The following is a 69156-nucleotide window of genomic DNA, read 5'->3' as shown; positions in this document are numbered from 1 at the left end:
GTGCGCAATGATTTCACCAAAAAGGGCCTGCATCGGTGGATAGTGCGCAATAATTTGGAATTACAATTTGCACCAACGAATTCCTAAGAACATCGCATTTTTACAGAGTTTGAATTATTTTGCAACTCGTCCTTGGCATAATATAGATCACTATAACCGTACAGTAATTTGTGGATAATTAGAGGGTGGTATTGTCTAGTTTCAATGAACAACTGGCGTCTGTTTGCAGTTAAAAGGTAAATAGGAAGTTTTCTGCATTCAATCGAGACTCCTTTTTTAATCAAACAGCAACATCGGATGTATGTCGGTACATAAGTAGAAGTAGTTCGTTAAATTAAAAAAAATATAGTATTAATAAAGTGTAGTGTTCAACGTGTATATTGGTTCACTTAATTTAAATTGATTGCCGATGAAGTGTATTATTGCATGAATAATTAAGATGTTTAAGATTTATGTCATTAAGTTTAACTGCTGTATTGAAATTACCGTACGCGGTCTATATGCAGCGTAGTTAAATATAAAGATTTCTGACATTGTAAACCGTCCATAAACATCCGAGGTTGTTGTTGATGGAAAATGGCCGAGGTGTCCCAAATGGCTCGCATCAGCAATAGGTGAATTACAGGCACAGTGAGGGGACAGTTCTATATGAGTATGGTACCAATCGGAATTAAGGCTTCTGTGCCGGTAAATTATCCGGTAATTAATGACTCACTGTTAAGGTCGAACTGTCCGAGGAGTTCGACCTGGAACTCCTGGAGGGAGATGAAGCCGTCAGCGTCGCTGTCCGTGTCAGTCAGAACCATCTGGACGATCTGATCGAATGTGAAACCGTGAGTGTTTGCGCTGTCAAGGAAAAAAAGCAACGGTCAGTTATAAGCAACGGTCAGTTTTACATAAACTCCCACTAAAACCAGGTTGTTTATACTTATTTTTTTTATTTATTTTTTTTCAGCAATTTCGGTTATGAAAGAGTAAAATAATTAAATAAGTGTTTTCAGATGCATTGCCGGAAAAAAAATATGATATGTTTGGTGCCAAAACTTGAGCGAGTCCCTGAGTCTGCTTGGTCATGTTGCAAGAATCATATTCATTGATGGCCTTACATTGCAACAACATTAACAACGCTGCTTTATTATGTGATATATAAATTTGTATTATATTACCGCTTTCCACCATGTCCATGTCCGTGTGGATGATTCTGGAAAAATAACGAATTATATAATAATACATCCACCTATTCATGAGCACATACCTTCCGAATAATCATACCTGGTGCGCACGCACATTGTACTGTATTGTTATAGGCACAAACGTTAAGGCAATAAAATAAAAACTGCATTTTTTGTGATGATATGTACATTTAGTAGCGCCTCATTTCGAAGATTAAAAGCTGTGAAATAGCCAAGAATCATTTCTCGAATACTTAAATTAAGTGCTATAAATACTTAATATTATTACATCATTGTATGCCATTGAACGTGTGCGTGTGTAAAATAGGTATTATAAATTATACTCTGTCAGTACTTATACAAAGTGATATGAATGGGTCGTACGATTCTGATGAAATCCGCAAAGTCAGCGACCGGGATCTGGACAGCACTTGGGTTAAGAGCGTCGAATAGTGTCACTGTAATATCAAACAGAGTCCGTATATGGGATACTTGGGATGAATAAATGCCCTCAAAACCCTTTAACAAGGTTTACTCATTCTTGAATTGATGGACATTGAGAAAAAAATGCGCTAAAGGACCGGTTTTTACATTTTTTTCGGGATTGGAAAGATATAATACTCTCAAAGACTAGTTTCAAGCGGCTTTCTTGGTTTGATCGAATACTTTTATTGGCAAAAACAGTTAACTTCGGCTGTTGCAGGCTTCACATTATACTTTAAAAGTACGTTTTACTTGAACCGAAAATTTCACATTAGGAAAGCGCAATTAAGCCCACAGTTTCAGTTTTAACAATATATGAAAGTGACAGTAATGGAAAATGCACACTAGCTTCCTCGGGCGTTTTCCACCGAGGTGTTCCGATTGCTAAGCTTGTTGTCTCATGCAGTATTTCTGATTTATTTGCTAATGGATACCAGGAAATGATACCATTAAAAGCAAATTTAACACGTCGTAAACTGAACAGGTCTTATTTAAAACATTAATATCCGTTTTGAGTTTTAACAAATGCAAAACCAGACTTAAGTCACAAAACTGCTACACCACATAAAGTATTACATAATTCATTCAAGAATTGATAAATAAATACTTCATTTCATTTACAAGAAAACATTTCAGTAACCCTTCCTTACCCATTCTGACGCCCGATTTTGGGACTTGGGCATATATTTGTTTTTATAATGTTTAAACGCATTTAAATGAAATGATATTTCAGGAAGTAATTCTGAAAATTTCATGAAGATATCACTTAAATTGCGCAAGATACGTATTCACAAGTAAGACCATGTCTTGCGCATTTCGAATTCTACATTTGACGTCATTCACGTGACGTCCTTACGAAAGCATAGTACTTCAAATGACGTATCAGTATTACAACTAGCTTATAATTTTAATTATTTTCTTAATACATAATCTATGAGGAACATGAATTTAGATAAAAATGATGAATCATTTTTGTATTTTAATTCATTTGGCTGTTTTAAGACAGACTATTAATGCAGTCAAAATAATTGGGGACGAAATCAACCTTTAAAAGAAAAAAAGCCTGGAAGAAATTGATATACATAGAAAAAATCATTATTTTTGGATTTTTTTATCAATGATTATTTCATTTGTAATAATTACGTCTGAAGGCCCAAAATCGCGCGATGCGATATGATATGTGCACTTCAAATGCATAATTAGACGTGTTTATCATATATATCATTATAACATATAAAAAATCCCGTCATTAAAAAAGTATCGAATAAGAGCATTATGAAATGCATGATGATACACAATTGTATTAAAGTGTGGGAGGGAAGGAAAACAAGTCTCAAGCCTCGCGCCTAAAAAAAATCTGACCTCTGCGATTCAGTGGCTCGCAGACGCTCCTCGTTCGCGCCATGTGAGTTACCCATGGGTTGCCATTTAAAGCTATGTCATTTAAAAAAAACAGTTGATAAGGACATATAAGAGGGTAGAGTGGGCAAAGTAAACGAGCCATTTACTAGACAGAACCTATATAAACTCCAACTGAAATATATGGAAGCACTCAACTCACGTTTAAGTTCGGACAGCTGCCCTACAATATCAGCCTCTGTCAGCTGCTTATCGCTGTTGGCGTCAAGGTTGGTAAAGAAATGGTGAGTGTCTGCATGCGTGTCGCCGTACTTGGCCATCCACAGAGTAATAAAGTCATGATCGGATACTATGCCGTTACCTGGTGAAGAACATACAAATATGCAAGGTCATTCTTTTCGAAGGTTGATTAAATAAATTCAAGTTACGAACTCAATGAAAGTTAATAAGAGGAAATTAGAAAACAAATGAATATAAAATAAAATAACCTACTAACTGACTGACTGACTGGCTGGCTGGCTGGCTGGCCGGCCGGCCGGCCGACGGACCGACCAACCGACTGACCGACCGACCGACCGACTGAATTAATTAATGACTGAATGACTGACTAATTACCTAAATATATAACTAACAAGATAAATAAATCATTATTTAAAATAGAACTATTTAATTAATCAGTTAATACCGTCGGTATCAAATTGACCCAACAGTTCTGTGTCAAACTCGGCGAAGCTAATGAATCCGTCAGCGTTGGCGTCGGTATCCCTCACCACCATCTGGACGATCTGCTCGAACGTGAAGCCATGCTGATTGGCTCTAAAATAAATATGTTTCAAAGAATGAATCTCTGCAATTCATAATGTTGTCGAATTGAATTTTACCAAGCAAAACTCACTTAAATGCAAATGCTATGAAGCGATGATATCTAAAAAGTTAAAGTTATCGAGCGATGCTCACCGAAATTCAATTGCCCGATAAAGCTGCACTCTCACAGATTGAACATTTTGTCAACTTATTTGTATTGGAACGAGCCATTTTTGGCAAAAGTGCATTGACACCAGTATATAAGACCGCTAACAAAGATCAGATCGCAGATTGTTATATTTAAGTTAAAAAATTGATGTTTTATGCTTTTTTTTCTTAAACCGTTAGTAACGCTGTTAGCCATACAACATTAATTTGCGATTGGAAATATGAAAATCTGCGTTCTGATCTTTTGTCAGCAGTCTTATATCACCGGTTTAGCTGATATTTACGCAAAAAAAACTGGCCCATTCCAAGACAAAAAAAATGATAAACGGCAAATCAGTGAAAGTGCAGCTTTAAAATAACACTGTTAGCAGGTATGGCTAGATTAAGTATAAAGGCAATATAAGGAAAGCATCGCTCGATGGAAAGCAATGTTCGCTGGAAAGCATCGCTCGATGGAAAGCAATGTTCGCTGGAAAGCATCGCTCGATGGAAAGCAATGCTGGCTGAAAGAAATACAAATGACTCATATGAACGATACATTCGACGTGGGCGACCCAAGCTTTTTCATATATAGTATTTTGGGATCAAAGGAAAATCTATTTGGATATACATGTAATGAAACAACGGCAAATATAAGCCCCATCCAGAAGGGAGAACACATTATGTCACTACTTTCTTAATCCATTTTACTGAACACTTTCGAACAACCAAAGAAGGTGTTTTACTCATATGTCTCAACACTCTAATAAGAAATACTTCTTACAAGCATGCGTTTATCACGCTTAACTTCACTTATCTCGAGGAGTGAGAGTGAGTTCTAAGGGACAGATCGAACAGTTTTGCTTTTTTAACCGTCGGTCTTAAAACCAAAAATTGAGACAAATTTTGCGTACGACACGTTTGGTGATAGGAGCGGCTAATCTTGAGCCGTATAACAGAGGCGTCTTTAAAAAAAATATTAAAATAGTTGAACTTAAGCGTAAACAATTTAATTGTTATATATCTTTAAAAAAAAACTGCATTCTTTTAATGTTTTTTTCGTTTCAATATTTCAATTGGATAAAGTACAGTCACAACACACCTTGACCAAATATTAGAATCTCCGCTTGCGCTGAAGAGACTAGGTTATTTGGGAAGTACAAGATACACAAGATTCTTAAATAACTAATAAATTCTCGCATTTATATAATGCCTTTCCAACATTTAACACATTTATTATTAATATTATCCATTTAAAACCTACACATATAGATAGATCGCCTCCAAACTGAGCATGCTAAAACCTTATCTGAAAACACATGCATCCGTATATAAATCAGAACAACATGGATATATTCAAGACTAGATCAAATATTAATGCCTGTGATACCAGTAAGTGTATATCACGTGGTAAATTACGTCATAAATGATACGTCGGAAGGCAATATTTTGCTTCGAATGAAGACTTCAAACAAAGATAACTTATTTTTCTTCAGTATTTTAAATGAAACAAAGGGCAGTCTATGCCGCTTAGAGTCCCGCCTTCGTTTTATTACCGGAGTTTTATTAGGACATTAGTTTCCTTAAACACTTCGACAAACCTGTTTCCAAAATACTGTTTTAACAGTTTTTGTGTGTAAAGGTTTGTTGAAGTGTTTAAGAAACTAAACTCTCAATCAAACTTTGGTTAAAGGTCGATGGCGGGGCTCTGTAAGCGACTTAGACTGCCCTTTGTTTCATTTCCAAGAGCAGCTTCGGTCAAAATGAACACCGCTCACCAAATATCACTGAAAACGTCACATTCCATAGCTTAACAACGCCTTCTTCCGTAATGACAGCACCAGTTTTGGTCAGGCTACCTCGAGACAATTATTTTCGCTATACGGTGTAATGCGGAGAACTTTATTCAAGCAATTAATTATTGCCTTCCACAGTGCAAAAGTCGTTCGAAGAATCAAAACTAAAAATGTTTTAAAAATGTTTTTATTTAGTTTGAGGTTCAATATTGAGCAAGCATAATTTATATATCCGCTGCAACATAGCTGTAATTAGCAGTTGAGAATTGTTTACGAATGAAGATTTTATCAGATTTCAAAAAGCTTTAACATTTTCCTGGAAATGTCGCATTATGAATATGTTTTTGTGTCAAAATGTCAGTACTACCCAATACACAATGTTTTAAAGCTTAATGGTTTTTGCAGTTATTTTAAGAAAGATTTTGGCAATTTTGAAGCCAGGAAATGAATTGAATCCGCTATTTTTCTTTACGTGATTGAAATACCTTTCTTATTTGAAACGATATAATCAAGAATCCACCAGGCATTGTTGATAAGGTAGTCTTGGGTATTTTGACACGAAAACAAAGTTATATGGTCGACAGTCTTTTCCGAGATAATACGAATGCTTTTTTATCCAAAATCTGATAAAATCTTCTTTCATAAAATTTAGTCAACTCCTTAATACCCCAAAACATGTTACAAAAAATGTATGCTTTACGTTTCACTCCCGAAAAAGATCGTTCCTCAAAACTAAATAAAACAAAAACTTTTGGAATGTTTTAAATTTTTGCTCTCCCCACCAACTTTTGCATTGTGGAAGGCCCATAAGGGACTCGCTCATGGTTTGTAAAACGCACTTTTTATGACGATATCAAGTATGGCAAATCATAAGGAGTGTAAAAACTAAGATACTGATAGCAGAAATTTTCAGCAAATGTTGATATTTGCTTAAATAACGTGTTTGAAGACCACAAGTATCAATAGCTTTAATAACGGTTTTCCGCAATTTCGTTCTTGCGTGAGCAAGATACTGATAAATAGCTTTCAGATCCATTAACGGTAAAACTTTTTTAGGGTCGAAAAACATTTGCTTCTTCCTTCCCGGGAAATGACTATAAAGAGTCAAAAAGCCAGTACAGACAGAGGCCACAACTTCAATTATGTCCATACAATGATTCACTCAGAAGCACAACTTACCCAAAAGCCAAACCACAGAGAGAGAGCAATATCAGGAAATTCATTCTGGAAAGAAAATTGAAATAAATAATCCAATAAGGCTCAAAGTAAATATTTGTATGGATATATATGTCTGCCTATGTATTATTCGTACAAATCCGATGAATATAGAGCGCAGAACTAAGTTAACATATATTTAAAATTAAGAAAAAAACAACACGTCATCATACTTGTTGGCGCAGTTTAGAACTGTGAGTAACGGATACTGGCAACTTCAACTTTTATACCTAGTAGTGACCAGGCAAAGGTCGTAGCCTTCGTATAGTTGACGTCAGCACATAACTGAACCCTTGTTATCTCCTGCTGAACTGGCATTTAAAGAAACAATGCGAGTCAACATACTTTAATCAATGAGTGACCCCTCTCAGGACAAATGACCATATTTCTTAACGTCACCATGTATAGTTGTCCCCTTTGTCTGCCTATCGATTGCATCAGTCGACTACTCTTTTGTTTGATGTATAAACAGGTGTTATTGCAGTTTATTAACATGGATATTGAATTTTAACGTATATCCTTTCAATTAATTTAATATTTCTATCGGTGAGAATACCTTTGAATAGTGCAACAATGACGAATTGGATTGATTAAAATATGTTCAATATCCATATAATGTGACGTCGATGACACAAGTGACGTTATTGGCGCGTATGACAATGATTCAGAACTGTCTCAAGTTTTTATCCAGACTGAAGTGGCAAAACTGCAAATCTTCATTCCATTGTAACTTTGTTTCTAGTTTAGTTTTGATGATATACTTTGCTGAATTTTATTACTATCCGGAAGAGTACAATTAATCACATTTATTTTGTAAAACAAATAGATTAAAGTTTTTAAAGATACATCTTTGTTACATTGATAAAACATTATGCTATCTTACTATAGTTTATTTATTCATGTATGGTATTGCGTAACTGTGTGTAAGTGTGTATATATGTGTGAGTGTGTATGTGTCTGTCAAGGAATATGTTTGAATGAAAACATTTACATACATTCGCAATTCATTTGTCTGAATACTTAGCTTACTACCTGTTTTGTCATATAGATAGAAACATATACGGAAACTGTACGATGCTTATCTTTTCTCGCAAGATCGTTATATTTAGAGCATCTTAATACTGTGTGTATGCACTGCCTACTGTAGTCATGATGATTACTCGATTTTACTTATAATATCTCGTTAGAACTACATCTATATCAATTTTATGTTTACTTAAGATCGTTTAAAGAGAATTATAGAATAATACATGGTTGACCAGGACTTTTGGTTGATAATTGCCCCCAGTGGGAAGAGTAATTGCCCGAGGGCATAATTGCCCGAGGGCATAATTGCCCATGAGAGAGGAGCACGTGCACAATGACCAAACCTGCTCTTTTTATTTCACTGACTCCTGTTTTGTGTATATGTGCTTTCAACAGTAAAGCCAACCTTTGATGCATGTATATATGATCTAATTTGTGAACAATGGTATCTGTATCATGACGCTAATGTTCATAACTACTATAATGTAACATGCAGTTGTATATAAATTTCTTGAGATAAATGTTGCACATTTTGAACGCCTCTAGCCCAAAGTCATATCAAAGGTACGTTAACCGGGCAAAATAGAATTAATCCATTTTCTTTCATGCTTTATGATGAAATATGGGGGTTTAACAGTGAAATAACAACAGTGAAAATATCAATTTGATATTTTCACTGCAAAATAAGGAGTGAAAATATCAACTTTCAGAACTACTTTTAAATTCCTTTGTTGTTACATACACAGGCATCTGAATCATTGTTTGTCACTAAAATATTGTTTAAAACCATTTTGGGTACATACAATGAGATAAACAACACATCTGAAGATATTTAGTGTCTTTGATATACAAATATAATATTTTTGTATATCAAAGACACTAAATATCTTCAGATGTGTTGTTTACCTCATTGTATGTACCCAAAATGGTTTTAAACAATATTTTAGTGACAAACAATGATTCAGATGCCTGTGGTTACATATACTTGCCTTGATCAAAACAGAACATAAGACTTCAGTAAATTATGTCAAAAAATGTTAAAAAAAGAAAGAAATATTTTATAAATTTAAATAAATATATAATTGGAAATTAAAATTAACACCTTACCGTTAATTACCGGTTATCCCGTTTATCAAACATTTTACTGATCTTTGAAGCTGAATGTTCGAACATTTGCTTTCATACCAAACAAATTACAGACAAAAACAACTGTTCGAACATAAATAAAATTTTGTATCCTCGTTCAAATGTATTTTAAACTGTTAACCGTTGTAGTACGTAAAATGAGCTTCCTGGAGAATTCACACAATTTACAGATAGATCCGATATTTTTTTACCCCACCCACACCTCAAAATGTGTCAACAAACTAGCGTGGCATTTACTCTTTATCTGGAAAACAAACATTTTAAATCGAAACAGACTGGTCTCTGACAGTAAGATGACTGAATATTAACTTACTATAAAAACACGCGTACATGCAGTCTTAAACTAAGAAGAATGGTTAAAATCCAATGAGTATCCACATTTGTTTTGCCAACACATTTGACCTTCCAAATTTTCATTCTTTCAATAGCGGCGTAGTAATTTGGTTTTGTATTCATGCCCATCTTAAAATAAAAAGTGTTTTCATTATTTTTTGGAACATATGTGCACTAATAATACATGTACTTCATTGTTTACTGTTCATAAAGCTTTGCAATAAAAAACGAGCGAATGTTAAGCTATAAGAATGAATAGCAGAGAATTATTTCTCAGCAAACCAAAATGAGAAAAGTTGACAGCTATAACTATGCATGAGGGGCGCCCCACGGGTAGCGGCCTAAAGCCCACCCTTTTCAAAAAAGGGGGTAATTCAGAAATAAATAAAAAAAACAAATAAAACTGCGAAAATAAGCATAAAAGAAACAGAAAATTTGTTTATTTCATTGTAAGATCGTATTTTATTTCACTCGTGATCATAAAAAAACTACATTTTCACTCGTGGCTTCGCCACTCGTGAAAATATGTTTTTCTATGACACTCGTGAAATAAAATACGATCTTACACCGAAATAAACAAATATCTTCTATTTCTTCATTTTGCTTTTCCAAATTCAATGTAGCATAAATATTTGTACAGAAATGACCATTATTACTTCTTTTGTATGAATGAATGTTAAATGAATGATTTTAATCATTGTATAAATTCACTGATCATCATACTTTGAGTATGAAATAACATTATAATTAACAATTCTGATGGAATTTGTTCTTCTCTCTTTATATACCCTGGCAGTTCATTCTTCTGTTATTAATATTTTGATACAATTTAATGGAATCAATCGAGCAAAACATTTCCATATATGGCAAGTTTGCAACATAAAAGTTCCAGTTATTGATCAATCAAAATATAAATTCAGCTTTAACCAAACCAAAACATTTACCATTTTTATTATGATTTACTGTCATGGCTAAACAATATTTCTTAAATGTATGAGTTGCATTTTTAATATCCTTCATCTGAATAATGTTATGCAATTTTACTTTCTGCTCAGGTAGATGGCAAAACAGCTGATGTAACCCATTAAATACATTAAATATTTACACCTCAACTTCCGTTCCTTAAATGAACTGCCTTTCGGCAATTCCGTTCATCAATCGATGAACGCAACATCTTCGGATATGTTCGGATAGGTCATTGCATAACAATATACATGAAAGCTCTTGATCTTGTTATTGGTTGTATTGTGTCTGCAGGTCCCGTAAAATATAGATCAACATTTTTAAAAGTGTAAGTTTATTATATTTTAAATATATTGGTACCAGAATTGTTTTAATTTTACGTTTTAAAGTGATTTCAAGTGGTTGATCTTTTCCCGCGTTATTGTGACGTCATTTGAAAAATGTTTCCGGTTATAGTCGGGTCGTTCTATTTACAGAATAGGTAAGAACGGATTACTGAAAGGTTTTCTTAAATGAAATGAAGTATTTTTTTAACAATTCTTGAATGAAATAATGAACTATTGGTGTAAATATAAGGAATGAATTGCGGGGTTGATGTCATTATCGGGGATATGAACGCAATTGGATTGGTCAAAGTATGCGTGGAGTCCTTCGGACTCCACACACATTGACCAACCCAATTAGTTTAAACATATTTATTTTACAACGATTGTGAAACAAGTTATTACAACATTATATTAATCACTCTCGTTGGCACGATTTTACGCGAGAGTGTGGTCTTGTGTTGTGGGGGAAACCGGAGAACCCGGAGAAAACCCACTTGTCCGGCTTGGTGACCACAAACCAAACTCACATGCGACCAAGCCGGGAATCGAACCCGGGTCGCCTAGGTGAGAAGCGAGTGCGCTAACCACTGCGCTAACCGGACACCCAATTGCGTTCATACCCCGATAATGACATCAACCCCGCAATTCATTCCTTAATTAAAGTGAGCACTATTTATATTTCCAAATTCAGTAATACATTGATATGCCATTCAAAATGATGTGTAGTTCAATGGTCCAAAATAAATTAGTCATGCCTATATCCAAAAGAAGTTGGCCTACATTATTATGTCTCCCTCGTGCAAGGCGAGATTTCTGTTTTTTGTCCTGTCCGTCCGTCTATCCATCAGTCTGTACGTGACACTTTGTTCCCCTTCAATAACTGGATAAAGCTTGGACCCAGGAACTTTATACTTTGTATTGTCTAATATACTTACTTCACTGTTCTTATCCTATTTAAAGCTGCACTCTCATAGATTGACTATTTTGACTTCTTTTTAAAAAAATATTTGGAGTAAGCCAGCATTTGCATTAATGTCTGGAAACTAGTGACATGAGACACAAGATGGTGTTAACAATGTTAAGCACAATCGACCCCATGTTTATTTATACGTCCATCTCTCTTTTAATGGGAATTGTGATTTGCCGTTTGTTTTTTGTATTATTTTCTGGTCTTTCAGAATCAACTGTTATCACATTCTGATGCTTGGAATGTTAATAATTTTAGTTGTCTCGACTGTGTATGATCTATCCTTCTTTTCAATGAACAACCGCAGACCGACTTATAATGGTTGGACCTTTACCCCTGACCTTTGTGAAGGTCTATAATAGTCCATGTATTACGCGGCAAGACCAAGCCGTGGTTCGTAGTAATTGTTCAAATAGTGTGTGGTGTTGACTAACAAAGACTTATGCTTTCTATAGTTTTACTGTTCATATGAGTCACATATAAGAAGGATTCCAGAAGGATTCAATACAGATGAATCTGATGAATCTACACACTGAAATATAACATAAACAGTATTAAGTAAAATGCTTCCAGAAGGATTTAGTTATTATACATAAAATGTTAAAGAATAGATATATCTCATACAATATCGTAAAGTGCTTAGTGGCCCGTATTAACAAACAACTACTGAGATAAATGACATTCAATAGAAAGGTAAAACACATGACAACAACAACAAAACATACATGACATCTGCAGCTACATACAGTACACTTACAAGTTTATGGAACTGAGTGTTCTCACTGGCAACCTCTGTATCTCTCAACCCACATCCGTGATAACTATGAAACTGGTTACTTAAGTATGTAAACAGTGAAACACATGCAAAGGGGTTACTTAAAAAGAGCTGCTATCTTGAAATACTGATAAAGAAACAGAATTTACCAAACCTTCCAAAAATAAAAAATGCACACCCAATACAACAAATTGCAATTAAAAGAATAACTCCCTAGAATTCATTTAATACATACCTAACATAGAAATGCTCTATGGAAATGAGTCCAGAACTCAGTTAAAACCAAAGAAGTAAAATGCGCCCAAACCCTGCAGATTGCTATTCTCACAACATCAAGTAGCAATCAAGGGAAGCAGACAACACAAACTATGAGAAATGCAGCAGACAACACTTTTAACGAATGTTGAAATATTCACAGGGCTACAGACTTACGGTCATGATTACAAACAGTGTCAAGTTTGTATCCAGAATGAAGTGGCACAACTGCAAATCTTCATTCCATTGAAACTTTGTTTCTAGTTGAATTTTAATGATGACTTTGCTGAATCTAATTACTACCCGAAATTGTACAATTAATCTCATTTTCTTGTAGAACAAATGGATTAAAATTGATTCTATGCAATTTAATAAAAGTGTTTGTTCTAGACTTGGACTTGAAACTGTTCGTAATCATAACCCCAAGGTCTTTATACTGAGTCTTCTATCTCCGATTAACTGCGGTGCAACTTGGCATCAGTCCTGAGTTCAGTACAGATGTTTGCAGTTATTGCAGCTTGGTTCCACGCTTGCAGTGTATGCGTTGTGTTGCTACAGGGATACAAAACGAAACAGTTTGCTGAAATAAGCTATCGTGTGCGACTTTTAGCCTTGACAAGGCCGCTGTACTATTGGCGAATATCTTGTTTTAACCGACTTAATATTCAAGGTGCGTCAGCTCAAAAGGACCGAACAAAGGACAATATCGTGACAGCTATGAAACTAGGTCATCATTTGCGTTGTCAAACTGTGACTCTTGCTTCTGAATATGAGCGCCTATATTCATGTCATTTTGGACGTCATTGCAATAGGATGTATAACGCTGAGCTTATGTTATAAAGGTTAATCACCAATTTATAATCAATGTCTGGCCTCATAAAACAATGCCAATCGTTAAGGTATTTGGGACGTACTGTTTAGTCCATTCTAACTAATATGACGTATCAACTGACTACTGAATCGCTTATTATGTACATGTCTCTTTTTCCTGAAGAAATTAGAAAAATATATGAGCCGGTTAAGTGTAACTTTGAGCTTTAGACCCTATTTTCGTTTTTACAATGTTATATGTAATTACTTACTGCCTTAAGGATAATTTTATACATTATTCGACTTATTTAGCTGTTCCGGAAAATGAAGTATAACTTCTATGTTGCACTGACGGTCAACAGTATTTCACTTTCCATGAACTGTTCGAATCTAACAGCGACCTTTCCGTGCTGTTGAAGTCTTTTGTACTTATTATGAAAAACCTCATTTATTTTTAGCTCGACAATTCGAAGAATAAGGAGAGCTATACTACTCAACCTGGCGTCGGCGGCGGCGTCGGCGTCACACTTTGAATATATATTCCCGACTATCTAACCTACTAAATTAATGAAGTTAGATAACACTTTTTTGAATATAATGCAAATAATTGCCCTTTATTATTCGAGTTAGAAAGTTTGGTTAAGGTTTTGCATGTAAGCACACATAGGTAAATATCTCAGCAACTACTTGATGTATTGCATTAAGAATATATACAATGGTACTCAACCATCCAACCTACTTAATTAACTAAGTTATATAACTCTAGTTTGCATTAAATTCAAATAATGGCCCTTTTTTATTCGACTTATAAATTCTGGTTAAGGTTTTGCATGTAACCACTTTAAGTCAATACCTCAGCGAATTAATCATGTAATGCATTGAAACTGTATACACAGGATCCCAACCATTCAACCTTCTTAATTAATTAAGTAAGATAACTTTATCTGCGCATATTTTATAATTTTAGCCCATTTATTATGACTTAGAATTGTGGTTAAGGTTTTACATGTTAGCACATATAGGTTAATATCTCACCAACTACTTGATTTATTGAATTGAGACTTAATACAGTGATCCAAGCATGTTTCGTCAAAACTTTTCAATCCTTACACTGAAAAGTGACGAAATAGTCGAGCGCGCTGTCTCTGTGACAGCTCTTGTTATATATATGCCCGCCCGTCTTATTATGGTGGAGTGGGAGGGTGGGAAGCTCCCACAACGTTGTCCGCGCTCGTACTCCAACAGCTTTTGCCCGATCACCACCAAACCTGGACAATACGTGTAAGGGCAGAATATCTCATCCCAGTTTGATAACAGGCGATGCAACCCCATTTACTTAAGAGCTATGGACCATGAATTACTTAAATACCCTGACTACATTCTGTCATTTTTCAGTTTTATTATCACTCAGCACATAACGTATGTGAAAAGAGGTAAATACATTTAATACAAACTTGTAATATAGAACACACTTGATATTCAACCAGGCTGCAAAGTATCTAAGTATAGCAAACAAAATCTAACAAGGTTCAAATTGAAATCAGTGAACCCTTAAAGATTTGCATATGAACATATTATTGACGATGTGATTTAGTCCATGTCAGGAGGGGTTTGCAGTGTTTTACATATTGTCATGACAAATTTGCTAACATTAACTTGCTTTGTTTCATTATTCTCGTTCATAATAGATTTAAATCCAAGAACTATTAACATGAGTCCGCAATGCAACTGTGTTCAGGCGCTTTAAACCGATCTTAACCAATCTTGGACACTATGTAATAGTTCGATGGCACAAAATCGCAATTATTAAGAATGGGCGGAGTGAGCGTAGCAAACGGACCCCTTCTTAATCATTAATATATTACTTCAGGTCATCTTAATACTGACTTAGAATACAGCCTTATTGGCTGACACGTTGTCAATGGCCGAGGGAAAGTGTATCGGATGAGTAGGCGGACCTAAAACACCCGCGAAAGTTGAAATTTTTAATGATTAAGCCTAGAACTTAATGGTTGCAATAGGCTAAATATGTAGATTGTATTCTAAGTGTTGCGTAAAATATCTCAACCAAGTTCGACAACCAGAAATGTTATCTCCCTTCCCGTCTCTGTAAAGTTATGACATTTGGAATACTGGATATGATTAACACAAACTTTAAAAACTAATCATAATTTCGATTGGCGTTATATGTGACAGTTTCAATTCTGGTTCCAGTTCGGTTAAATCTGACGAAACACAAGTAAAACTTCTTCTATTTCCATGTTTTATTTTTAACAAACAAAACAAAATCAACAATTACCAACAAGAGTTACCAACAACTCATAAACAAATGACCTTGAAACGTCTATCGGCCACCATGTCCGTGCCCATGGGGGTGGTTCTGCGACATATCAAAACAGGTTATTAGATATTGCTGTAGAATGCCTTTAAGAAACTCTAAAAAAAATAAAATATAATGATTGTTTAAAGATTCACTCTTACTCCCAAATAAGATTTACCACAATCAATGTATTTGTTTTAATATACCAAAACGGACCAATAAATGTCGGAAACAATGTTTTTTTTTATGAAGGATACCGAGTTTAATTTGAAAGTAAGGTGCAAAACACACAGTATTTCTACCTCGTGAGACGATAGAAGATGCCTGTAAATATTTTAACAGTCACCAATCCTTTAATATTTTTGCGTTTGCAGTAATTACATACATGCACACGATTGATTACAATCTTGTTATCAGTAACTAATAAAATAAGATATAAGTTAACTGCATGTTGTCAGCAATGTAACTGTGTACTTTTAACCTATCATCACCAATTTTGGACACTAGGTTCGATGTATGATATAGAATAATTTAGATTTAAACAAAATTCTGGAAAATGCAAAAAAAGAACTCACAACACTAAAACATTGAGACGACAATATTGCATCATCAATACATTGAAAACTCACGATTCTAATGAAGTTCTCGAAGTCGGCAAGGGGGATTCGCACTGCACTGGGGTTTAGGATGTCCAACAGGCCCACTAAATAAAATAATATAGAAGAACAGCTTTATATACAGTTAAATAATTAGCTTTACAATCATCAACATTTCTTACATTGAAAACATAAAGCCTGCCAAAACCTGGTACTAAATGCGTAAGGTTTACAAAAAAGAAACGGTTGAATTCAATGCCATTACACAGGACATCAATTCCCGCAATAGATGATGAATATAATGGCGAATAACAAATTCTGAAATAGTTTACTTCATCAATTATTGTGCAAGTACAAATTATCAAAACCATACTGTTCACACTTACAGTTGAGCTCTGAAAGCTGAGCGAGAATATCAGCCTCAGTAAGCTCTTTATCGCTGTTGGCATCAAGTTCAGCGAAGAAATGGTTCGTGTCGGCGTGGGTGTCACCGTACTTGGCCATCCACAGGTTGATAAAGTCGTGGGAGGCCACGATGCCGTCGTCTGAAGCGAAAAAAACCTCGGATGTATGCCGGTACATCAGTAGAAGAAGTTCGTAAAATTAAAAAATAGAATAAATAAAGTGTAATGTTTAACGTGTATATAGTATTACTAAATTTCAAGTGATTGCCAATGAAGTGTATTATTGCATAAATGATTAATATTCCCAAACGTTATATCATTAAGTTTAACTGCTGGACTGACGCGATCTAATTGCAGCGTAGTTAAATATAAAGATTTCTGACATTGTAAACGGTCCATAAACATCCGAGGTTGGAAAAATGGCCGATTGGTCCAAATGGCTTTACATCATTAATATGTGATTCACAGGCACAGTTAGGTAGCATTTCAAAATTATTATTGTACCAATCGGAATTAAGGCTGCTTCATCCGGTTTTCAATAATAAATGACTCACTGTTAAGGTCGAACTGCCCGAGAAGTTCGACCTGGAACTCCTGGAGGGAGATGAAGCCGTCAGCGTCGCTGTCCGTGTCAGTCAGAACGATCTGGACGATCTGATCGAATGTGTACCCGTGAGTGTTTGCGCTGTAATGGAAAAAAGCTTAGGTCAGTGATATGAAAAGAGTTATGAAGCAATTTTGAATTTTGATACGGTGAGTGTCGGCACTGTAATGAAAAACAGCACTACCCACTGATATAAAATTGATATTGCATAGTTTCAAACAGTGAAAGTATCAAGTTAGTATTTTCCACTGTTTTGAAATTTTAGCCCGCTCTCAGTTCCAAATCAAACGCTAGCATTCAAAGGGCTTGCAAACTATTTCAACAAAGTCATTTCCGAAATATGGTTACGTGCGCATACAAATTTGCGCATTTCTTTTCAAAAATAGTGTAATAAAAGGATTTCAATACTAATAAAGGTATATAATAAAAAGAAAAAGAAAATGTTTGTTTCAGTGTAGGAGAACAATATATTTCGCCCCGTGAACACCAAAATTGAATAGTTCACTAATGGCTACGCCACTCGTGAAATATATCTTCACTCGTCGAACTAAGATACGATCTTACACTAAAACAAACAATTATCCTCTATATAAATTCTATTTCCAAATTTTCGTTCAGTTTTGCTCTTACTATATGTTTCCCAGATGGACGAGCATCCAACTCAACGGAGATTCCGCTTCCGACATTGCATATGCACAAATGTTTACGCCAAAACGCGCCGGCTAGTGAGGATGCATATGGAGTCAATATTTGACAAAATCACGTATACTGCACCGTTATTTCACCGCATCTTTATATCATGATATAAAATTCACAGACCACTTGTGTTCAACTAGTTATCCGATATAGTTTAATTTTATTGTATATGATTTACTTTTAAAAAGGCAATGCAACAACCTTGCAGCGAACCTACTTCGAAAGTCAATTGAACAGCCTTGCAGTTAACCTACTTCGAAAGGCAAATGAACAGCCTTGCAGCCAACCTACTTGGAAAGGCAATAAAACAATCTTGCAGTCAACCTACTTCGAAAGGCAAATGAACCGCCTTGCAGCCAACCTACTTTGAAAGTCAATTGAACAGCCTTGCAGCCAACCTACTTCGAAAGGCAATTGAACAGCCTTGCATTCAAAATACATCGAAAGGCAATTGAACAGCCTTGCAGCCAACCTTCTTCAAAAGGCAATTAAACAACCTTGCAGCCAAATTACTTCGGAAGGCAATTAAACAGCCTTGCAGCCAAACTACTTCGAAACGCAATTAAACAGCCTTGCAGCCAAACATCTTCGGAAGGCGATTGAACAACCTTGCAGCCAAACTACTTCGAAACGCAATTAAACAGCCTTGCAGCCAAACATCTTCGGAAGGCGATTGAACAACCTTGCAGCCAAACTACTTCGAAACGCAATTAAACAGCCTTGCAGCCAAACATCTTCGGAAGGCGATTGAACAGCCTTGCAGCCAACCTACTTCGAAACGCAATTAAACAGCCTTGCAGCCAACCTTTTTCGAAAGGCAACTGAACAGACTTGTAGTTTACCTTCTTCGAAAGGCAATTGAACAAATTTGCAGCAAACCTACTTCGAAAGGCAATTGAACAACCTTGCAACCAACCTACTTCGAAAGGCAATTTAACAGACTTGCAGTCAACCTACTACGAAAGGCAATTGAACAGCCTTGCAACCAACCTACTTCAAAAGGCAATTGAACAGCCTTGCAGCCAAGCTACTGTGACCTTGTTTAGTGTTGGAAATCCACAGTCGAGTTTTACAGATAAGCAAGGTTTTAAAAGCTGGCAGAATTTGTGAACATGACCTAAACTTCAATTAAGGAAAATCTTGCATAAAACAGTGGAAGTGGAAGTCCATCTGTGACTTCCAGTGCATGTTTATATCTGCTTCTAGTAAATAGCTTCGTATTCATCGAATGGGTACTAAATTGCTCTAAAAAAGTATACCGTTTATACTGCTATGTGTTAGAAAAAAAAAGACAGGTGTATTCGATTACGATAGAAAGTCATGCAAAGAAGGAAAATAATCGTGTTCACTTTTGCAAACAGAGATATATATGAAACAGATACGAAACATTTAGGCCAATGTTAAGTTTGGCGAAACAGTGAACTTATTTTAAGTATATGTTCAATTGTAAAGTGTTCGTCTGAGTAAGTGGGCTAGTCTTAATTTGACTCCCGATCCAAAAATCTCAATAATACATGCAAGGCAGTTACAACTTTGTTATCAAAATTTCGAGCTATGATGAAACCAGTCGCATCCGTATATAAAGTGGTTGTGATTCAGGCCGTGCCCTTTTACTTGCATGTAAAACTTGCGCCTGAGCTGAAAACTCGTTTGCAAAGTTTTCTTTAAGCTTGTACTAGTACGCTCGCTGTTAATTGCCCCCCCTCCCCCCCGACACACACACAACAAAACAACACTTTACTAGTGTTATCGTTCATGCCATTATGAACGTGTTCAATGAACATGTACATGGATCTCATATTAAACTTGTACTTGTAGGCTCGCTAAGGTCGCACAACTCACTTTCCTCGCGTTATCGTCGATGTAGAATGCACACACACCTGGATCTCGTAGGGCAAAAAAGAAGCCAACATGTACCCGCATCCGTACAAGTAGTGTTTCGCCTCTCTATTGTCTTCCCCTGTGTCCGAGCATGTGCTGGGTGCTAGGTTATCAAACAATTGTATGTGTCTTTGTACAAGTTTAAAACGTGTAGTCGATAAACAGGGTAGACGTACAATATGTGATCTATGTAAAACTATTATTAGTAGGGTCTTGTACAATGGGGACAGGAAAGGTTTTCTAATAGAAAATTTCTATACAATAACGACAAAAGCGTGGGTCAGTTAGCCTAACGGAACGCGTGGATAGTTTGCAAAAGATCTTTATGGCCAACTGCAACTTTATCTTTAACGTTTAGCTACATGAAGACATACAGGTTTAAATTGTGTTTCCTAACCTCTCTTTTATTTTGTTTATTGCTCCTTAATCGACATACCAGAGGGGCTGGCCAGTCAGGTCAGTTCCATTGAAGATAAGGCATGTATCTTCGCTCTAAATCAACATGTCGTGATCAGACAGACCTCGAACGATTTGATAAAAGTCTTAAATACTAGTATGTCACACAATTAGATTATTAATACATTGTCTCTGACCTGATAAACGTGCAATTGTGCGCATTTGCATCAGTCTTACTGGTACCATTCTCTCCACTGTAGTTTCAATTGCTTTATTGATTTCACATTTCTTTAAAAACAATAGCATTAAGAGAAAATAATCTGCAGCTCTTCCAGTTACATCAACATTTCACTATCAGTCGTAGCAGGAATCTTATACTATCCTAGCTGAATTAGTTTGTTTTATGTATACATTGAGTTTAAAATGTCAGAGGGGAATGTACATTGAATTTAAAATGCTATCAAATTACACATTGAATAATAATAATGTCAAGAAGAAACTTTTCAAAACAGATTTATCAACATTATTTAGATTATCCAAATCTTCTGAAAAGAAAGTATATATATATATTTACTATGTATGCACTTTCAGTGAATTTCCTCGTTCTCTTGAACCCAGGCGCCATCAATATTCCAATGGCGGACTTTTCAAATTTCCTCCGGATAGTAAGTGATTTTTATTCTATGAACATGCAAACTAAAGTGATTTATTCCGAATTAATATTCTAGCCTAGCTTATATATATAACGTTGTAGTAGTTATGGTCTATTTCGTAAGGCCGCGTGGGATATTATAGATACTGCAACCGTCAGCGATGTTCAGAGTCACTCCGAACTTTGCCAAGCGGCATGCACTGTCGGAAATTGTCGGTCTGTATCTGTCGGGATCTGTCAGAAACTGAGCCATAGAGGTCCTGAGATGCTTCAGGCATTGGCATCGACAAAACGATCAGGGATTGCAGTCGGAGACGAGAGTTATGACCCACGCTGTTGATTGTAGCGTAGGCTTGGGACCTATTGTTGTCTTCGATGATATATCGTAAGAGAGTTACGACTGCTAGATCTTTTGGCTAGTGCTTACATAGCTGTACATATTGCTTCAACTTCAATGTGAATTACTGTAATTAAAGGAACAGACACCTTTCGCGATGTATACCTGATGAACCGCAAAGTCCCAGCATTGTAGCATGGCAATGCTTACACCAGAATCCTTCTCTGCCTTATCGTTTTTGTTATTCTATTCGCTTTTCCCATCCACATCATTTGGAGACGGGTCAGGTTTAAGTCTCGTCCAGTATCTTTGTAGTATTAAGTTGTAGTTTAAACATGATCTATTTCATGAAAATACATTGAATCACATAGTATACATGTTTCATCATCGTAGGGATTGAGGAGGTAGCTGAAAGCTAACATTATACCTCTTTGTTTTGTAATATAATAAAAAAATCAGTGATTTCAGTATATACAAACTTTTATCGATTTGAAAATGGCATTAGAGAAAATGTGAACTTACGTTACAATTTCATTATCATTTTGAATATCACAGCATTTGGTAATAATAAAATGCACAAGAAAGAGTAATTGACTCGATTTCGATGTTGATTGGTAGATAATAAAATATTTTTTTATCTTTGTCAGGATACGGAAAATGGCGCCTTGATACCTAGCGCAATCGTGCAAATTCATCCATTATATGTCAAATGTCGTTTCCCAATACGTTCACTGCACCTTAAATGTCACTCACTCGTCTTTCTAAAGTATCTAGCCGGTTTTAATTGCAATTTTATTTCCTGCATTTTAAAAGTTTCCATGTCTTCTTTTTCTCGTTTCTTGTTTTCACATTTAGAACCACTATCTACCCTCTTACATTCTCGGAGATGTGGTCAATGTTGGCAGAGATCGTGTGTGAAAGATCGTAGTCGCACAAATATCTGATTCGCCCTCAGCGACGAATGAAACCTCCCATATATTTGTTTTGGGGAACGAATTTTGAAAGCAAAATTGCCTTTTTTTATACAGTAGTTCGAGAAGTTCTTTCATCGTCAGAATTAATACATGATATATCCAATTGTATTGTATTTGTTATACTGTCAATAGTTATTGATACCTAACCACAACAGTAAAAATACATATCCTGTGCACGACATAATGAGTAATGTTTTATAACCTATATATCTTTAATTTCATTATAGAATCATCCCCATCATGGAAATCCATCCCTCCACAATTGTCCTGCGGCTTGATTTTTAATGGTGTAAATGAATGAAATAAAAATATTCCAAACCGCTAACTCGTGGATTATTCTATACTTCTCATACTGTGGACCAAATTTCTCAAAACATCCCGGAAACAGGATTAAGCTAAACTCACTATATTTTCGGTGTGATTCGCACGTGTAACATTAAGATTATTAAGTGATTTTGGACTTCAAAGGAAATGATCTTTATAATAGGCACGATAAACGTTTTATTTAGTAACACCAAGATCAAGTCTGAATATTAAATAAATTAAATAAGCTATTTAAGTTTTATTGCTTTTTGTGCATTAGAACGTTTGAGGAAATGAAATTCATTTAAGGATTAATTGTTTAGTCTTGAGGTTCATAGGTGTTATAAACCCCATCATGAAAATCCACATCTCATTTGGTCAAAGCATGTTTGAAGGACTTCCAATGTTTTCATACACAGATGAATCACTATTATAGAGTATTCAATGTTTATATTTACACTCATTATTTGCAAACTGTCTTTTACAACGTTGATAAAATACGCCTCATAGATATTTGATTGCCGTGTTAAATCGATTGTTTGAAAAACGGAATATTTAATGACGTCACATATTTTTATCGATGTCACCTGCAATTTCAAGAATACATTATTTGACCATTTACAAACGTCGTGTTATTACGATGAGGTATTCGAAAGACATTGCCATCATCGAAATATAAATGCAATTGAAAAATATGTTTTTATCTAAGGAAACGTAAAAGGAGTGTAAATATTTTGCAATATGCCATTTCTTAAAAAAGGAAAAGCACAAATAAAATTATATATGCGGTATAACATAGTCAATGGTCTGCAAAACATAAAGTAATATTAAATCAAATCGGTTGAACGATCATAGGATCATATCAAGAATATATCGTAGAAAGCAAGGTGTGATAAACAGTAATCGGTACTAACTATGATAGGGTTTTCTCAATTGTAGAATTTTTATACATACATGGCTAGTTTTATATTTGGATTTTTGAGAGGTTAATGATTCTGTAAAATATATCACAAAATGAAAATATATTTTCTGACCATGCGTTTATTGTTTTCATTCAAGAACAAAAGGAAACTCATCGTCGAGCATATAACAAAAATGATACTTTAATTGCTTGTTAACCATACTCAGATACAATTCTATATTGAGAACTTATATATAAAAATTATGAAAGTTATAGTGTAATTTAAAAACTGATATCAACACATTGGTTCTAGCTTTACTAGCTTTTAATAAATATATCCGTTACTCTCTGCTTAAATATATACACAAATAAATGGAAAAGTTCAACCAACATGGTTTACCCATACATAATTAACGTTATATACCCATGATCTATAATTTGATTTCAATCTAAATTCATACACGTTGTTTCATACAGTCATAATTCTTACATATTCAATAGTTTATGCATACACTTTTTCAGCAAATATCTAATAACTTGTACAAAATGTGGACCAACAATAATGTTCTACTTACAGTCTGCTCAAGTTACGTGTTGTTTGAAACTATTTACCAGATAAGTCCAATACAGCATAATATGCGATCCAATTCAAATAAACACTTTAATTTCGTTCCCGCTCATATTATCCTTAAAAGGGTGAATTCTCAGCTCGAATCAACTCAAAACTCGTTTTATTACTAATTCAGGTTACATCGAATGCAACAATGTGAATTGATGTACACAACGCATTATTACTTTTTCGTAATCGGGTACAGTAATCTGCATAATTATGCATAGATCATGTGTGAGAACGTTAATTAATAACCATATATACATGTACGTGTATAAAAGCTAAGCCGGGCCTCCGTTATTTTATGCTGTTTACAAAATATAGCATTATCACATGGCTTCAACTATGTTATACAAACAACGGTATAAAACACTAGAGGCTCGGTTTGTCTAAGTGAGTATATCAGTTAATTAAATGTGGGCATACAAATACAATGTTATGGAGTGATAGTAATATTCAGGAAGTAATTTGCATGTCACACATGCAATGAGATAATATAACTTCCAGCCACTACATACATTATGTTATAGAAATAGTCAATTTATAAATACCATATGAACTCGGCAAGTCAATGTAGAGAAAAATATTTTCAAGGGTAATTCTTATCTAATATTTAGTTTAATTGATATAAATATGCTTGTCCCGGCAAAACATTGCCGGGGAGGTTGGGGTTGTTCTTATTCACTTTGGATTGAATATACAATACATCACATTTGAAAATATATTGAGTTATACTCTGTATAAAATTGCAGTCATTAATGAAAAACAACTGACGACTTAAAAAAAACACCACCAGTGGAGATGGTATTTGTCCTTCTCTCTCATTCATTCTCACAGATTTACCGTTTTGTAACTTTTTTTTATTTTTTTGTTCAAAATGCAATGTTGGCGTAAATATTTGAAAAACAGTGATATAAGACTGCTGAAGATCAGTTCGCAGTTATTCAAATTTACGTTCAAAAATTAATGATTTATGTCTAAAAGTGTTACTTTCGCTTTATGAAAAATGCATAAAAGATCCATTTTTGAACATAAATATGACAACCTGCGATCTGAATATTTTCAGCAGTCTTGTAACACTGGGTTTTATACATTTTTGCCAAAGATGGCTTGTTCCAAGACAATAACAAAACAAAAATAAAAACAGTTGTCAAAACGTTCAATCTGTGAGCATGCAGCGTTTAAACGAATATGGCTATTCACAGTAACCTGGTATATACATTCATTTGCGTTGTATGCTTTATATGTTTCAATTAAAATGATAATAAGATTAATTTTGATACAAAGCATCAAAGACGACGCGAATAGTTTTGAAACATGACTTAAAGATTGCAGATGCAGTTCATAAGCATACCAAGTCATTTAGGTACATGGAATCAGTTATTGAACGAATTTGGACTTTCAGCTCAAGGTCACCACGACTTTGACCTTTGACCAACTGACGACAAAACAGTTAGGGTGCTGGTCATGTTTAAGGGATCTCTACCAAGTTCGAGGTGGTGTCTAGGCCAATGCGTTTTAAATCATATTTTCAGTCTACGGTCATAACGACCTTGACCTTTGGCCCCCTGACCTCTTAAGTGGATTAATCTGCTGATAATTACCAACTAGCCTACCAAGTTTGAAAAATAGTGGACAGATTTTTTTTTCTTGTTACGAAAATGTGAATATATTTCTAAAAATAGCTGCAATCACCACAAATCCTGCAAACATTGTTGATTAGGCAGTACTGACAATTATGACACAAACATATATTCATTTTGTGTTTAGACATTTCCGAATTTGTGAATGCTTTTTGATGGAATCCTATAAAAATCTTCTTTCTTTAAAATTGCTCAACGCGTTATTACAGCTTAACATGTTCCAACGGATATATAAATCATGCATGATAAATATTGAACCTCGAAAATAAAAAAATAAAACCTTTTTCTAAACTTTTAAGTTTTCGTTATTCAAACGACTATTGCACGGTGGAAGGCCTATGAACTTGCACATGTAAGCCGACTTATTCGCGCACAACTCACTTTCCTCGTGATTTCGTCTATGTTCTTCTTAACCAGTAAAATGTGCACTCACCAGTATGTCGTCATGCAAAAATAAGAAACCAACACGTACACGCATCCGTACATTTAGCCATTAGCAAAACTCTCTTTGGTTCTCCCCCTGTGTCCGAGTACGTGTGGACTTAGTCATTCTAAAATGCCGTCCAGGCTTTTTTTAATGATGGTTAGCCTGGACAGGACTAGTCATTCTAAAATGCCGTCCAGGCTTTTTTTTAATGATGGTTAGCCTGGACGTCATTCATAACAAAATTCGTAAACATATTCAAAATGCCGATCAGAATGGTCGCACATTTATTAAGAATTTTCCAATTTAGTCTATTTAAACAAAAAAGGACACTGTACCTGTTAAAAGTAATCCTTTTTACATCAATTGCACTATATATTATAAGATAATCACGTTCCGAATTGTTAAAACAACATACATTTTCAAACACCATCAAAATTCACCAAACACCATTGTTTTTGTTAACGAATGTAGCCGAGAATATCCAAATGTATTTTCTTTTCTCTGCTTAAGGTTACACATGACTATTAGTTACTTTAGTACAGCTCAGTACGAGCTGTAGTGTCATTGGCAGTAGTTTTGTTAAGGCAACTTATCGTAACCTGTAACTTATTCAAAATAAATTAAGAATGAAGTGTTTACAAACATTTATTACTTTTGTTAGTATATTGGAATAAAGACATTTAGTTTTTGCAAAATGAATCAAATAGCAATATCATTAAGTTTGTGGAATGTTATCATGCAAAGTATGGGAAGAATTTTCATTTGCATGCATGGCATTTTTTTCAGTTCGTATCATTAATTTCTATTCTTGTAATTTACCCCTCATTTGCGCTCACTTAGATGTCTTTGAACTTATGTATGCTTAATATCCTTTGTTTGGTTTCTTTAAAGCATCAAGATTCTGACACACAACAAAAAAACTTTTTCAAGTACTATTTGTCACAAACTTGTGGTAAGAGCAACCTCAGGTACCAACTGGTGATTGTACGAGCTCTCTCCTCCCTACCTTTTTCCTACCAGTAGGCGAGTAAGTTTTCTGGTGTTCCCCAGTGAACGACCATTTGTATGTATGTTGACAAAAACCTGCCATGACGGTTTGAAATTCTGCAATTATTTGGAGGTTTTTGATTGCCATCATTGGACATAAAAACATTTCTATATTTCTTTCCCCTTTCCCACACGCACCTAGCCTCCCGTCTAAAAACGACCATACATTATAAATACTATATGTGTGCTTTTATTTGTATGACAGAAATTAGAATACTGGGTAAAATTACCGGTTTGCCTTTATAAGCTTTGTTAAATTTTATAGCGTCTCTTTGAACCGCTGGCGCGTTCACGTCACAAACTGGGCATATGACCTTCTATAAGATGACATTTTAAATGTAAAGTCGGCGAAGATTGCACAAGTGTCCCATAACAACCCGAGGCATATTCTATAAGAGCATGAAGGCCAATTCTCACACAGAGTCCCGGCTTTGTCATGTTTTAACCCCTTAAACACATAAGCGTTACTTCTGTTTACCAATATAGTTCTTTTAAAAAACACACAACAATTCTAACTCTAGTTGTTTTCCTATAAGCTTTAAGCTTGACGATAAAACGCACTCTAGTCGGAAAAAAGCAAACAACAATGTTCTGTAATTATGTTTTTCTATCAATTCCTTTAAAAATAGTAATTTCCTGAAGATTCCCTTAAGTTGAGTTTTGTATAGGTTTTCTGATGTGAGGTATAAGGTATTTGTTAATATAAATATCACCATGAAACATCTGTTCTAGCGAATATATATATACACATAATAAATTGATAAGTCAGCAAAATCTCTGATTATTGTAAACTTGGATTGTCGTGTTGAAGTCGAATTTTGATTAATAGGTTACACAATAAAACATTTTGATTCACTTAGTGTAACAATGCTGTTGATATACATGTTTTTTTTTATTATTTAGTCTTATTTTAAATACATGTGTATAATAGTATGCATTTTCCACATTGCCCATAGAATAGTTTGTAAATAAATCTTGAATCCTGTATGTGACGATGAATGTTTTTCAAATTCATTAAGTACAAAAGTGTGGTAACTGATAATGATAGTGTTAGGGGAAGGCAATCCATACTAAAATACTACTTCAGATTGAAACCTTAAAATATAGTTGTGTGTAACCTTTTTTCTTTTTGGCAGTAAGAAAGCTCCTGTCAACTGAAATCAGGTATTTAAATTACTTTTTTGAAGAAATAGCTGCTTGTGAATTTGCAAAATGGATATGGTTATTGATAAGAATTAAGGTATTTATTGGCTGTCTTAAGCCACAGAATACAAATGAAGAACATTTTATTTCATAGACAGTTTTTACATGTTTTTGAATTTTGCTATGAATGACGTCCAGGCTAACCATCATAAAAAAAAGCCTGGACGGCATTTTAGAATGACTAGTGTGGACTATGTTAAACTTATATGCGTAGTGTCTTGTACAATGTCCACAGGAATGGTTTCTATACAATACCGACCAAAGCGTGAGTCAGTGGACTTACGGAAAGTGTTGATAGTTTGCAAACCATCTTTTAGGCCAACTGCAACTTCATCTTTAACGATTAGCTACATGAAGACATACAGATTTAAATTGTGTTTCATAACCTTTCTATTAATTCTATAATTGCCCTTTAATTGACACACCAGAGGGGCTGGCCAGTTCAATAGAAGACAAGACACATGATTGCTGTAAATCAACATGTTGTATATTCTTGTGTCAAAATGCTCCAGACTACAAAATCAACAATGTTTTGCGGGTTTTAGATTATTAATTTTTTTTCGAAAAAAAAAGAAATATATTAAAGAAAATAATGCAAAATGTTGGTAAAATTCATTTTCTGGTTACAAAAATGCTAAAGTCTTTCTCAAAATACTTGCAATTACCACAAAACCATAAAACATAGTTGATCTGGTAGTCCTGATTATTTTGCCTCAAAGACATTAATTTTGTATGATGACATTTCCAAAACAAACCAAATGTTCTATTGAAAATCTTATTCCATAAAAGATTTTCACCTCTTTATAACATCTACAATTGTTGCAACGGAGGTGTGCATTATGCTTTCTAAATATAGAACCTCAAAACTAAATAAAAAACCTATTTTATTAAACATTTATGTTTTGATCCTACAAACCGACTTTTGCACTGTGGTGGGCCCTTTAATAATTATAAAATGTGTTACATAGATATTGATAGTTTCCTAGAATTATGTTCATTTTTATCCGTTAAGAGGTTCAGGAATTCAACATAATTCGGTGTAACATACAAAACAGTTAATTTTATTATCTTGCGGTACTCGTCTCCTATCGTTTAATTGTAACGTGAGCATTCTCTAGTGGTAATACGTGATTTCTGTTTAACCTTTATAATGTTGATTGCTTCCTTGCATTTATTTCAAAGTTTGTTTTTAATGTTTAATATAATCGAAAACTTGAAGACGTATTTAATGTACAGTCATTAAGTCCTTAATAAACAAACCTTATAACTTATTAAGAGTGTTAGCCACATACACTGAATACATAATAGTGATGACCAAATTCCAATTTTGACACCTCAACTGCCATTCCTTAAATTAACTGCCTTTCGGCAATTGCGGTAATCATCCGATGAACGCTACATCTTTGAATATGTTTGGATCGCAATTCATCGCAAAACAATATACATGTACATCAAAATTGTTGATCTTCGGAATCCTAACTCTTTAACCAGCCCAATTGCGTTCATACCCCGATAATGACATCAATTATGCACTTCATTCGTTAATACATGCCGTCTTAATTATCATATTTTTAATATTTTGAATTTATGTTGATTAACGTCATTAATCATATCATTCCAAAGAATATATGGCAAAGCACATCATTGCAGACAGCATATTTGTCGAAGGTTGAACTAGATATGGCCAAAACTTAAACATCATGAAGAAGCTTCATCAGTTTGCATATGTTAAACAGAGTGTATCTATACAGTGGAAGAATGGTGTTTTGTATATTAGCTGTGACCTATTTTTTAATTGGAATTTTGCTTTTACATCATATCAGAACCTTATTTGCACCAAATAACTGACCAAATTGTGCGTGCATGACATAATGTAGCGCTGTGACCCGACATATGTAACTTAACGTTATCTGACAGCGCAACCGAGGTCTTACTATTTTATTTCAGGTAAGGGGCGAGCGCTCTCACCTTGCGCTATGTGGGACTATATGTGGCACACACGACCCAGCTCTATATAAAAGAACGGACGCCGAAAAAGCTGCATTCGTGCGCTCGTAAAAGGCAAGAACTTTTCATAATTACATGTAACAAAATTACTTCATTTTTTTCTTTAACATTTAAGCATATCGTTTTATAGTTTAAATCGAACAGTTTTGTACCTACTCAAAATAAAATGAATAATGTTAATTTGCATTATCTCATTGCATAAATATCACCGTTTCGTTTTCGCGTATATACTATTTCTATGGAAAAGAAATGGAACTTAAGTATACGTTAAAGACGTGTTAATGAGCTTGTATATTTTAATATGAAAGTAATTAATATAACAAATTGTTGTCATCGTCAATAAGGACATTGACATCTATTGCAGCTGAACACAATGTTGCTCCTTGTCCTCGCTAGCTGCATATCGGTGGCCTTGGGGTAAATGAATTTTAATTCAGTATTAAAAATGATAAATCGTAACTTTATGTGTTAGCTTTAGGGAATTTTGTTAGTTGACGTCAAGAATGAAGCATTATATTCATTTAGATCAAAGTCAACCTTGCATTATTTTTTATTCAACAGGTAAGCAAACCAAACCAATGAAAAATAACTTGATATTTTCACTTCAGTGGAATTATTTGACAAAAATGTTTAAATAACCACCATAAACAAATGCAATTTTAAAGAACCATTATAATATTTTCTAAACTTTATTCAAAAACTACAGGATACATAAGCAGATCAAATGAACGACAAATAAACAATGGCGAACGGCTTACTATAACTTACTTAATGCTAAAACAAGTTTACTTTAGTTTATCAAGAAAGAAGTATGAATACTATTACTATTCTATGTAGAATATAGACACGAGAGCCTCCTTATTCAATTCTGGACTATTCATTCACAATTGTAAAAAATATTCCAATGCAAAAAGAGTAAAAACTTGTACTTAAATGTGTTGAGTATGGGAATCACACAGAATGCATCATGATCTAATAGCTAATGGCACAAATTCCAGTAATAAAAATAAAGTGTGTTGATTATATAAAATGTTTGGTGTTGTTTATTCGACCGAGAAGGCCAAAACCTATCCGTCCGCGGACGCTAAACATAGAGACGATTTGGTATGGCGTTAATCTAACAGTCACATGTACATGATATAATTTTAGTGCCAATTGCCATGGCCATACTGTCGAGACGCTTATTGCTCACATCGCCTCAGACACAGATAAAGATGGCAATGGGTTTATAACACTCGACGAGTTCCAAAACGAACTTCTTGGACAGTTTGACCCGTTAGGTAAGTGTATTTAGGATCATTAGATATGTTTAATTACGTACATTTATGACCATTAGATCTTTATTAGTACGTACATTTATGACCGTTAGATAATGTACATTTAATACCGTTAGACCTATATTCGTAAGTGTGTTTATGACCGTTAGATCTATATTAATTGTATTTCAGCCTTTTGTTGAAATTTGGATTTAGAACAAATTGTGAAGTGTCGTCATACCATTCTATTTGTCTGTCATATATAAATTCTATGCACATTTTGTAATCATTTCAATGATTACATTATATTAATATTTAGAAATATCAGAATGTTTTGTTTTAAGTCCAATTCAATTTGTAGTATACAGCGTACATTCGATGCAAAAATAAATTGACAATTTATGCCTTTAGTGCGATAATATCTTACACAGTGCGTCTATAAATACCGCACAGTCAACGATTCCTTATTTACTACTATGTAATAGTTAGATGACCTGATGTCAAATCTGAATAACCAAGAACGAGCGGATGGAGCGCAACGACTTTGAATACAATGTCATTTCCTGACACATTGTCAACGCCAAATCTGACGCAGGGAGTTTGCAATTTCATTAGCTGAAAGTGTATGTTATATTTCATAATTATCATTTCTGTTACAGGTACCGGTACAGTGACCAGGGCCGATTTCGTCAACCAGTTCTCACACTTATACGGTGACTCTCACGCTGATGCTCACCATCTGTTCGATAACCTGGACTCCAATAGAGATCACGTACTCACAGAAGCTGACATTATTGGCCAAATTGGGGAGCTTAACCGTAAGTGTTTAAACTTAAGTTGAGTTAAGGGTTTGGTGCGGTAAAGTGCCAGACTTAACACAGCGTCATCTTCCCTCAGGAGGCACTGCCACCACGCATAGCACGTTAGAATGATAAGAAATCACGTGACTTAATTCGACCAGTTATTATTGTCATGTTATTTAGACTTTATCGACAATGGTACGTTACTCACTTATAGCTTTAATACATGTATTTGAAATACCAACAACCTTATAAAGCTTAAATCCAACTTTTTAGTACGTGATGGGCAAATATAAAGGGAGGTCACTGCGTGGGAGATTAGTTATCATCGTCTTTGTAATCATTGCACTAAAATCGTTTTTTTATGCTTCTTTGGAAGACATTTATTTAAGACAAAAATACAGACATACAGTTTACTTTGATTTGTACAATGTATATTGTCAATAACAAATATGTTTATAATGATCAATGCCAACGTTTAGTAACATACAACTTAGAACAAACGAGTATATAAATATATAAACATACACAAAGGTTGATACGTTACCAAAAATTTCGTAATATTTGTTATTGTTATAATCTATATAAATCAGAGGATGAACAAACGGTTTTATCAGGGTTGTACATCGTCGGCAACCACGGTACTTTTTGGCGTTATACTTCATACATTCTAGGGTCCGACAAAATCTCGTTTTAATGAATATGTATGAGGCATGGGAGACGACTCTTCTCCCAGTCCATTCGCATGAAATAATTAAATACTCTTCAATAACCCGGTCTTGCCATTTGTCTCCACTTGCGAGTGATCTACGTAGCTATTTTAATATTTGTAATGACCTGGCGGACTGAGTTCAATTCCAACTATAGCCTAATACTTTTTCAGTGTCTATGCATATTTCCGTATTGGTTTGTTGAGGAACTATTGAAATTGCGCTATTAATTATTCTCGATTGCTAGGTTTGCCTAACCAAATTCACAACGAAGTATAGCGCAACAGCGTATATGTGTTTTGTAAACAGTCACATGGCACAGTCGCCATTGTTAATTATCTGTTAGTGTTCATATGTAAAGGTGTTGTTTTTACAGTGACTTCATTGCTCCTTACGGAAACAAACTGATATTTCACTGGTGTTTTGTCTTGAAAAACTGATATAAATTTGCCTATATCGTATGTTAATAATGTCTTCATGTTCATCAAAGTTTCAACAACTTGATTTTCTACTTACACGCTGCCTTAAATCAAATTTCAAATAGTAATCATCAATATTTACTGCACGTTTCCCTTTCGAATACAGATATTTAAAGGTTTATATGTGATATATAACAAGACACCATTGAACTGTTTAAGTGGATATTTTACCCGTTCATTTCTATATATATATATCTACAGTTTGGTGTTAAGCTAAATGAACAGTAAATGGCGTTTATTTTGGTGTGATAATTACTTTGTATGCACTTTCAGTGAATTTCCTCGCTCTCTTGAACCCAAGCGCCATCAATATTCCAATGGTGGACTTTTTAAATTTCCTCCGGATAGTAAGTGATTTTTATTCTATGAACAAGCAAACTCAAGTGATTTATTCTGAATTAATATACTAGCCCATCTATAAATATAACGTTTTATTAGTTATCTATGAAGCATCGCGTTTCGTAAGGCCGCGTGGGATATTATAGCTACTGCAGCCGTCAGCGATGTTCAGAATTGCTCCGAACATTACCGAGAGGCATGCACTGTCGGGATCTGTCGGAAACTGTCGGTCGGGATTAGTTGGAAACTGTCAGTCTGGAACTGTCAGGATCTGACGGAGACTGAGCCATAAAGGTCCCTAGACGCTTCGGGCATTGGCATCGACAGAACGAACAAGGATTGCAGTCGGAGAGGAGAGTTATGACCCCCGCTGTATATGGTAGTGTAGGCTTGGGACATATTATTTTCTTCGACCATGGATTGCTAAGACAGAGTTTCACAGAGTTACGACTTCTAGACTTTTCGGCTAGTGCTTATATAGCTATACTTTTGCTTCAACTTCAATGTGAATTACTGTAATTAAAGTAACAGACATCTTCGCGATGTATACCTGGCATTGTAATATGGCAATGCTTACACCAGGACGCTTCACTGCCTCATCGTTTTTGTTATTCTAATCGCTTTCCCCATCCACGTCATTTGCAGACGGGCCAGGTTAAAGTCTCGTCCAATATCCGTGTAGGATGAAGTTGTAGTTGAAACATTATCTATTTCATGAAAATACATTGAAACACATATAATGCATGTTGCATCATCCTGAGCATTAAGGAGATAGCTGAAAGCTAACATAGTGTCTTTCGTTATTTTTATATTTTGAAATAAATAGTGTTTACAGTATAAACAAAAGTTCATCAAATTGTAAAAGTTATTGCCAGTAAATTTGAAGTAAAGTTACATTTTATTATTATTTTAAATATGTCAGCTTATGGTAATAATAAAATGCACTAGAAAGAGTAGATCTTGATTGGACGTAAAATAGAATAAATTTTAGAATATCATAGTGGTTATGACCGATAGAAAATATATAACAGTATCAGTGTCTGTGACATTGTCTTCGAAATCCTTGTAGGTTTAAATGCTAGTCCTCATACGATAAAGCTTTAAGTGCAATTGGTTCAACGTCTCTTCTCATCTATTTGAACTTAGGAGTTCAATGATAATTGGGCAGAGCTAGGTGGTCAATGCTAGGACATAGCTGGTAAGCCTAGTTACAATTCGCACCAAATTTGGCGATATATGCTTACAACCGGTGTTTAAGCAAATGCCTTACAGCTGCCCTTAACTAACCTAACCTTATTTCTATTGATTAAAATTGGTCTCGGGATTTATTGAGACCGTCCATGGACAGTTATGATACACGTTTTTGTGTTTCACTGTCACCTTACCCTGGCACTGACCTTTAAAAGCTGTATTTGTTCTACTGCCGAGAGTTATTAAGACATAACGTCAACAGTATAAATACCTAATCTGTGTACAACGTACAGGATACCGTTTTACAGCATATACATCTTTATTTCCATTACAGAATCATCCTCATCATGGAAATCCAGCTCTCCACAACTGCCCTGCTGCTTGATTGTCAATGGTGTAAATGAATGAAATAAAAAACATTCAAGCTGCTCACTCATGGATTATTCTATACACCTCAGAATGTGCCCCCAATATCTCAAAACATCTGTAGTACCGGTGTGGCATGAAATTCTTAAGACCCGTGAAATAGGTCAGACTTACCATACTGCGCATGCGCAGACGGCGGTCAATGATCATCGAGTAATGGCCGTGAGATATGCAAGATTCGTCACTGCATGCGATGAATACTCGACGATTAGAGGAATTTAAGGGAGATTTCCATTTGATTGAATTAACTTACACCCATTATAAACATCATGTTGTTACAATTTATATTTTTGCTTCAAATAGGTCAAATTGAAACATGAACGTACTCAAATATGACCTGTCAATCGTTTCTGGTTGTCTGGTATGCACCACAGGTGTCTGCGCGTTGTTACCACCAACCCCCCCCCCCCCCACTCCATAGAACCCCACTCCCCCAAACTATAACTCTCCAAATTGTTTTTAAAAAATATCTAAAAAACATATCCAGATGTTGTTTTAACATCATATTCCGTCTTAAAACTGCACTCTCACAGATTGACTGTTTTGACAACTTTCTTAATGTTTGTCTCAGAATCAGTACAGTCATTGTCTTAAAACCAATTGTTTTCTTATTTGTGCTTATAAATTGATGTTTAATGGCTAAAAGCGTTCAAATGCTTTAAGAAATTAGTGTCTAATTGCATATATAAATAATAAACATTGATATGATAACCTGCAATCCGATCTTTTGTCAGCAGTCTTCAACTACTGGTGTCCAAACATTCAGGGCTTCTGTTAAAGGAATTTTTAAAGTATATGACTCAGGATTTAGAAATGGATTCCAGAATTGATTCATTGGACGTACCAAAACTTCCATAAATGTGAAGAAAACTTTTGAAATTGAAAGCTTGGAAGTTCAAAATATCAAAACCTGGTGTCAATATTACTTTTATGCTCAAAATTTCAATCAGTTTACAAGCAAAATTAATTATTATGATATAAATCGGTGTAATTGGCATGTTATATTTGCCAAAAAAGACTTAAATCTTTCAAATTATGGTGAAAAACTTCCAAAATTGATTGACAGGAAGTGCATAATTCCAAGTTACCATATACAAGATACAAGAATATTAATTAGTCAGGTATATGTTAACAAGAATGAGCTATTTTTTGACATGATGAACAAACATACAGAAAATTTAAAAAAGACATAACAATGAGCCTGTGGCCCGGAAATAAAAGCATATAGTAAATTGAAGAGATATTGGAACAAGTATTTATAAAAGCCGTTTTGTACTTATATTCATGCATACAATTTTACAAAAAGTAAGTTGAATAGGGCATTCTAAATGGAAGCCCTCAACATTTAAGTAAAACATACTGTTTCCCAGACAAGAAATAAAAATTTGCTATAACATTCAATCTATGAGTGTGCCGCTTTAACATCAAACTTTCTGACAATATCCGACCATACCCTACTCACACATTAAATTTGGTGAAAGGAAAAACATTTAGTTAATAAAATAGCATTTGATTAAGCTCTCTTGAGAGCTCAAGCCTCCTCACACAATGATGTAAATGATAAGAAAAAGATCCTTTTATAGCACTCCCTCTCTGGATATCGTTCCGAAACCCCCACACCTCAAACTTGATATAGCGCCAGGCCCTCCAGTGACAGCCCCAGTCTCCTCCACCCCCTTGCACAAATTGATTTGGGGCATTTTAAGCCTCTCCTTCCTCATCCGGCTTCCTACACCCTTCTTACACGCAATGTAGAATGAACCCCCACCCTCCCCTACCCCCTCGTCTCACGAAATAAATAATCAGAAATTTAATGTGTTTTCCTATTAAAAACAAGCATTTGTGAGACCCTTTTACAGTCTTTCCTACTGCCGCCATCTGTTTCATTCAATATACACTCCTCCAATGACAGTCCTACCCTCCCCCACCACCTTGCACACAATAATGTAAGATAAGGAATTTTCAAATGTTTTCCAGTAGTATTTGAAACATTTTATACCCCACTTCCCCGACCGACCCTATTCATGATAAGCAGTCCCTTACACAATAGTCTATGAACACAATGCCCCCCCCATCCCTTGCACACTATATTGTATGTTCTTAAGTGTTTTCCAGCAATGTGTTTACCAGGTTTTTGGTCATTGGACAAACACGTCTCAAATATACACTGGTTTATACAGTCCAGATTTTTGTCTGAATAATAATGAGCAAAGCAATGAGTCATTTACTGTGTATATTCCCAGCCAGTCTTGTGCATATTTAACAGGTCTGCTGAAATTCAGCAATATAGCTTGTCATCATTACACATCATTATTTGTGCATGTAACTGTAAATACTGTGAGGCTTTGGGCTTAGAAACTTGACGGTCATAAATTATGCTATTATCTTGTCTCAGTCTTGGGATTTTTGTTCCACTCTTTACAGCAATCCAGAACACAGTTTTGTGTTGTTAAATTTTAGAATGTAACATTAAAGCTGCCTTCTACAGATTGACAGGTCTGACGTTATTTTACATTTTGTGACTCAGCCTTCAATTTAAGTAATTTAAGATAAAACAATAAAACAGATCACAATTAGTTGAAGAACTGCAGAAAATTTCCAATTTCTTAAAGCGTAAATCATTATAGCCATAAAACATCATTTTCCAAATTTTAATTAAAAAAAACAATCACATCTTTTGTCAGTAGTCTTATATTACTGTTTTTCAGACTCTAATGCAGAAAAAGCCTAATTCATAGACAAGAAAATGTGGTCAAACTGGTCAATCAAACTTTGAGAGAGCAGCTTTAACAGAGACTATATATGATATATTTTGTTTCTGAGCCAATGGTGTCGCATAGGTATATAATAAGTTTGCAATTCACATGTTTAATATTCAATCTTTTAAATCAATTCAGCGTGTTGTAAAAATGTTGATGGATATAAAGATAATACTTACTTAAAGGTTCCCCCCTCAAAAAATGTTTTTGAAATAACTTATACGGTCAAAGAAAGGTGACATAATTATGCCCTCCCACATTTGGGAAAATGCTGATGGATAATCTGACGATTAATAAGATATATGTTGAATAAAATGTTATATGATATGAGACCACAGATATCATACACTTCTGCAACCGAAATTTAAGTAAAAATTAGGTGACATGAAGAAAGATCTTAATTATTAAGAATGGGCTGTCAGAGTAATCATTGTGTCACAGAGTTATAAAACAAAAATTATTATTTATATTTCTCTCAAATATATTTAATAAGGAAATATGAAAAGCTTAAGCATTTGTCATGAAAAGCTTAAGCATTTGTCTGCAAGGCCACATGTGGAAATCATAGATACTAGTTACTATATATTATTATGGTATAGTGGGTAATTCATAGTCTTTGCAATATCAGTTACAGACATCTGCTAGACTTGTTCTTAATTATTGGACATACATTTAGATGATTGCAATTATAACATGAAGGTGTGAATTAAATTTTTATGGGTTCTGGACAATAGTAAGTTACATCAGGGGCTGGTATGAATGAATGCTTAATAACTATAAATTGTGTATGGTTAAGTTATTGGTTGGTTATGTTATATGGGCGTGGCCTAAACTGAAATTGTTTGTTGTGATGTAAATGGTATGGTGTTGGGGTTGGGAAGATGTATTGTGTATTGTAACAATAGAGTTGATAGTTGATAAGTGGCAAAAATTGCTATACTTTCTCAAAATTAGAAAGTTGTTCTTAAATTTCATAAAATAACACATATAAATCTATAGACTAGAGATGATTTTTATTTGCAATTTATAAATTTTCATATAATTAAAAATGCAAGAATGTACTATACTATGAAGAAAACTGTAGATTAACGTAGCACTGGGAGTAAATGATGAATATATATTTATATCATGTTCAACACTACTAATAAGAACATAAAATAACAATGAATTGATGTTAAATTATGAATTATTATATATAATTACACTATAGGGAGAACTATATTCTTCAATAACACATTTTAACAGTATAATTAAAAAGCACATATTAAATATTTATAATTTATGTAATAATTGATATGAAATTAAAACGTATATTAACATTAACTCATAAAACAGCACTTTTATTCACACAGTCACATTTACTCAGGATAACTAAATAGGAAGCAGCATAAAAAAATGTCATTATTTCCAAATCGCCTGTTTGCATCTTATGCTTAAACAGTACTTGTTAGGGAAGTGGTGTTATGTTATAAATAAATAGGGACAAGAAGAAACCCGGTGACAATAGCAAAAGAGACTTAACAAAATTATGCATAATGGGGCGGGGGGGGGGGGGGTAAACTTAATTACCCTTGCCATCTGGTAATACCCATTTGACGAGTACACTATTATGTCTACACAAATATTAAAAAACAATAACATCCTTATATTAAAAGTTTGGCAACAGTAATTGTAGCGTGGATGCTTTGGATTATAAATTATATTGATGTCTACACAGTAAATATATATCTAAAGTCAATTATTAGTCATCTTTTTAAAAGATATCATCTTACAATTATACCCATTAAATGATGGGTGAAAGGAACAGCAAAAATATATCAATAAAATTATCAACATCGTAATTTTTTTTCAGGCTCAGCCTACATGTATAACATATATTTTCTTGACAGTATATAATCTGGCTAGTTTGAAATTCAATAAATTGAAGGATCGCATACCAACAAGTTTTTTAAACCTCACCTATCAATGCAATGATAGGGGTTGTGAGTACTGGTATGCACCAAGGATTTTTTAAGTATAATGGTATTTTAATAAAAAATGCCTTTGACATGGAAACACCAGAAATAAATAGTACTGTCCCGTCTCGGGAGTTGAATTATAACTTGCAGCTGTCCATGTGGTTTGGTGTAATTGGACTTGTGATTTAAAATAATAAAAGGGGTGGTATATGGCACCTGTACATGAAAATGCTCATATATAACCAACCACAGGGGCCGCCCCAGGTCAGATTAAGAATTATTAATAGTAAAAATAAAAATATTTATATCTTATTAACAAAAGTGTACATGTTGCTGTATTGCCAGGCAAACCAGGCTGAAGAATGTAACCAGTCCCAGAGTATAAGACTCCACCCTATGATGTAACAAAATATGGAATGAATTAATTGTTCCTATTGAGGCATAAACATAACAGTAGGGGGACCTTTAAACTCATTGCGGAAGTTCAAAATCAGGCTAGAACTTATTGAATGCCTATCTGCAATTTCATTGGCTGAGAATATAGATTGTATTCTAAACCGACTAAACTTCACATATTCATTCATTCATTAGTCGGGAAGGGGAGCTTCGGCTTCACCGGGTGTCTTACACACCGACTAAACTTCACATATTCATTCATTCATTAGTCGGGAAGGGGAGCTTCGGCTTCACCGGGTGTCTTACACACCGACTAAACTTCACATATTCATTCATTCGATCATTAGTCGGGAAGGGGGGCTTCGGCTTCACCGGGTGTCTTACACACCGACTAAACTTCACATTTATTCGATAGGTCATTCATTCATTCATTCATTCATTACACGGGCCATGGCAAGAGCGCCTCCACGTGGTGTAGCCTGGATGTAGATGGATTATGTTCTACTACTTATGCTAAGAAAATTAATCCATCTACAACTAAACGCTCTTAGGTTTTCTTGCAAACCGGACGTGTGTTTCTAGCACACCGGATAGGCATTTCCGGTGAATTCAGCCGTGCTGGAAAACTCCATCTGGCATCCCCCCTTGCCAGATGAGTCACGCGCTGTGACGTAATAATTTCAATTTCTTTTATAATACACTTTATGTAATCATAATTATGAGATTTAAATAGATAAGTTTCATTAACATTAACTTTACAAAAATATACTTAAAACAAAAACAAAAAACATAATAACCCTTAAAAGACGTGATACTGTAGGAACTTCTTGACGTATGCAGTGAATACAAATTACTGCGCGTCATGAAGTCAGTAAACATCATCGCACGCGCTTTTTGGTGATACTTATAAAAATGCGTTTTTTTATGTATTTTCTCCATAAAATATATGTATGCTAGAAAAAATATTTATCATGTGTGTCCGTTCCGGATAGAAAAATCCGACCCTCGGGCACGCTGCGTGGCCGGTAACTCGGCAAGCCTCGTTACCTGGCAACGCGATGCCCTCGGGTCGGATTTTTCTATTCGGAACGGGAACACATGACAGATACTATCATTCCGGTCATGTGACCAGTGCTGGAAAACCCCATCTTACATACCCCATGTAAGATGAGTCACGCGCAACAACGCGCCACTTCTTATTTCATTTATTTCAGTATGGTTTATGAAAGATATAGTATGCCATTTCAATAAAGCGCAATCAAATATATATGTTTGCAAGACTTTTATTTAAAATAAAACATAATTCATCGTAAAAAACGCTATTTTTAGTTATTTAAAATTACTGCGCTCTATGACGCTCCTGGTAAATGATCAACTTACAAGGCAAAAATGGTCCCAGAATCGGCACTTGTCAATAAAAAAACGCCATTTTGTTTGCCATGAAAATTTTCTCACTTAATGTTTGCCAGAAATCACATTACGTCCTCCCTCTTGAATATAATACATATATCTTAGTATATCTTAATGATTTCGTACCAAATAATAATTCTATTTTCACCAAAAAATAATAATATTTCCGCCCAAAGTAGCCTTATTTTCGATAAAATCATTAATTAATGCTAAATAACCGTCACCTGGATATAAGAATGATATAAACAAAGTTTTTATCTAAAAAAAAAACTACCTAATGACAAACATTTCTAATCTTATTTTCGTATTTTAGTCAACAAAGCTATTTTCGCGAAAATAGACTATTTCGTATTTTAGTCATACCCGGTATGACTAAAATACGAAACCAGTGAATAAGTATATATGTGTTATATTTGAGTTGATTTATGGCAATAATTTACTTAAGCAATAAGTAGACCAGGAATCAAAGATTATTTCATTATTTATTCATTCAATTTAAAGCACGTACATAGCAATGAAACATATCATGGAGTACAAATAAAAACATTTATATAAAACTTAACATCAGTTTAAACTCACTACAAGTCTATTATCCTCATTCATGAGGACGTTTCGCTTGTCTGCCCTTTGCGTTTTTGCGAATGACCTTAGGACTGTTCCAAGAAACACGTCCATGCCACCTTCCCTTTTGCCCGGGTGAACCAATTAAGTCTCTATCATAATGTCTGGTGAATGTCAGACGCTTCCCCATGTCGACATAATCATCCACAAGAGCCTTTTTAAGTCTTTCATTTACTGATTTTCTGATTTTTGTTGGTGTCATGTTCGTATGTGCCGGAAATCTTCCTCTCTGGACGATGGCAGACACCCACACACGCTCTGTTCCACGCTGCTTCAATTCAGACACTAGCCTCATTATATTGGTAGCGATCTCTTCGGGTCGACACTGCCCATCGATGTCATTTCCTCCGGCGTTCATGAAGACATATCTGGAATAATAAAATAAATAATATTACCTATATAATATAACGAAAACCAGTGCATACTTAGGCGTGATTCAGATATAGGAGTTGAGAGTTTAGTAAATGGAGTAAAAAGGAAAAACTGTTTGTCAAAGACATACCTATTCAAACAAGACTTCATTCTGATTTTGAAACACACCAACAGGACGAAATAGCCAATACATACCTGCGGGAATATCAGGCGACCAACAAGATAGCTATCCGTAGCACCGGTGATGGCAATTGTTTATTCAACGCCGTTTTTACTCTGTTGGTTGGCGACGAGTCACGAAGCATTGAACTTCAAAACAGATGCTGTCTAGAAATGGTGGTCAATAAATACAAATTCCTCAATCATAAGAAAGCAAGATCATTCAAAGAAGTTAATCCTTATTATATCCATACATACATTTACAAAAAGTAAGATGAATTTGAGCACTGAACAGTGAACACAGTGATAACATTAATTGCTAATTATATTATTAAGGTTGACGAACTGTAAACTTGATATGTTGCCGAAACAACTACCCATTCTGTAAAGTGCTGTGTTCTTTTATGAAAATAACTTAAAGGGTGATCGTAAACATTTCGTAAAACTGCGAGTAGCATTACAAACATCGGTATTACAACTGCTTCTGTACAGCGCCGTAGCCACACTGAGGCACACCGAGGCAGCAGCATCGGTTAAAATTTGCAATGCAAAAATAAAAAAAAGGTAATGAAAAGTAATAAATTTGCATCTGAATTCGAGACACCACCACAATATAACAGAACTAAGAACAATTATGCATAATGTCGTAGTAACAGCTATAGATGCTAAGGCAAGTTCAGGCACGATCCTCGCTGTTATTGAGCCTTGTCCGACTCCGTTCGACAGCAATTTTTGCGCGCCATTGTTCAAAAGATCCGCATGAATTTTACCCTACATTGGTAGACATCGCTTCGTATAGGCCAAGAATCGGGGTTTGTGATGGACCTGGACACATTTTGAGTGGTTGGCGCAGACGGTTTTATTGATATGATCCTCTGCATTGTCAAGATTTACGGTCATGAACGTAAGGGTTACAAAATCATTACGACTTGCACAAAGTGATACTAAGGTCCAGGTCCGACAATGATTCATTGAGAAGAACTGCATTTAACTAGTATGACCTATAAATAAAACGCCTGTGTGATGTAAAAAAGTCGAAAGCAAGCAGCACCGGTATTTATCACTTCATGTCGTAACTACTTTGCCTGCTCCAATGTTGTATTCCACATTCTTTACAGTTGGTCCGGATTTAGCAGTTTTGGTCATAAACAGTTTTCGTATGAAGAGATCTTTAACATTCTTAACTTCAATGTTAAACTGTTCCAAGTAACCTGCAATTAAACAGAGAAAGTTCAACATTTCTAGGGAGACGCACTGTAACTGGCTACGGTATGCCGATAGTGAATTTGTGTTTGCACATGCAGATGTTAGGCACATAGAATTTAATTGTTCACCATTTAAAGATTGGAAAATGCTGTGTAGGGTTAAAATAGGTATCTTACCAAGTCACAACAGTTCTAAAACACATGTGTATTAAAGAGGTAACCGCTAGTGTGATATTTATTAAGTTTGTACAGGAAAAACAGAATCGATAAATGCGTTGTTGAGCACAGCTTATTCCGATAAATTATTCGAAAACAGACATGTTCTTATTGCCAAAGTTCACCAAGTTATTATAACACTTTCATCACGAGAAATTCCTCTTAGAGGGAGGTGGTTAAAAGATCAAAACCGCGAGGATAGCAATTTTAACTTCTTTATTAACTGGATAAGCAGACATGATGAACAACTTTCTAACAACCTGAAAAGTAGTCTAAAGAAAGCGAAGTATACATCGCAATTCCAAATGGAAACATTACATGTATGGTTGACTATATACGTGAAAAGATTGTATGTGATGTTTCGAAATGCCAGTTTTTTGGCATCATAGTTGATGAAATGACTGATATTAGTGTAACAGAACAGATGAGTGTTTGTGTGCGGTATATTGTTGGTAAGGAAATAAATGTTTTTTTAGAACTGCCACGAAGTGATGCAAGGACCATTTCAAACAACCTTATTGAAAACCTACACAACTGGACTTAGATCTAACGAAGTGGCGAGGGAAAGGGAAAGGGATTGATGTTGCATAGATAAGGAGAGGCAAATCTAATTATGCACTCAGGTTCCACCAATTCACAATTGTATGAGCACCTTTCAACATCTTACTCACTAATCTTTAAAAAGGAAAACATAATCTTAACAGACACATGTCGGGTAAAAGCGCAGTGTCGACCTTTTTAGCCGATGCATCAGAGTGTGAGGAGGAAAACGGGGCTGTCATATTTCAATGTGCCTCGAAACGACAGACTCTCCCAACACTCCGTGTTTCATTAGTACCCTGTTGGTTCATTATGAGCAGATATATGTACGACGCACTAAATGATACTGTTGAGGAATCGTCTGGCACGTCAGCTATTGATGTGTCAAGTTATTTGTGGTCAATGGAAATAATCGAGTTTATTGTGGAGGCATTTTGACCAAATATATATTGGCGTTCATAAGGCCACTACATGTCTGTTAAGCCTGTGACTTGTTACGGCCGGGCTCACATTGAAGCTAACAACCTTGATATCCGCAGAGGTATACGAGCCAAATCCGTCTATTTTAAAAATATCTATGACAGGTCAGTGAGAATAGCTGTACGAAAAATTATTGTGCAGTGTATGTTTATGAACTTATTGTTTTGCTCCCCATAGCTTTACAGAGGAAAAAAGGTACATATAGATGAATTTATATAGATTTATCAATATATACTTCTTATTTCAAAATCATGTGGCACGACGGTTGTAAATATTTGAATCAGTTGCAGGCGTACTGATATATGTGAAAAAGAGTGCCGGACGAGATCGTTGAGGATCTGCTTGAGATATGTGGGCAGATCCGCCGTCTCGTCGGGAAGGCGGCACTTAGTAGTGTCGTCGAACTCCTGCCGAGACGTCACGCGTCAGCTGAAAAGCGGCGGCATGTCTTCCTGATCGTCAATTCCCAGCGGATCAAGACGGCGGCAGTTGTGCCAACCAGGCACATTTCAAGCGACGGTGTACACCTCACGCACGAGGGTAATCGCGTTCTGCTCAGGTGTCTGTATCATGCAGTACCGGTAGTTAAGGAATATAACGAAACGGCCCTTTTCAGGGCCAATAAAACATTACGTCTAACAATAATGTCTTACAATTGTCAATCAAACACCACCAGTTTCCGTTCTATATTCTGTTAATTAAGTCAAGTTTTATTAGATTTGTTCATACAAAATGACATTAAATGGCGATTAATTGGAATATATCAAAAACACTGTCTTTCATATTAATATTTGTATCCCCTTTTTATACAAAACGGACAAACGCGGACATCATACAATATATACGTCTTCAATAATAATTCACCATCCTATAAGTGCATTGGATGCAGCGGTCTTACATTTCTCACGACTTACATTTCTCACGCCGTAGTGTGAAATCTGTAAGATCTTGCAAATCTCACGGTCTGATAATTCTCACGCTACACCGGAAACAGGATTAAGCTCAGCTCACTGTATATTATGGTATGATTCGTGCGCGTATGATTAACATTATTTAGAGCTTTTGGATTTCAAAGGAAATGATCGTTATAATAGGCACGATAGACTATGTTTTACCAAACCAAGATAAAATAAGAATTTTAGATAACGGAAATAAGCTACTTAAACTTTTTGTGCTTAAGAACTTTCGAAAATATGGTGCCAAGACGTTTATCTCACGACATACCCATCGGGTATATTTCGTAAAAATGCTCATATAAGTGTATTAGTAAGATGAAGATTATTTTTATTATTCTATATTCATTTAAGAAGTGGATGTTTTAGTTTGAGGTTTGTCGTTGTATTTAAACATTTGAGGGGAACAAAGTTTGAAGGACTTCACGATAACCTATGCACTGACCAAAGGTGTTCATACACAGATGATTTGCAATTCCAAAGTATTCAGTTTTTATATTTACATTCCTGTTTTGCAAAATGTCTTCAACAGCGTTGATAAAATAACCTCCATGATATTTGAGTACAGTTTAAACTTGGTTTTTATGACGCCACGTATTTCTTATCGACATCACATAACTTAATTACAATAATACGTCATTGGACGTCATAGGACCATTCAAAAACGTTGCGTGATAACGATCGGGGGAATTCCGAAGATATTTCCTTCATCGAAATGAACATGCCATTGAAAAAATCGCTATCATCTAATGAAACACAATAGGAGTGTTAATATGTGGCAAAATGCCATTTTTTTTAAACAAGCAATTACACATATATAGGGGATATTATAATAGGACGATTTTCTGGTGACCTGTATCACGTCGAGATCGGTGTGTACATGTTTACTCACCGAACGAGACGTGATACAGATCACCAGAAAGGCGTTTTATCGTAATATTTAATTTATTATATACCTGCCTATTTAATTATTCCTTTTTATTTTTCGATTTAAATTTGTTTAAATTTACAGCCATCTGTCAAATGCGCGTACGAATTCGAATGTGTTATATAGTTTTGTGTAATGAAGTCAAGGGAGGCTACTACACCGAAACGGAGTCAGACGTTACAGAATTCACTTTATTGAGCAAAATAAGAACAAACTAGTTTGTGTTTTAGCAAAATTAACAAATAAATTATACGAGAACAATTATTAAATGTCACATCACAAAAGAATAACAACAATAAACGGTACTTATTTTACGAGTATACACTAATGGTCCTTTCCTGTAGACGTAACGCGGCCACTTTTAACAAAGTAAATATTCGTGGGATTTTTTGACGATCATAATATGAAAAACGGAGAGATTTTCATGAGTCAATTGCTTTTTCTATCGATGACGCGAGTTCGCTTTTTTCTTTGTATTGGCGAGCTGCTCATATTTATGATAATAAACATGGATAATGCAACAATTTGTGGACTTCGAAATGGCAAACAACTAGTTCACTGAAGTAGCTGTCTATATAAATTGGAAGTGTTCTCAGCTTCATGCTTATCCTCGTGGTTCTTTGACGAGCATGAAAGCCATGTTCCTGAATATTTACATGCTTTTAGAGCGCGAGTAAAGTTAGATAATTTAATGTATTTAAAAGTTGACAAGTTTTACCAGTTTTTATTCACGCTATCTTTAGCAACGCGAAAGTAGTTCCGAGATTACACACGGTACTCGCATGATACGGAATCAGAAAATGACAGTATCATGATACGGAGTTTTCAATACGGCGTGCTGTATTTTCAATGTTGGATATGGAAAAGGAATTTAATAGGCATATAATAACAAAACTTTATATGCGATATAACACAGTCAATGGTCAGCAAAATATCAAGTTATACTAAATTACACTGTTTGAACAATCTTAGGATCACATCTCGATAAATATGTCATAGAAAGCGTAGGGTGATAAACATTTATAGGTAATAAATATGAAAGGGTTTTTGCTTGCATCTGATTCTTACATCATTGACTTCGAATAATTGAGACTTCAAACAAAAACTTCCCCGAGTTCCTGTTCTCACTTCTAGAAACTTTTTACAAAAAAGAGTAAACTATTTCTTCTGACGGACTATTTAAAAAAAACAAGAAAAGCAACCATCCGGCGAAACCAGGTTTTCGATGTTTGACTGAAGAACTTAAGCTTTCCTTGTGAGATTCAGTTTTTATCTTTCTTTTTTTAGAAACAGGGACCTTGACAGTCACCCCAAATGCAATTCCATAAACGTCCTCCATAAACTATACCTAAATACCAAGTTTGTTTACAATATATCAACATTAACCAAAGATATTCAGTTTCAACTATTTTCTTTTTTTAATAAAAGTGACCTTGACCTTGACCTTAGGGGCCCAGAACGTTACCCAATGAAAGGTTCCCCTAGTATCTTTCTATATACCATTCCGATATTCAACGTTTGGATACAATATGTCAACCCTAAGTTATTCAATATCAACCGTTTTTCTATTTTAGTAACATAAATATTTGAACTATGGTTAAAACTATTTTGATATAAAGATTACACATCTTACTAAATACTGGATGGAGAAACATGTCTATCCATAGAATCATATTTGAACCTAGGAGTTCAATGATAATTGGGCAGAGCTAGGTGGTCAATGCTAGGACATAACTGGTAGGCCTAGTTACAATTCGCACCAAATTTGGCAATACATGGGTCACCCTACAACCGGTGTTTAAGCAAATGCGTTAAAGCTGCCCTTAACTAACCTAACCTTATCTCTATTGATTAAAATTGATCTCGGATTTATTGAGACCGTCCATGGACAGTTATGATACACGTATTTGTGTTTCACTGTCATCTTACCCTGGCACTGACCTTTATAAGCTGTATTTGTTCAACTGCCGAGAGTTATTAAGACATAACGTCAACAGTATAAATACATTACCTGTGTACAACATATAGGATACCGTTTTACAGCATATACATCTTTATTTCCATTACAGAATCATCCTCATCATGGGAATCCAGCTCTCCACAACTGCCCTGCTGCTTGATTGTCAATGGTGTAAATGAATGAAATAAAAAACATCCAAGCTGCTCACTCATGGATTATTCTATACACCTCAGAATGTGCCCCCAATTTCTCAAAACATCTGTAGTACCGGAAACAGGATTAAGCTCAGCTCACTGTATATTATGGTATGATTCGTGCGCGTATGATTAACATTATTTAGAGCTTTTGGATTTCAAAGGAAATGATCGTTATAATAGGCACGATAGACTATGTTTTATGTAGTCAAACCAAGATAAAATAAGAATTTTAGATAATGGAAATAAGCTACTTAAACTTTTTGTGCTTAAGAACTTTCGAAAATATGGTGCCAAGACGTTTATCTAACGACATACCCATCGGGTATATTTCGTCAAAAATGCTCATATAAGTGTATTAGTAAGATGAAGATTATTTTTATTATTCTATATTCATTTATAAATTGGATGTTTTAGTTTGAGGTTTGTCGTTGTATTTAAACATTTGAGGGGAACAGAGTTTAAAGGACTTCACGATAATCTATTCACTGACCAAAGGTTTTAATACACAGATGATTTGCAATTCCAAACTATTCAGCTTTTATATTTACATTTCTTATTTGCAAAATGTCTTCAACAGCGTTGATAAAATGACCTCCATGATATTTGAGTACAGTTTAAACTTGGTTTTTATAACGTCAATTATTTCTTATCGACATCACATAACTTAATTACAATAATACGTCATTGGTCGTCATAGGACCATTCAAAAACGTTGCGTTATAACGATCGGGGGAATTCCGAAGATATTTCCTTCATCGAAATGTATATGCCATTGAAAAAATCCCTATCATCTAATGAAACACAATAGGAGTGTTAATATGTGGCAATATGCCATTTTTTTTAAACAAGCAATAACACATATATAGGGGATATTATAATAGGACGATTTTCTGGTGACCTGTATCACGTCGAGATCGGTGTGTAAACATGGATACATGTTTACTCACCGAACGAGACGTGATACAGATCACCAGAAAGGCGTTTTTCGTAATATTTAATTTGTTATATACCTGCCTATTTAATTATTCCTTTTTATTTTTCGATTTAAATTTGTTTAAATTTACAGCCATCTGTCAAATGCGCGTATGAATTCGAATGTGTTATATAGTTTTGTGTAATGAAGTCAAGGGAGGCTACTACACCGAAACGGAGTCAGAAGTTAAAGAATTCACTTTATTGAGCAAAATAAGAACAAACTAGTTTGTGTTTTAGCAAAATTAACAAATAAATTATACGAGAACAATTATTAAATGTCACATCACAAAAGAATAACAACAATAAACGGTACTTATTTTACGAGTATACACTAATGGTCCTTTCCTGTAGACGTAACGCGGCCACTTTTAACAAAGTAAATATTCGTGGGATTTTTTGACGATCATAATATGAAAAACGGAGAGATTTTCATGAGTCAATTGCTTTTTCTATCGATGACGCGAGTTCGCTTTTTTCTTTGTATTGGCGAGCTGCTCATATTTATGATAATAAACATGGATAATGCAACAATTTGTGGACTTCGAAATGGCAAACAACTAGTCACTGAAGCAGCTGTCTATATAAATTGGAAGTGTTCTCAGCTTCATGCTTATCCTCGTGGTTCTTTGACGAGCATGACAACCATGTTCCTGAATATTTACATGCTTTTAGAGCGCGAGTAAAGTTAGATAATTTAATGTATTTAAAAGTTGACAGGTTTTACCAGTTTTTATTCACGCTATCTTTAGCAACGCGAAAGTAGTTCCGAGATTACACACGGTACTCGCATGATACGGAATCAGAAAATGACAGTATCATGATACGGAGTTTTCAATACGGCGTGCTGTATTTTCAATGTTGGATATGGAAAAGGAACTTGATAGGCATATAATAACAAAACTTTATATGCGATATAACACAGTCAATGGTCAGCAAAATATCAAGTTATACTAAATTACACTGTTTGCACAATCTTAGGATCACATCTCGATAAATATGTCATAGAAAGCGTAGGGTGATAAACATTTATCGGTAATAAATATGAAAGGGTTTTTGCTTGCATCTGATTCTTACATCATTGACTTCGAATAATTGAGACTTCAAACAAAAACTTCCCCGAGTTCCTGTTCTCACTTCTAGAAACTTTTTACAAAAAAGAGTAAACTATTTCTTCTGACGGACTATTTAAAAGATACAAGAAAAGCAACCATCCGGCGAAACCAGGTTTTCGATGTTTGACTGAAGAACTTAAGCTTTCCTTGTGAGATTCAGTTTTTATCTTTCTTTTTTTAGAAACAGGGACCTTGACAGTCAACCCAAATGCAATTCCATAAACGTCCTCCATAAACTATACCTACATACCAAGTTTGTTTACAATATGTCAACATTAACCAAAGATATTCAGTTTCAACTGTTTTTTTTATATAAGTGACCATGACCTTGACCTTGATCTTAGAGGCCCCGAAAGTTATCCAATGAAAGGTCCCCCTAATATCTTTCTATATACCATTCCGATATTCAACGTTTGGTTACAATATGTCAACCCTAAGTTATTCAATATCAACCGTTTTTCTATTTTAGTAACATAAATATTTGAACTATGGTTAAAACTGCTTGGTGATTTTGGTAATGTATAAACATTTTTATAATAAAACTTAACAAAAATAAATAAAATAATAACAAAGTTATTTAACATATTTGCATTATGACATTCAAATGACTTTAACCTTGATTTTGAATAGCTTAATTTTGTATTTCAATATGAAATACATTTTAAAATAGCTATCATCTATTTATATGGATATATGTTTTAAAATGAAAGAGTTTCAATGTACTTATAATAAAGTATTTTGGAAACAACACTTCGTGGAAACCGCATTTGGAAACATGTACTTTGACGACACCTAGTTGTCCCCATAACATATTTTAAACTTTTCACTTAAAAGTAACTAAACAGAGGGGAAATTACTTTTCTGCTAAGCATTTTGTTAGATAACGCAATGATATAAACATAATTAAAAAATAAAAAGACAAAATAACCAACATTCCCAACTGTTTGTGTTCCAGTGTATTTTGAACTTGAACTGACATTGACCTTGAAGCAATCAGATTAGTATGTTGACATGAAGCACAGTATGAAATTGATACATGCCATGAATTAAGATATACATATCAACTGACTGTAACATTAGCAAATTGCGATAAGACTCATACAGCAATAGCAAACTTGCAATCACCTTTAATGGGCACACTGAAATTGTATTATCCTTGGCGCTTAAGACACATACTAAACGTAAATTAAAATGAATATGGAAAAAAGTATACAGGAAAAACATTTTCGGGTTACTTTCATATATCTTGACCTTAAAATGACCATGACCTTAAAATGGCTGAAATGACCTTCAACTTGACATGGGAGAGATCAAATTAATTTGTCAACAAAAATAATATAATGAAATAGATACATGCCAAGCACTTAGATATGCTCTGTTTTAAATGAAGCAGAACACAATTTGCAATTCTGCCACCACTTTTTGACACACACTAAACATAAATGAATTACAAAAGAAGAAAAGTAAACAGAGGAAATCGAATTTAAGGGTATTTAGGGTATTTTTTTATACTTTGACCTTAAAATGACCTTAATGTTGACCTTTAAGTAGCTAAGATTATATGTCAAATTGAAGTACATTATGAGAAAAGTGATATCCATATGAATATTCTCTCGTAGTTATTTTGTGGAAATAGTTATATTCAAACACAGAATTTTACTGAAATGGCAACTAATGTCGGACATCTTGGGCGCCATCTTGGATTTTTATTTTTGCAAGAGCCGCCAAGTGGCCAAACTCACTTTTCATAATTTACAGACTTTAACCTACAGTTTGATATCGAACTATATTGTATAGCAGAGGGCTGCAGAAAATTTCCTTATTTTTCCAATTTTTCTGCATTGGAACCCAGAAAACGGTGTCCTTGGCCTTGACAGTAGGGACGCGAAACGCAATCCGATGAAAGGTCTCCATTAACTATTCCTTTATACATAGTTTGGTCACAATTTTTCAACCCCTTTTTTTAATACCAGTGACCTTGCTATTGATTATAGGGGTTTCCAAATGCAATCCGATGAAATCTTCCTGTATAACAAGTCTGGTTACAATATGTCAACCCTTACTAAAGTTATTCAGTACCTATTTTTAACTATTTTTAGTGACAGTTATTTTGACATTAACCCTAGGGACCCTAAACGCTATCCCATGAAATGTATCCAAACATTCTTCCTATATTCCAAGTTTGGTCACTATATGTCAAACTATTCTCAAATATTTCGATACCATAGTAATATTTGACGAAAAGAACTCCCGCCCGCCCGAACGAAAATATGTCATTCTTGTAAATTAAATATAACAACAATAAACATTCTCCCATATTTGGATACACGATATATTATTTAATTTTTGTTGTTCAGTGCTCATAACGTATTTAATATGATATAAAATAAATCATATTTAAACCTCCTGTGGAATATGCATTCACACTTTAAAATAGTGGAGCTGTATGAGTAATATTTAAGGATTGAAATTCATTTCGGGGGCATTCATGCGAACTTGAATACCCCTCTCAAAATGTCAATTCCCGTGAAGCGCGTAATTTTTGATAACATGGAGTTATGCAACCTGATAGTATGATGGCCGTCAACAAATGGATGAGATATAAACTCCATTGAATTAAGGGGTTATTATTTATTAGTTAACCCCCCAAGCTGCCCTGAAAAGTTCTTAGTCGATCAAGGGCCATATTATACCTATTAAGAATAATATGGAATCATGAAACTTAATTCCATGATGGCATTGAACAACTGTGTGAAATATGAAGTCAAATGAATGAACTGTTGTTGAGTTATAAGTAACAAGTCCAAGCTGCCCTTAAAAGCTAATTTTCTAAGTCGATCAAGGTCGATAATTTTTGAAAATCTTATAAATCATTGTTAAGATACGTCCCGGACATGGCTCAGTCCGGACCAGTCATATCACCAGTACTCATTTTGAAATTTAGCCTCCAAGTGTGACCTTGACCTTTGAAGTACAGAAATCGGTCTAGTGTGACTCACCGCCTCATAATGGGGAACCTTTATGGACAGTTATTTTTAAAATCCACAAAACCCATTGTGCATGGTCAAGATACAGCTCGGGCAAAGTTCAGTCCTGACGCAAGCACTTTCGCACATACACGGAACCACCACTGTGACAGCTATGTCCCGCTCACCGCAAACGGCTCTAAAAATACCGATTGAATATCAAAGAAACTTTAACTGTAGACAAAGGGCAACATGCACAAGTTAAGTGCCCTAGAATCATAATCCTACTCTCTATCATTGCTGAATTATCCCCCTTTTATTTTTACAGTTTTCACTATGACTTAAATAAAAAAAGCTGCTTGTCTGGTCTTTTAGAGGGGTTTAAATGAAATTTAAGATATCACGGAGAGTAAGCAATGAGAGTGCAGTCCACAAGACCCATAGTCTTACTCGAGAGCCATAGTTTGTGTCCTGTTAGGTTGCGTCGTGATTGGTCCGGTCCAGTCACAAATTTTGTGCAAGTAGGGCAAAAAGTATCGTACCTACATTCATAAAAAATCATAGGAATTTTGATTACTTTGCACTTTTGTGCACATGCCATGTCTATCGTCTTTCCCATTGCAGATTAAGAGTTATGGCCATTGACTGGAAGAGAAAAATGGAAAATATTTTGTCGAAATTTTATATCCATAACTATCGGTCCTGCACTGATATCACTTTACAGAAATGTTGCTCTGCATAGGCTCTTGAGCATCTGCGATTTCCTTCGCATCTCACTTTGAACAAGAGTGTTTGTCTAATAAGTTGAGTTAGTGTACACGCAACAGCTATTCAGCTATTTTTTCATATTAAAAAGTGGTAAACATATTTATTTTAAATACAAATAGTGACCACATAGTGACCATCATTTTTCCTATTTTCATCCCAATAATTACCACGAATATTTTTTATTGTTGTTTGCGAATTATCTGGACCATAATGATTAATTAACTATTTCGCTAGTCAATAGTATTAGTAAAAACATCTACTTACGAATAGTCACAGTAAGAAGTGGTGCTTGAATTTGTCAAAATGTTTTCTAAACTAGACATTGTTTTTTAAAACCATTGTGTGGACGTAGGTGACAATGAATAACAGCACTTTCAACTTTGGGACTGGAAATGAATACACGTAGGGGTCATGTACTGGTCATGACCAGCTCAAATACCAACTATGAAGCGCCTGGGTCCAAGTATGAAGTTCATGGGTCCAAACATTCTTTAGTATTGAGCGGAAATAAGTGTGACGAACGAACTGGTGGCCAACAAATTATTACCTGAAGATCAATGTGAACTTGGCCTACTGACCTATATATCAATTCGGGTCATCTACTTATCAAAACTACCTAGCAAACCAAGTATGAAGTTCCTAGGCCAAGCAGTTCTTTCGTTATTTAGCGGAAACCACTATTTGACCTCAGGGTCACCTTGACATTTGAACGTTTAGCCTGAAAATCAACAGGGGTTATTTCCTAGTTATGAGCAACTTGAATACCAAGTTTGAAGATTCTAGGTGCAAGCGTTCTTTAGTAATTGAGCGGAAACTGTTTTGTATATCACGGTCACTGCGACCAATACCTTGACCTTGACCAACTGATCCAAACTTCAGTAGGGATCATCAACTAGTCATGACCAGCTGGCATACCAAATATGAAGTTTCTAGGTGCAAGCATTCTTTAGTAATTCAACAGAAACTGTTTCACCTCAAGGTCACCGCGATCATGACTTTTGACCTACTGGTCCCAAAATCAATAGGAGTCATTTACTAATTCAGACCTTAGAACAAAAAAATTTCAGCTGAAGGTCACCGCTTACATATTGTGTTTCACCTGGAACTCACTGCGTCCTTGACCGTTGACCTATTTATCTTCAAATCGATAGGGGCCATGTCCTGGCCATGACCAACGTGCATACCAAGTATGAAGTTCATGGGTCATAGAGTTAGTAAGCTATTGAGCGGAAACGAAGTGTGACGTACTGACGGACTGACTGACGGACAGGGCAAAAACAATAGGCCCCCCCACATTCATTGGGGAAAACATAATTCTAAAACATCAGTACATGTATGCCTTCTTTAGATGCATATATTAATAATAATTGTCATAATGCACAGACAAGGTAGTACTATTATAAGCCAAACAAAATTGCAATAATTATATTTTTTACATCTAAAGCAAAATTCATTCAATTTGACACAATTCATCATCTATAAAACACTCATCAGAGGGCAAACGTACATTGCAAGGAGATATCACTTATTTTTTCAAGTAATCTAACTTGACCTGCTCATGAAACTCATTCCATCATTGACACATGTGCAACAAATTCTGCCATTCAGCACCATCCAGACCACTATAGCAGTGGTAAAATACATCGTGTGAAAACCCCTATCATTAAATGTTAAAAACAATGGTCCCAACTGAATCAAAACATCATTTCCAGAGTCATAAAAATGTATCTGGATGTGTCCTTTGTTAACAGCTAGAGAAGGTATCAGGGTCACGTTTTGTATGTCTTTATTTTTTCAAAAAGTAAAAACGTTATAGTGTTTGCTAAAATCTGCCGAAACTCTGTCTGAGAGATGGTTCTATTTGGAATGACTTAACTGCCAAATGAGGCGGAGGAACTTGAGACAGGTGGCAACTTCACCTCTTCACTGTCATCATCACTTGCATCATTGTTAAATTCCCCAATCTTGCAAACTTGCACCTCTCCCATAAGCATGTCAGTGCTGCCATACCAGCGTTTCTCCCAACCTGCAAAAGAAATACACTTTATTTTTTATTCAGTTAAGCATAATAACAAATGGAGTCTCCCTTTAAGTGATAATATCCTAGCATATTATGTCTGAATCATATTGAACTCAGTGTTATACTTAAAGTGACTCGCTCATGTTTTGGACCAAAATTAGTTTTCCCGATAATGCATCTGAAAACACGTATTTTATCATTATTTTACTCTATGATATCGAAATTGCAGAAAAAAAATACAGTTTTTGCTTAAAAAAGTATTTTGGTTTTAATGGGGCTCGAACCTACGCCGGGAAAGTCAAGAAAAAACAATATAAAAAACGGCCTAGTCAACAGGGCAATCGGGACTTTAGCAATAGAGATGGATATGTTTAACTACTAACCCCTGTGGAGATTATATTCGAAAAAATACTTAGTAATAACAAGAAATGCCACTTAGCGACCAAACAAGGTTTTCAATGATTCACATAAACACTTCAACAAATGTTGCAACCATTATTTTTTAGGAACAGGAACCTTGACCCCCAGTGCCCCAAATGCAATCGAATGGAAATGTCTATGTAACCACTTGCTATATACTAAGTAATATTAGCTGTTAAACTTAAGACAAGTACACACAAGTAATCACATAAAATGTCTATGTACTATTCTAATGTACTACAATTAGTTGTAGTATCTCTAAGTACTGTAACTAAAGATAAAGGTATCAACTGTCTTTGTATTTTAAGTAACAGTGACCTAAACCCCCTGTTGTCAAATATTCAATCCCATGAAATGTCTTTCAAATTTGCAATATATCAAATTTGGTTGCAATTCCTCTACTGTATCTAAAGATATTGAGTTTCGACCTTTTTACCTTTAGTAACAGTGACCTTGACCAAAGGGGCCTAAAGATCAATCCCATTAAAGGTATTTTTAACTTCTTTCTTTAAACCAAGTTTGGTTGCAATATCTCAACTGTAACTAAAGACATTGAGATTCAACCGTTTTTCTATTTTTTATCAACAATGACCATGACTCTCAAGGTCCCAAACGAAATCCCATAAAAGGTGACTGTCTTTATAAACTCTTTCTATATACTAAGTTCCTTTGTAATAGTTCAACTGTAACTAAAGATATTGAGTTTCAACCTTGGTTATGTTAAGTAAAAGTGAACTTGACCTTTACCTCATGGTCCACAATGCATTCCCATGAAATGTTTCCATTAACTCTTCTTACCTGCCAAGTTTGGTAACAATTTGTCAACCATGACCACTCGATCAATATGACGCAGAGTATTTTTAACATGTATTATCAAACGGTGGAAAACAACAGTTCAAACTTAGAGCTGTCATAGAACAGCACGCTCAACTATACACTTTGTCTTAGAAATGAAAGCATTAATGGTGTAATGTTTGCAATAAAGTTAAATAAGAAGTATTTATTAAGTTCCAGCGCTCTTCTGCTTTCGATGTCATCAGGTCATTGCAGCAATTCTTCCGTCTGATTCTCTGAAGGAATGTAATTCTTTAGCACTGTTATTGCCTTTGTGAAATATTTGTGCCATCGGCATAGGTTTTATACTAGTATTATAAAGTACTATACTTTAAGTGATACTTTTCCTGCATGAATACCGCATTGTCTATGATGTCGGCAGTGGTACATTCGGCTGTTACCTCAGGGACCTGAAATAGCCTTAATTGCAACATGGTTATTTTATTAGTATTGTTATAATTCAAACGATACTATACTAAACATGCATTGATAACTCACCTCTTCGTGCAGGTTCTAAGTGTATGGAGCGTAGTCCTACAATACTAACAATAATGCATCAATAACTCACCACTATCATACCGCTCACATAGCATCTACTGTGCTCATGTTGAGAGTAGGCATTTCAGGCTCTCTCTCTGAAGTAACTTCTATTCCAGGCATGGTCGGCAGACAAACGCCAAACCTCCGCTGGTCTTAGATGCCTGTCTGCATGCGGTCTGGGAGATCCCTAAAATCAAGTTGTTTTATGTATGCATTATTATGTAAAATACATACCGAACAGTAATATTGACTTCAATATAAAACATGCTATTTGGGCGTCTCTGTCCCTTGTATTTTGACAAATTGCAGCATCAATATTGAAGTGACATTTTCTCCCTGACACGTGGCAATACATAATTTAGTTTAATCGTATTTTATTGTAAATCATATACACACGTGATATAAATAATGTCAACAATAGAAAATGGCCCTCCCCGAAAAACATATACATATTTTCACGAAAAATCACTACATTATACTTCCTTACCTGTGTTCCATCGCTGGCACCAGTCACAGTACACAACCTGCTTTGGTTGCCTAACTTCAGTCGAACTCATATTACAAGGATACAGGATAATATTTAAACATATAACAATCAATAATAGTATGGAATACTTTCATGTAAATGAGTTTACAATTAACATTAATGATTTTTAACCAAATTTATATGCATGTGTATTGTTCTCCATTTTTGCTCATTTCCTTTTGTGATTCTATATCATTTAAATCTTAAAAAAAGTGTGCTTCAAACTTTTTAAGTTATTATGCAATATAATTAGTTTTAACAAATTTATAAACATCCTTAACATCCTTTGAAATTTTCAATTATCAAAGGTGTTTTCGGTGTTAACACTCTAACACATTAACGGCTCTAAATAATCCGCATATTAGGAGTGAACAACATAATACCAATCGGCATTCCATAGGCACGCTTCCCTTCAAAGGTAGACCGAAACGGACAAGGTCGATTTGACCAAGCCGAAAAAGTAATTGGGCCGAGTTGACCCGACACCAATCGAATAACTTCGACCAATATCCAATAAAATTGAGGTCAGAGACCACTAAATACATTTCCTATAAGGTATGTATAAAATCCGGCCCTATAAGGCCTCTGCAGAGGCATAGGTAAGAAAAGCACTGCCCAAGGGTCTAACTTTTTAAATTCCATACCAATTTCATAAATCTTGGTTGCATTCGGTGTTATTACTTACCGTTCCTTTTCTGCAATTTTAAGCTGTATTGGTAAATTGGATCTAATAAGACACAGTTATTTATTTTGAAATACCCCGGGCCTCTTTTTATCTTAGACGTGTTTAAACTAATTGACACAAGTGAGTGGTCTGTTTTATAGCTGGGATTTACAGTTGTTTCTTCTAAAATGTTTATTAAATCATTGGAAACTAAAAAGTAGTCAAGTTTACAGTGGATGTGAGGTTCTGTGTTCGAGCGCCAAGTTTATTGTATCTTGGGATGCTTTAGTCTTAATGCATCGCTTAAATTTGAGGAGCTGAACATTTCTAATATTTTGCTCTGCATTTTTTTATGAGTTCCAGTGTTGCCATTTTTCTTGTCTAGGTTTTAGTTTAAAATAGTAGTAAAGTTTCTCCGTATTATAAATGTTTTGTAATTGATGTTAAGTATATCATTTTCAAGTTGTAAGAGGTGATACCTTCTTATAATACCAAATTCGGAATTCAAGTGCCATATTGGTTGTATGTCGTCCTAACCGGAGTATTCTCATCTTTAGTAAATTGGCGGCGACATTAACACAAATACATATGCATAATGTGTGAATTTATCAAAGTTAACCCGAGAGGGACAGCACGCCCTATCGGTGTGGGTCTCAAACATGCGACTGCCGGAACACAAAGCCGACTGGCGGCTGGTTCTTTATCTGCACATTAAGAATACGTATGACTAAGAAACATGTTTAGTATCTCTATCGTAAATTAATTAGTTTGATAAGGGGAATAACCGATCCTATGAACAAAACCGGTCCGATCTTTTACACCTCACCGTTTTGACTTCAATTTCACTATAGGGTAGTGTTAACGGAAAATACCGAACAGGTACGATTATTTCCGTCGTTTGCTAGCCTTGACCTGCTGTGTCACGTGATACCGTTGGCGACTGTCAGGTACTGGATTCAGGTGGATAAAAATGAAATATTTTTGTTGTTTTTAACAATTATCGCTTAAGAAAGTCGAAATAAAGGTTTTAGCCATTGTTTGTGAAAAAACATCTTATTCGCACTGCAAATCTTCACGAGAGAAATGGGTATCGTCAACTTTTTGAACAGTCCCCAAATAGTCGCGAAATTTCAGAAAATATGTGGGGTGGAAGGTTTGCCGGATCAGATGACAGCAGATGAAACTGATGTCACTCCTGGTTACATGGGCGAGGAACAGTATGAAAAATATGTTAAAGTCAGGGACACTGAGAATTATGTACTTCATGGACGTTACAAGAACAATAATTCAGTGAAAACTAACGACTTGCAAAAAGAGGGCGTGCCCCCATTCAGTTCGGATGATTCAGATTCAGAAAATGGCCATAGCAGAGGCAAGCTGTACAAAATCACTCCACACAAAATCAGACACAAATGGGTTTATTTCTGGTTTAAGTTTGCATCTTTCTTTGGAGATGAAGAATTTTACCTTACCTGTTTACCATTTTTGTTATGGAATGTTGACACATATTTGATGCGCCAAACTGTCATAGTCTGGTCCATATCAATGTATATCGGCTCTGTGATGAAGGATATTTTCCAATGGCAGCGCCCTGCTACACCTCCAGTTGTGAGACTTGATGTAGACTTTGCCCAGGAGTTTTCATTACCTTCTACCCATGCTGTTGCTGCTTCTTCTATTCCATTTACAATGGCAATCGTCATCGTTGATCGATATCAGGTAATAAATGAGAATAAGGAGGTTTAAAATAAGACATCAGATGACTATTAAGTCCTGAAATCTAAACTCAACTTACAGTACATACCTCGCGGAACTACCACTTTCCTCGGTCACTCCGAGGGTTTTAAAAATTTATCATGGAAATCCGCCAAGTATGTTACCCGCTTTCCTGTCTAAAATCTGCCTAGTTTCACTGAGTTGCTCGTTTTCCGTGGAGGTTTTTTTGCAGGTAGCGCCTGTGATTGCGGGATCATGTTGATTTATTAACCTTAAAGAGGAACTCTGGATTGTATGCATTGCTATAGTTAGCATGTGTTAAGTTCTTGAGAACTTTAATTGGACTGGAGTAATGAAGGTGTTAAGTACCGTGTAAGTGCAGGGGTCGACACTAACCATTTTCCCAAAGGATCCCGAAGGGACACCAACATCTGAAATCAGGTGTCCCTTTCTGAAATTAAGAGTCCCTTCCATTTTTTACATTTTTTTTCATTAATGAGCCTGATTTAATATTAAATTGAACATACAAATCCAGTGCCTTTTACTTTTCAATTTGTAATTCAAGTATACACCATATTATACATGTTTTCAACAGCATGCAATGACAAGTTAGTTATAGCACAATATCACCCATGTGAACCTCTGGCAAAGGCAGAGAGGAAGATTTGGGTCTCAAGTCGGTAGATTGGGTTCAAAAGTGGTAGAATGTCTAAGTCACACAATGGGTACAATGTAAACAAAAACTTGATGTTGTTACTATTTTTAGATTTTCGGAATATACGCATTAAAAATGCCATGGTTCAGGGTCTTGTCAGATGTCATTGCTTTTGATTGAAAAGCAGTAGGAATAATACATCTGGCTTGTGAATCAATCAGACTGCCCAACAAGTGTAGTGCATACTGAGAGAGCAGACAACTGGAAAATAGTGTATGTTTATTTTCACGCCAAAATGTCATAATTTTTTTATCCATTGATTGAAGATAAATAATAAAACTTTGGGAATTTTATTTCTATAATGTTTTGATCAAGGCATAAAACAAAGAATGCTGAATAGTAGGATGGCTTCCCAGTAAACTAGTTCCGTAGGATGCCAGTCTTTTGTGCCGTAAATGTTACTGTAACAACTCGATGGTCGCATCATTAAGGCATTAAAGTCAGCAGTTTTGGCATATTTTTGGGCGGTTCTGACACATGAGCAAACTAGTTCACCATAATTATTGTACCGATTATAAAAGTCTGTCACCTCTGACACCATAATTATTGTACTGATTATTAAAGTCTGTCACCTCTGACCTTGTTGATAATGTAAACAACAAAGCGGAAGCGTTAACCCGCAAGCGCACTGTGAAATGACCTGTTTATTTATAGATTCATGACGTAATTATAGTGAAAAGGTCAGCCATACTTTCGCTTAAGTGTGTGCGACATATTAATATTAATATCTTTTTTACATGCACTGTCAAGAAAGTTAGGGGGACCCAAATTTAGGTAATTAATTCATGAAACGCTATTTATTTATTGATATTTAGCTTTTATCGGTCAAAATTTAAGTGTCCCGACAGAATACCGGACATTGAAGTTCAGGTGTTCCTCCCGAAAAATTGGTGTCCTCGGGATCCCGGGACCCCGTTAGTGTCGAACACCGAAGTGTGAATATTTTTTCTGTCATAATTTCTAAAGTTGTGTTATTTAACTTTTTTTCCCCACATTCTTGATAATACTTTCATCGTGTTGTTAATTATTGCGTTATAAAGCTATGGATCAAGGTAACTCATATTCAGGGGTTCAAAAATCGCCAATTTAATCTGTGAAGATATTGTCGTAATCATTATTCCCTTACTTCAAATAAAAATAATAAGGTAATGCGGCCATGGTAATTCTTCAGTCCACTGATCGGCCACGAAGGATTTGAGGGTGTAAACGCAGAGAAAAGCGGATATCAACAAACCAGATTTTGTGTCCGCAGTGCCAAAAATACGCCAAGTAAAACAAAAAGAGATTGTCCCACAAGTAGTGTACTGTACACAAATTTTGGTTGCTTATTATTGCCATCAGAACCAAAGTCATTTTTTTTCAAAATTAAAACTACCGGTACTCAGTTCTTCTGACCAATACAATGAGCGCTTTTCTCCAAATATAGCACCCTGTCACTTTTCTGCAGTACCCCGCCTTTTTAATATGGTTAAAACTGTATGTATCCATACTACTTGCAAAGCCAAAATTATGGCTAAAATGAATATTTGTTGAGTTGTCAGCATTGCATCACTGCTTGCTTAATGCTTACAATCAGTACTGTAGATTTTACTAACATTTTTTATTAAGTTTAAAACAACATTGTGATGTCAACTTAAGTCTTTTTCATTAGAATGTTGCAAGTGAGAAAAGTTTGACTGAGGCCTAAAAAAAATAATTGTGTGGTTAGGGTTACATCCTTTTCAAAAATAGGTAGGGTAGGTAGGCTTTTTATATTTTTTTTATTATGCTTTATATAAGAATATCATTTTCATCATTGGAGAATGGTGTTAAAGTTGTCTTCTGTATAAGCAATTTTTATTTTTTTTAGTTTTTCATTTTTTTTTAAACTGACTATAAAAACGGTAGGGTCGGCGCCTATTCTGTAGGTAGGGTCGGGTAACCCGAACCAAATGTTGTTTTTTTTAGGCCTGACCATCTATCAGTGTTACTGATACAGTTAGGCATTGGTTGAGGGTATGCATGTAAATTAAGCAGTTGTCATTACAAAGTGATAGTGTCTAAGGCTGGGCGTAAAAAAATACTTTTGGTTTAAGTTACCCGACCCTACCTACAAAATATATGCTGACCCTTCTGTATTTATTGGTTAAGTATGTGTTTTAATATACATGTAGTTCAAAAACCCTTTATAAACTGTATAAGTTTTATACAGAATATAATATTCTTACATAAAGTGTAATGAGTAAAAACAAAAAAAAACTACCTGAAAAGGATGTACATTACCCTTAACATTTTTTTTTTTGGGGGGGGGGGTGTGAGTGCATTGCGGAATTTGCAAGGGTAAATGTTAGGCTCTTTCATATGATTTGAATTTCAGACTAGCATACATGTCATATACCATGACTCATGATTGAAAATAAAATTTATCTTAATATAATCTTATACAGGTCTGATTAAGGAGTACAGAAATATATACAAATACTATTACCACTACTTACTGGAATTCACATGGTAGACAACCCAAGAAAATTTCAGAAAATCAGATTTTTTTTATTTATCAAGGGTATAAAAAATCTCTAGGGTCACAGCGTTTTACCAGGTTGGGTTTGGTTTGCCCTAAATACAGGTGTTTTTAGGCCTTCAGGAGTGAATTTTAATTAATGCCAGCTCTGTCCTACATGACCAGTGAGTGTACAACACAACTGTTTACAAAAGAGTCACTTGCAACATTGAAAACCTTTCAAAGTCTCAATAGCTAATCAATAGACCTTTCATTCAATACCACACTCACCTAGAGTCATCAAGCCGAAGCATAATGTTTTTCTCCTAGATATTAACCTCAATCATGTGGCACGTCTTCATGGTCTGTTTATTTTAATTGATTGATATCTCTTGTCTCTTGTATATTTGTTTAAATGGAACATTCATTATTATAATAATTACAGTCCATATTTTGTTTATTTAAAATACATTATCTTAAAATTATTTAAGATATTAGTTACATGTATGTATTTCATGTGGCGAAGTCTCAGTTAATGGCAAAAACAGTGTTTAGTAACCTGGGGAGACACTATAAACCAACACATTTTGTAATTTATAAGATTTTAACCAGTCCATGATAGTCCTCTTTTTTGAACTTCCAATTTTATGTTTCAGATTGGTCTTATCAATTATCATAATATAGTTGAAATGCATCCAATGTTAAAGATATATGTTTAATTATACAAACAGTTCCACTATCTTGGTAATTGATTATATTCCAGGGGTTGATCAGAAAGCTCAGTCCATTAGGTCTGGGTCTGATACAGTGGTTGCAGGTTTGAGTCCCAGTCTGGGAGTTTCTAAACATTATATACTCATTGCTTGGTATATTATATATGCATGTATATATACATGTTATCATCCGAGGCCAAGTGTTTGTTTACTTGTTTGATTACAGTTGAATTGATTTCAATATATTTAAAAATACAGCAAAAAATAATAAGTTGCAAATTAAGGTTTCAAAAATAAGGCTTTTCGAAGTTTCTTATTAACTGCTTGCAAAAACCGCCCGCAAAAAGGTGAACTTTGTTCTAAGTATCTTTCTAAGAAGTTCCAACCCAGGGTTCTCAATAATTTTGAGTTGAATTCTCTCAATTAGTAATGAAACCGACCATGCAGCGTCTACTTCTGCTACTTAAAATTCACTTATTTTTCCAAATTTGAACTGGCAAAATTGCCATTTCAACCATTGACTTATAATTCTGGCTGCCAGCCTGTTCTTATTGAGAACACTGACAACCCACAATGGTTTTAAAGCTTTTAACATTCAAATGTTGACAACTTTCATTTCAATGTTGACATTTTTGAGACTTGTGTTTATGTAATGGATCATTAAAACTAAACAAAATTGAGAATGCTGTGATGCCTGTGGAAAAAACAACTAAGTAGAAGTCTCAACATATGTTCAAAGTCCCTAATGATTATGTAATTACTCTTAGACTTGATTGGGCAAATTTTGCCGGGTTGGCATGAAATTGTTTGGTGACCATTATGATTGTTAACAGTCCAGTCCATGATGATTGGTAAAAGGCCAGTCCTTGATCATTGTTAATTAACAGCGCAGTAATTAATGATTGTAATCAGACCGGTCCTTGATCCTTGTTAGCAGCCCAGTAATTGATGATTATCAACAGTATGGTCCTTGATGATTGTTAACAGTCTGGTCCTTGATGATTGTTAACAGTTTGGTCATTGATCATTGTTTACAGTCTAGTCAATGATGATTGTTAACAGTCTGGTCCTTGATGGTTGTTAATAGGCTTGTCCTTGATAATTATTTACAGTTTGGTCCTTGATCATTGTTAAAAGTCTGGTCATTGATAATTGTAACAGTCTGGTCAATGATGATTGTTAACAGCCTGGTCAATGATGCTAATTTACAGTCTGGCAAATGATTGTTGTTAACAGTCTGGTCATTGATGATTGTTAACAGCTTGGTTCTTGATCATTGTTAACAGTCAAGTCATTGATGATTGTAAATAGGCTGGTCCTTGATGATAAATCAACAGCCAGTCCTTGATGTTTGTTAACAGGCTAGTCCTTGATGATTGTTAACAGGCTGTTCATTCATCATTGTTACTAAGAGCTATTAAAGATTTTTAACAATATGGTTCATGATGATTGTTAACAGTCTGGTCAATGATGATTGTTAATAGTCTGGTCAATGATGATTGTTAACAGTTTGGTCAATGATGATTGTTAACAGTTTGGTCAATTATTATTGTCAACTGTCTGGTCCTTGATGATTGTTAACAGTCTGGTCCTTGATGATTGTTAACAGTTTGGTCATTGATCATTGTTTACAGTCTAGTCAATGATGATTGTTAACAGGTTTGTCCTTGATAATTATTAACAGCTTGGTCCTTGATCATTGTTAAAAGTCTGGTCATTGATAATTGTTAACAGGCTGCTCAATGATGATTGTTAACATCCTGGTCAATGATGATTGTTTACAGTCTGGCTAATGATTGTTGTTAAAAGTCTGGTCCTTGATCATTGTAAACAGCTTGGTCCTTGATCATTGTTAACAGTCTGGTCCTTGATGTTTGTTAACAGGCTAGTTCTTGATGATTGTTAACAGGCTGTTCATATATCATTGATAACAGTCCAGCTATTGAAGATTGTTAACAATATGGTTCATGATGATTGTTAACAGTCAGGTCAATGATTATTGTTAACAGTATGTTCCTTGATGATTGTCAACAGTTTGGCTCTTGATGATTGTCAACAGTTTAGCTCTTGATAATTGTCAACAGTTTGGCTCTTGATGATTGTTAACTGCCTGGTCCTTGATCATTGGAAACCATTCAGTCCTTGATTGTTAATAATTTGGTCTATGTTTGTTTACAATCTTGTCCTTGATAATTGGTTGCCATCTGGTTGTTGATGATTTGTTATAGTCTGGCCAATGATGATTGTTGACAGTAAGGTCTTTGATGATTTATAATGGGTATCTTGAAAGAGACTTTAGTATGAACTGTTTTACTATTTCAGGTTCCAGCTGAGGTTGCGTTTGGTGTTGCAACAGTTTGGTGCCTGATGACGTGTGGTAGCAGACTCTACCTAGGCGTTCACTCACTACTGGTAGGTATATGAAGGGTAAACTTGGTGTTCTGAGTGTAAGATTGAGGGTAACATTTTCAAGACAAGTCAATAATATCACTTCAAACTCTCATCTCATATTTAAACTTTATTTTAGGAATCTGATTGCCAGACAGTTACAGAGTTTATTGGTGAATCAACATGACTTTGTATACATCTGGTACATAACAGAATTATTTGATGAAAATAAGACTTATATTACCTGCCAGAATGGACATGACTGCAAACATAATACCAATAAATGAGTTATCAGTTTATAAGACTGACCTCTTTCATTAGAGTTCTGTTAAGGATAGCAAGGACAATCTTAATTAACGCAAAGCCAACATGAAAGTTTCCCTGGGC

At 35.0% G+C, this 69156-nt stretch overlaps 3 protein-coding genes across 3 annotated transcripts in view; 2 read left to right on the top strand and 1 right to left on the bottom strand.

The window, feature by feature from the left end:
• Positions 1–15866: 15866 nt before the first annotated feature.
• On the bottom strand, positions 15867–21379 carry LOC128235530 (uncharacterized). The gene is made up of 6 exons (XM_052950341.1): positions 21274–21379; positions 20040–20181; positions 17452–17582; positions 16880–17038; positions 16527–16600; positions 15867–15957 (listed from the first exon to the last, which is right to left on the bottom strand). The coding sequence occupies exons 1-6, from the start codon at positions 21377–21379 to the stop codon at positions 15922–15924; spliced, it is 648 nt and encodes a 215-aa protein (XP_052806301.1). The 3' UTR covers positions 15867–15921.
• A 9192-nt stretch (positions 21380–30571) lies between these two features.
• LOC128238706 (uncharacterized) lies at positions 30572–35783 on the top strand. Its single transcript, XM_052954877.1, has 6 exons — positions 30572–30632; positions 30943–30995; positions 31728–31858; positions 32494–32652; positions 34097–34170; positions 35688–35783. The coding sequence occupies exons 2-6, from the start codon at positions 30952–30954 to the stop codon at positions 35736–35738; spliced, it is 459 nt and encodes a 152-aa protein (XP_052810837.1). The 5' UTR covers positions 30572–30632; positions 30943–30951; the 3' UTR covers positions 35739–35783.
• Positions 35784–61646: 25863 nt separating this feature from the next.
• LOC128231224 (sphingosine-1-phosphate phosphatase 2-like) overlaps positions 61647–69156 on the top strand; it is a 17280-nt gene continuing 9770 nt past the window's right edge. The window contains exons 1-2 of the mRNA XM_052943761.1: positions 61647–62477; positions 68704–68793. Coding sequence (XP_052799721.1) covers positions 61842–62477; positions 68704–68793 — 726 coding nt within the window. The 5' untranslated portion in view covers positions 61647–61841. The remainder of the gene's footprint in view (positions 62478–68703; positions 68794–69156) is intronic.

The sequence above is a fragment of the Mya arenaria genome, chromosome 1 (genome assembly GCF_026914265.1).
Source record: "Mya arenaria isolate MELC-2E11 chromosome 1, ASM2691426v1".
NCBI classification, from domain to species: domain Eukaryota; kingdom Metazoa; phylum Mollusca; class Bivalvia; order Myida; family Myidae; genus Mya; species Mya arenaria.
Note: the sequence above shows the minus strand (reverse complement) of the source record. Positions and strands in the feature narration are given on the sequence as shown.

Bases quoted from the DNA above. Each gene is read 5' to 3' on its own strand.
- LOC128235530 (XM_052950341.1), bottom strand. From the start codon at position 21,379: ATGGCTCAGTTTCTGACAGATCCCGACAGATACAGACCGACAATTTCC. The intron at 17,039-17,451 runs GTGAGTCATTTA...TTTTCGCTTCAG, and splicing joins CGGGCAGTTCGACCTTAACA to ACGACGGCATCGTGGCCTCC. The intron at 15,958-16,526 runs GTGAGTTTTCAA...GATATGTCGCAG, and splicing joins TCGAGAACTTCATTAGAATC to AACCACCCCCATGGGCACGG.
- LOC128238706 (XM_052954877.1), top strand. From the start codon at position 30,952: ATGTTGCTCCTTGTCCTCGCTAGCTGCATATCGGTGGCCTTGGG. The intron at 32,653-34,096 runs GTAAGTGTTTAA...ATGCACTTTCAG, and splicing joins CCAAATTGGGGAGCTTAACC to TGAATTTCCTCGCTCTCTTG. The intron at 34,171-35,687 runs GTAAGTGATTTT...TTTCCATTACAG, and splicing joins TTTTAAATTTCCTCCGGATA to AATCATCCTCATCATGGAAA.